Genomic DNA, 72,089 nt, shown 5'->3' on the forward strand with positions numbered 1-72,089 from the left:
AATAATTTTGATTACATTAAATTGAAAAGATTTTGTACAAACAAAACCAATGCAACCAAAATTAGAAGGGAAATAACAAGTTGGGAAAAAATCTTCATAACAAAACCTCTGACAAAGGTCTAATTATTTAAATTAATAAGGAGCTAAATCAAGTGTACAAAAAAATCAAGCCTTTCCCCAACTGATAAATGGGCAAGGGACATGAAGAGGCAATTTTCAAATAAAGAAATAAAAACTATCAATAAGCACTTAAAAAAGTTTTCTAAATCTCATATAATTAGATAAATGCAAAAGCCATCTGCTGACTACTACTCTCTACTCTTGGCTATACTATCCCTTCTAGGTATTCGTGACATTACTTTTTTTATATAATCCATCTTCTAAATAACTACTCCTATTCAGTCTCAATTGCTAACTCGTCCTATATATCATGTACCTTGCCCTCTAATTTTTGAGTTCCCCAATATTATGTTCTAGGCTCTGTTTGCTTATCTTTATATATTCTATCTCTTGGAAAAATTACAATGATTTTAATTCAATGAATTTAACCATCATCTCAATATGCTTCCAAGATCTCTATGTTCATTTCCCATATCTCTCTTGAGCATCAGTCCCATGACACCATTACTAGGTATTTCATACAAGATTTTCCAGAAATGCCTTCAACTCAGAGTATCAAAAGCCAAACTCATTATCCTTGCCCCCAGATTCTCCCATCCTCCCAACTTCCATATTTCTATTAACATCTATAATACTTGCAAATTCTCAAGTCCAGAACCTTGGCATTAACCCCAGATCCTCACTTTCTCTCATTCTGTCTATCCAATCCATTTCTAAACCTTTGCATTTTGGTGTGAGCAAGTTCCCTAACATCTGAACCCTCCTCTTAAGTCACATAATGCCATTTTAGTTCAGACTCTGTCCTTTCCCACTAGATTATTGCATGAACCTCCTAACTGGCTTCCCACTCTCCTATCTGTCCCCAGTTCAGTCCATCCTCTACTCAGAAGACAAAGTCATTTTCCTTATGCCCATATCTGTCCATGTGACTCCGACACCTCTAGTGAATTCCTATTACCGCTAAGATAAAAAATAAACTCTTTTAAAGATCAATGTCCTTCTCAAAGTTGTCTCAATCTATTTCCAGGATTCTGTGAACATTACATATATACATACACACACACATATATGTATATACACACATACTCTGTGATCTGCCACACTGACCTTCCCTGTTCCTCACTGATGACACTGCTTGCTCTATCTCTACCCCTTCCCAAAGACCATTGCACGGGAGTAGACTGTACCTCCTCTTACCTCTGCCTCATAGAGAATGCCTTTAACTTTCAAATGAAGCTCAAGAACCATCCCACCTCCTGAACTGAACCTTCACTGATCCCACCAATATTTGTTCCCTCCATCCCAAACTGCCTCTTCTTTAACTATTGCATGTATGTATAGATGTGTGTGTGTGTGTGTGTGTGCATGTGTAGACAGTATTTTTCCTTTGTTTTCAAAAAGGATCAATGAAATCACAGGGTAAAGTCTTGACTTGGCAAAGCTGCTCAGTTACCAGCCTCCCTCTCTTCTGTGGTCCTCAAAGTCCGGGGGTCAGAGTAAAGTCAGGATGCCTAGCGACAGCCTGGAATTCAGCAGATGACCTCGGCTAAGCTCTAAGTGCAGCTGAGCTCCTGCTTCTGATGCCTCCATGACTGTTGGAGCACTCTTCCAGGGATGTCGTCAAGTGCTTGTTGATGGCTGCCCTACGCCGCTGGCACGTTTGAGGCTGGCAGTTCTGTAGGAGGTGTGCAGGGGGAGCGAGCGCTTCTCATGGAAGGACGAGCTGAGCCCTCTTCAGAGATGTTCATCCCCCCCCCCCCCCCCTTTTACCCAACTCTCACCTGTGGCTCATGAAGTTCCAGAATGTACAGTGGCCAACTCCGGAGGAACCAGGCATGTCAGCATGTGGGTAACCGACAAGCATCCACACACACATTACTGTGCGTGTGCATATGTACACATATCCATGTGTGTAGTGTTTGTGTATGTGCACACATGTGTATAGAAACACGTGTGTGTAAATCCATTAGCTTTACACCTATGTTCATGTGCTTTTTATGTCCCTGTCTCTCCGTTAGAAAGTAAGTCACGACTAGGGAGTGTTGCTTTCTTTTGTATGCGGAGCATCTCAGAGAGTGCCTGCCTGGCACATAGCAGGTGCCTCATAAGTACTTATGGATGGGTTGATTAAACTATTTTGGGATCCTCCTCTAAAAGGGAATCATAATAAACAAAGAAAACCATTATTTTCTTTTCTATGTCAGTCTCAGCTCGTATGAGAATTCAAGCCGCTTCCTGACACTGTGGCTGGAGGGAAATACCCCTGTTCTGTTCCCAGCCTCTGGCGACTTCCGTTGCTTTCATTTGTGCAGGCGGTCTTTAAAGCCCCAACTGATTGGAGGAGTTCCCCGAGTCCACGCATTGGTCTCATAGACTGCCCCAGATGGACGTCACCTCCACCCTTTCCTGTTCTTCTGAAGTTCAGCTCGACATACAGCCGAAGAGGACTCTGGGATTCCCCATAATTTTCCATTAAAGATGACGGTTTTGTTCTAGAACATTCACGTTCTCTCTCTCGTCTGCCCCTTTGTGATCTCAGAAACTTGACTCGATGACAATTCTGTGCAATGCTAATGGAAAGGTTTCTCTGTGTAACGAGTGAAAACACTTGCCATGGACGACTCTGCTCTAATCAGGTGACTTGAAAATTCTCAGACATTCGTGTGGAAGTCCATCTCAAGCCATCAGTTTTGAGTTTTCTGGGCAAGAAACTTGGACATCTGGGAGAGGTAGAATGTCCGTGGAATGGTAAGTGAAACCCTTCGACAAGCCCAATGGCTGGTCTGAAAACAAGAACTTCGTTAACACCAATATGTCAAGGAGCGCTTATTTTACATCCTGCTACTTGGCTAAAAGTATTGATAGTTTCTACTTTTAGTTGATTCCATTATTTTCTCTCTATGCACATCATCCTAGCAAGCTCTTAAAGGGTAGGTACTCTTTGATCCCTTCTTAGACCTTTCTAATTCCTTCAGTTGGTTTTTCTTCTCATTGCTCTTACAGCTGTTTCTAATGCAATGTTCAGTACTATCGGTGGTGATGGGCATCCGTGTTTCCCTCCTGAGATTACAGGGAAGGCTTCTGAATTATCTGAATTATGAATCATGCTTGCTCATGGTTTGAAGTGTGTGTTCCTTATTATTCTATGGAAAAATACTCTTCTACCTAGACTTTCAAGTGTTCTTAAAGGAATGCATTTTGTCATTTGTGAAAATCTTTTTCTGCATCTACTTAGATATTACTTTTATAACTTTTGTTGATATAATCAGTTATATTAATTATCTTCCTTATGTTAAACCATACCTGCATACTTAATATACACCCTGTTTGCTCATTATATATATAGCTATAACTATAGATCTATTGTGGTAGTCTCCTGGCTAATATTTTATTTAGGGTTTTGTATCTATAGCCATTAATAAAGTTGTGCTATAATTTTCATCCTCTGTTTTGCTGTTCCTCATTTAGATATTCAAAACTCTGGTACTGACTACGAAATAGAAAAGAAGATCATTGGGATGGAGCAAACACACAACAAGCAGTTTTCAAAGATTCGAGGTACCTTGAGTTCAACGGAAGTAAAGATCCAAGTTTGGGGGGCAATAATTCACTATTTGGTAAAACCTCGGGGGGAAATTGCAGAGCAGTCTGGCAGAGGCTAATACAGATCAATCTTATATCGTTTATCTAGATTAGGTTAAAATGGATTTATGACAGCTACAAAGGGGGATATCAAAAGCAAATTAGAAGAATGGGGAACGCATTACCTATCAGATTTATGGATGAGAGAAGAATTTATAAATAAATAAGAGAGAGAAAGCATTGTGAAATGTAAAATGGGTAATTTTATTACATTAAATTAAAAAAGGGTTTTGTACAAATAAAGTTAATGAGCTAAAATTAAATGAAAAACAATAATTGGGAGGATTCATAGACAGGTTCTCAGATAGAGGTCTCATATCTAAAACATAGACAAATGTGTCAAATACATAAGAATATGAGCCATTCCCCAATTGATGAATGGTCAAAGAATATGAACTAGGTTTTGGATGAAGTTAATAAAGTTATATATAATTATATGGAAAATTGCTCTAAAGCATTATTGATTCAGAAAACAATTCTGAGGTATCTTCTCGTACATACTGGATTGGCTAAAATAATAAAAGGACAAAATGACAAAGGTTGGAGGGAATGTGAGGAAAGTGGGATGCTGATACACAGTGGAACTGGGAACTGATCCCACCATTTTGGAGAGTGATCTGGAATTGTGCTCAGAGTTATAAAATTATGGAGACCTTTTGACCTAGTAATATCACCATTATGCTTATTTTCTAAAGTGATCAGGGAGAAAGGAAAAGGAAGAACATGTTTTAAATCTTTATAGCAGCTGTCTTTGTGGCAACAAAGAACCAGAAACTGAAAGGATGTTTGTCATTTGGAGAATGGCTAAATAAGTCATAGCATCTGATTGTAACAGAATACATAAGAAATCATAAGCAGTTTGAAAACACACGAGAAGGCCTACATGAAGAGTGAGATGAGCAGAACAAGAGAACATTATATAGAGTAGCAGAAATATAATTTGGAGAGTTACCTATGGGGAGAGAACTGATATACATATATCTTTTGTCGTATGATGCTTTCTCTAATGGGGGAAGGGAGGGAGGGAATTAACTGGGTATTTTAGTGTGGCAAATAAATTAATCACTTAATTAAAATGCATTTAAGGTCTCAAATGGCTTGTAATCTCTTTCAGATAATATATATTTTTTCTTAATAAGTTGCTACAATGTCAACATTCCACTCAGGAAAGTAGAGCCAACTAAGGAACCATTTGGGTGTAGGAAGATTTGGGGGTTTTGTTTTATTTTTCCTGCCAGCTCCATCTTCCTGTGATTCCACCTGCACAGATAGTCATAAATTCCGCTTTTCCCTTGTTTCTAATGCAAGGCAGTGAGCTACAGGATGTTGTGAACAAATCCTGAACTGAGCATCAGGAGACCTGAGTTCTAATCCCAATGAGGCTATATAATATCCCTTCCTCACATCATGTTTCCATTTTCTCTAGAGTTTTAGAAATCATGATCTTTCAATAACTTCCTAGTTTTATGTCGACATTTTATTTGTTTGGTTTGAATTACATTCTTTTGTTTTTTCCTAAGTTTTCATCCCTAAGTCCTGGGTAAAAGAATGCCTTCTCCAAAGGTCTGCATGCTGAAATTCTACTAAGTCTCGAGAATAAGCTTCCTAATGGAATCCAAGATCCCAAGGTATACACTCTCAGCAGTAATGTAGGATGATCAACTGTGAATGGCTTAGCTATTCTCAGTAATAGAATGATCAAAGACACTTCTGAAGGACATGATGAAAAATGCCATCCATCGCAAGAGAACGAACTGGTGGAGTCTGAATGCAGACTGAAGTTACTTTTTTAAGCTTCTTTATATTGGTTGGGAGGGTCTTTGTTTCCTTTCACAATAGGCAAATATATTTTACATGCCTGCACATGTACTAAAAATCTAGAAGACATAAAAGGGAGATAAATAAGAACACAGAAGACAAAAAGTTACAGAATAGGATTTTTTATTTTAAATTTTATTTTAACATTTTTTTCTAGGGTTATATGTCTCATGTTTTCTCCTTTCCCCCCCCCCCGCCAGAGTTATGCATATATTATCCCTCAAAACCTATTTCCGTATCATTCATTTTTGTAATAGAGTCATCTTTTAAAAAAACCAAAACCCCAAATCATAGACACATATAAACAAGTGATCAAGCTTATGTTTTTCTTCTGGGTTTCTACTCCTACAGTTCTTACTCTAGATGCAGATAGCTTCTTTCTCCTAAGTTCCTCAGAAGTATCCTATATGGCATTGCTATTAGTAGCAAAATAAATTAAATTCGATCATCTCACAATATTTCAGTCACTGTGAATGATGTTCTCCTGGTTCTGCCTATTTCACGCCACATCAGTCGATGGAAGAACAAGAAATTTTAAAGCTTCATCTACAACACAAGTTAAAACAAAAGAGAACTCTAATTTTATTTTACTCCCTGACTGAAAGGGTAAAAAAGTTAAAGAAGTTACCTGGTGAAAAGAACTAATAAGTTAGTTAAACAAATCCCCAAAAGTCAGGGGAAAGGGTTACAATTGGGCAACAGTTGAGGGGAAGTGAGACTGAGGTTACCTTAAAGTAGATTAAAGTAAAATAATTATAGTTATTAAGTATTATGTTTATATAGCAAGAGAGGAAAATCAAAATGTGAAAGAAAAAGTAGCAAATACAAATGGAGGAGAATATCTACTTAAATAATTTTAAATGGGAATGGATTAAACAATGCAAGAAAATAAAAAAGATTAATGTAAGTAACTCAGTATGATAATAATCATGGAAAATCTGTTGTTTATGTGAAACAACCAAAAAAAGATATATTCACAGTAAAACTGAATGAATTTATTTTTACAATGAATCACTTCAAAATTGCAATCTTGCTATGTGCCAAAGGAAAAATGAATATTCACAACATAAAAAGAGATTAGAAATGAAGATACTTTATTCTAAAATAAAGCAAATATAAATGTATAACAATATTAAACGTGTAGTCTCAAAATATTTTAGCATCAAGAATATATTATATGCAGAAGAAAAACATATGATTGATCTTGTGGTTCAATATAAATATGATTGGGGTTTGGGCTTTAAAAGATCACTCTATTGCCAATATTATTAGTATGTAAAAAGGTTTTGAACAATGATACATGTATAGCCCAGTGGAATTGCTTGTCAGCTCTGGAATTTTATGAAGAAATGGGAAAAAGGCAAAAATGGTATGCATACTTTTTATAGGCAATAGCATAATAAAAACAGACAAAACAAAAGACATGCTCAAAATGAGACTTAATATTAAAATTCTGAATAATGACTGAGCAGAGAACAAATCAGAGGGACAATTAAAGAACAAAAAAATGAAGCATAATGCCAAAAAAATCAAGGATCTAGAAAAATCAGTTTTGAATTGGGAAATCATATCCCTAAAAAATATACATTCATGAGAATAAGAGATGATTAACTGAATAAGTATTTAAAAATTAGAAGTCCAACAAAGCTAAATTAAGCAGAAAAGAGGAGATAGTGGAAATGGAGTAGAAATAGGTAAATTTGATTCCCAGAATCTATAGAAGTAAGAAAAAAACCCTAAAAGTTGGTTCTCTGAAAAATCTAATAAAACTCTAATCTACAAAAAGAAGGAAATCAAATCAACAGAATAGCAGCAAATAAGCAAGATGAAGACATATCCAGGCAGGAGAAATAAAAGGCTCCATCATAAATTATTACATACAGTCATATACTAACAAAATTGAGAACATAAAATAGAGGAATATCTCCAAAATTATTAAATTCTTAACCTGCTAGAAGACCAAACAGATAACTTAAGTAACCCCCTTTTAGAAACAAAAACAGCACTAACTATAAAGAAATTACAAAAGGGGGGAAAAAAGGCCTTGGCCTAATGGTTCCTAAGGAGAATTCTACCAAACTTTAAAAAATTAACAACAAATATTATGCAGGTTATTCTCAAAAATTTAGGAAGAAAGCAACTTATAAGACTATGTATGAGATAAATACATTGTTAATACCTAAACAAAGGACAGATAAAGCAAAGAACTATAGATCTATATCATAAATGAATATTGATTCAAAACTTTTAAATAAAATCCTGTTGAGCAGAGTGCAGTGACTCATTGAAGAAATCATTCTTCATAACCAGATTGCATTTATACTACACATGCAAGGTTGGAAAATGATCAGCATAATTAATCATAGTGGAGACAAAAAATGTTCAAAAGTGCATGATTGTCTCAATAAATGCAACAAAGCTTTTGACAAAATACAATAATCACTTGAGCTTAAAACCATACAAAGTATAAGTGTAGATGGACTTTTCATATCATAAAAATATCCATTTCGAACCAAAAGCAAGCATCATATGCAATGGATACCTATGAATAAATGTATGAATAAATCAAGTATGTCCACTCTCCCTATTATCTGACAAAGATCTGGAAATTCTAACAATAGCAATAAGATAAAAGGAAAAAAATTAAAACTATCAGCATAGGTGAAATGGAAAGAAAATCATGTCTATTTGCTGATCAAATGATGTTCTACTTGGAAAATCCTGGAGAATCAGCAAAGATATCAAATGAGACTAGAATCTGTAAAATTGTCAGTTACAAATTAAACTCAAGAAGTAAGTTCATTTGTATGTAATAATAAAGTCCAAGAGACAATAACCAAAAAAAAAAATATCATTACAAATAACTACAAATTGTACAAAGGTTTTTTTTTTTCATTGATGAAGCTACAAAAGTACCCAAAATATTTGCAAAGTACTCTTTAAAGAAACAAAGGAAAACTTTGAGTATGAGGACTAGTCATGGGCACAGCTGGGAAATGGAGATTTAACAAAAATGATAGTACTCTGAGCTAATTTACACTTTAATACTTATTCAAATTATCAAAACAATATTTTCTAAAACTTGATAAGAGTAACAAAATTTACTTAGAAAAATAAAAAGATTGACAACCAAAGGAAATAATGATAAGCCTTAGGGGCAAATAAAGGATAACACTTCCAGAGTTCCAACTGTATTATAAAGCAGCAGTTATCAAAATCATCTCATATTTTGCTAAAGATAGGAAGATTTAGGGAATTAAGGTTAGACAAGTGAAAATAATACACGATAAAATTCAACATCCCTTTGTTTGATGGCTCAAAAATGTACATCATTTGAAATAAGACTTCCAGTCTGAGTTAAAATAAAAACTCCTGGGAAAATTGGAAATGATAGGCTGGCAAACAATGGGTCTAGACCAATGCCTTAGAATAGATTTCACAATATATAGTAACTGGGTCTAACATTTCATTATTATATATATTTACATATATATATATAAACTTGTATATATAATACATATTACTGATTACAGTATAATAAGGATAAGTGTGACTCTTGCCTTCATACTAGAAGAGGACCAAAAGACATCACTGGTGATATCTTACTTACATATAAACTGGATTTAAGATAGGCAAAGATACACAGTAATTAGCCTCACTCTTTCAGAGTCAAATAAAGTAGTTGAAAAAAATGGTATAACTTTCTCTGATGAGGATTTGGTATTATATATTATATATATGAATGTATGTATATACCAGTGATGGCAAACCTTTTCGAGATTATGTGTGGGGCCCTGCCCCCACCCCCAAACTGAATGCCATGCCCAACCCCTTATATTGCTACCTGCCCCTCCCCCCTTACCCCAGACAGGGGAGGGAGGAAGCACTCCCATTGGCTTGCTTGGAAGAGGGGCAGGTGATGAGAGGCAGATGTGGAGAGGAAGAGGAGAGTAGCCTGAAAGCTCCACTCCTCTCCAATTCTGCTCCCCTCCAGCTATGTGCCATCCTATGACCCCTAAGACCTAGCTCCTCTTCAACCCCACCACAGAAATTACCTTCACCATTGACTCAACAGGCTGCCTTCTGTACTGCACTCTCATGCAGCATGTGAGCCCCCCGCCCCCTCCCAACCAGCACCTGACCCTAGACAGGGGAGGGGGAAAGCTTTCCCATTGGGCTTCTGGGCAGAGGGCCAGGTAATGTGGGGAATGTCCTCAGGCCCATGGAGAGGGGAAGGGGAACAGCTACCCCTTCTAGTCCCTCTGGATTTCTAGTAACTATCTCTAGCAGGTGACTGCAGGCATGCCCACAGCAAGGGCTCTGCATGTCCTTTTTGGCATTCATGTCATAGGTTCACCATCTCAGATCTATATGATTACTACATGCACGACTAAAAGCCATTCCCCAATAAAAAACAGTTATCAAAAGGATTGTAAGCTATTAACCACTCAAACCAATATTCCAAGTCCATATAAAGAGAAATGAAAAACAGAACATTCCTGAGGTTTTCCTCTCACACATTGCAAATTTGAAGATGAAAATATGGGAACATAAATGTTGTGAGAATTGTGGAAAGTTAGGCATTCTAGTGTATTTTTAGTGGAGCTGTGAATCAATAAAATTACTTTGAAAGTCAGTTTTGAACGGTGTAATTAAAGTCAGTATAACACCCAGATTCTTTGACTCAAAGCTTCCATTACTGGGCTTAAGTCCTAAATACGTCATTGATAAAAAGAATGCCCCAATATATACTGAAATATTTATAACACTTACAGTTAACAAAGAATTGAAAAAACCCACTGATTGGAGAATGACTAAACAAATGGTGGCACATTGAGGCAATGAATTCTTTTTTATCTATAAAAAGTGATAAATGCAATGATAACAGAGAATTTTGGGAAATGCTACCCAAACTGTTGCAAAGTGAAGTAAACAGAAGCAGGGAAAAAAACATGTACACAATGATTACAACACTGGAAATGGAAAGTAACAATAAAATAAAAAGTGAATGTTGAAAAATAATCCAGAAAATTTTTTTTGATACAAAAGAAGCTATGAGAGCACATCCTCACTATTTTGCAGATGTGGAAGGTCCATAACTCTAGAACATTGCCCATATTTTAAGAGTTTTTATATACTGATCAGTTATGTAGGTTTCTCCCTTCTTTTTCTTTTTCTCTTTGTCTCTGAAAATATTATTTGTAACACAAGATGGCTCTCTGAAAAGGGAGAGAGAGGAAGATATTCAGAAAAATTATGATAATATCCAAAAAAGAAATCATTCAAAACTTATTTTTAAAAAGAGTCTGGGACTATTGTTGCTGCTGTTCTCATTGCTATTTATCTCAAATGTTCAGTATATTTCCTGGAATGGAGTCAATAATTAATAAATGCTTATCCATTCATTCACTGAATTTCCAAGCCCTCAGCAAGGAGAAACTAGGAATCATATATGATCTTGTCCTATAAAGGAATCAGAGGTTTTCTATTCCTTACAAATATCCTGGCAGCATCTTCCTATAGACCTCCAGTGAGCAGAGGGGTTACTCACTTGTTTCCTGAGGCAGACAACTACATGAAGCACTTGAGAATAGCTTATTAGGGAACTATGTTTGGTTAATTATTAATAAATATTAGCAGTAAAAGCTGTTTGTTTAAACTCATTAAATATTTTGGAGAAGGAACAATGAATCAAATATTCTTATATCCAGTTATTATGCTTAGACTTTTATTAAGGAAGAGAAATAAGAATCACATAGGCAAATGGAGAATGAGACATGGATATGGAAATTTCCATAAAGTCTTCTTTCCTTTGGTTCATATTCCATTTCTCTCAGTGGCCCAAGTCCTTGGAGTCAAAAACCACTTTAGCCAACTGGAGGAAATTATTATTGTAATGAATCTGAGGCCAGTGTTCTCTGGCCGATTCCTGCCTATTACAGATCCAGAGGAAGTTATTCAAGAGTTCTAAAAAGCAAGCAGAAAAGTGAACTTTGTTTTGGAACCATCCAATTTTTTGTGACAGAAAAGTAAACTTTGGAATCCCTTTTCTCAATTATTCACAATCGACCTGAAAGTTTAACTCAATAATTCTTCATCTCTGGGCTGAATTGAGAGATAAAGAAAGGTCAAAGAAGTCCCATGACTGGCATGCATATTTGCAACCTTCTTACAATATGTCCAAGGAGCTACACTGATCTGGAGAATAATATTGGAGGTAAACACTTTCTTCGGATTTTGGCTAAACTCTAATAGCTCATCAGCTGGAGGCAAGGAAGAGACAAGAGAAAATGTGTTGAAGTGGCTCTTTAGTAGCTGCTTTGGTCTGGAAGCTAGAAGTTGAAATCAATAGCTGGAAAGAATTCTGCCTCATGTCGGTGGATCACTTCACAATCCATAGAACATTTTTCTCCCAACAACTCTGGGAAAGGTCAGTGAGGCTCACTGAGTTCTGCCAATTTGGCCATGATCATACAACTAGGAAGTGTATAGTCTTCCTTCTAAGGACCCTTTGTCCTTGCTCTATATTGTCTGAAGTTTTATTTCCCCTTTTATTTATTATGAAACTTTCACAACCAACAAAATCCTGCCTCCAAATAAAAACTCAAATGATCATAAAAAGAATCATAAACTCCATTATTTTGGTGTGTTCAACGAAACAATGTCTATGTTTACCTTAATGAAATATTAACAATACACACGTTGCTGGTTTCTGGGTCCTTTTCTGAATTCTTCTGGGGTGGTTTTGATTTTGTTGTTGCTTTCATTATGTATTGATCATTCACAATAGATACTGGAATGTATTGAGCTATTTGAGGGTCATTTTTCTTTTTCTGCCACTCTTTGTATATTTCAGATGAATCAATTTTGTGGCACAGTTTTGTTTTGTTGTATTCAGAGTCACAATATATGCAGTGATTCCTTAATCACCAGACTTATGGGGTTGGTTTCAAGTTTTATTTGCTTTATAAATTCTGCTATTTTGAGTGGGAGAGAGAGAGACAGAGAGAGAGAGAGACAGAGAGAGAGAGAGAGAGAGAATATAAGGAAGAGAGAATGTGAGAGAAGAGAGAGAAAGAATGAAAGAATTTAAGAGAAAATGAGAGATTATACATGTATATGATATTTGTATTTTCCTTCCCCTGTCAAAGAGTCAAAATATTCACAAACATGTATGTTTATCTATCATCGATCTATATAGAAGCTATACATGCATGTATATACACACATGGCATGTATATATTCTATATGTATAGATGTATATGCGTGTGTATGTATATATTTATCTTTTGAATAGGGGAAGGATATATGCATACACATAGACCATCTGTTTTGTACACACACACACACACACACACACACATCTCTGCCTTCCTTCTCAAAGGATCAAATGTCTGAAGATTTTTTATCCTTTCAATGATATACAACACTTATATCTTTAAGGCATTCATAGCCTGCAGTAGTCTATGTCAAGGGTCCCCCTCTGAGAGAAAGGAAGGGAGATTTGCCCAACTCCTCAAGCTTCAGTTTCCTTTTTGCAACCATTTGCATTGTTAGTCACAAGCCTGTTGTTTTCTTAGTTTTGCTATCTTCCTACTAGATCAGACCACGTACTGAAGGGAATAGTCTCAGGTTACATGTACTCAGATCTTCATATTTGTTTTTTTTCTCAAAACTCAGTAATTATATATTTCCATTATTATCTATTTCTATACTACAATTTGTTTTGCTATTCCTCTTGTCAGTGGAGATCAACTTTGCAGCCCAAAATAATGAATTGCATCATTTTCAAAGTCTCATGATTAATTTGAGGGCCATCAGATGGCACACATCATTGTTGTTTCAATGTGCATTTCTCTTATAGGAAAATATTTGCACAATTTTTAGTGGTTACTTATCATTTTTCTTCTTTCTTTTCAATAATACCTTTTTAATGTTTTCCTTTGAGAAAATAATCATGTTCTTATTAATAGGTGAATTCCTTATATGTTTTGGATGATGCATTTTATCACCAATATCTCTTATAGAGATAAATATCTAATGTGTTTCCCTTTTATTCTATACTTTAGATTTGTATTTGGCCACAAAGTTTTATTTTACATAAGCCCATAAACATTCTCATACAGTTTCTTCTAATAGTTAATTAGACAATATTTCCACATAATTGTTATATAATTTTATTTATTCTCTTAACTTTTATATGTGGTTAATGCACATTACTGCACTTAAATATTTGTACTTAATATTTATTAATAAATATCCATTAATAAATGCACATAAATTTCTCTTTACTGTGTTGGGTGAAGTGTGAAACAAATATCTTTGTCATGCTGCTATTGAATTTTTCTAGCATTTTTTAGTGAACAATCATTACCTTTCCTAATGCTTTGTTAACTTGAATTTATCAAATTGTCATCTGTTTGATGTCTTTGGTTATCTATTCTCTTCCACTGATTTTTTTTCCTCCCCACCTATAGTGCCAGATACTTTCTCATTGTTACTGATTGATGGTATAAAGATCTGGAAGGCTACATCCACTTTCTTCTCTTCATGGCTCCTCTTGCTACACATTTCCTCCTTTACAAAACTCATTTCCTACTTTATGTTATCCTATGAAGTAATAGCTTGGAGATTTACAGGCATTTTGTTGTATAAATTCATTTTGATGAGATTCCATTTCATGAAATAATTTATGAAATGTTTTTACTGTTAGATACCCTTAGATGTATATATCGACTATCTCTATAATATTTAAATATTCTATTTCTTATATTAACACCAATTTTGTTTTTATACAGGTCTGGTGTCAGGCATGGATAGAATTAAATGAACCAAGCTTTTATTGTGTACAAAAACTCCTCTGAGGCAGGGTGTAGAAAGAAGAAATCAAAGATGGCTCTGTTTTCAATGAGTTCACATTCTAATAAGGGAATCCAACCTCTTGTACAATTTCATCAATAAATCTGAGTGATTTTCATGTAGCAAATATTGGTTAAAGAATGTCAAGCCTTCTAGAGATCGTATAGATGTTACATTTTAGAAACAGGATCTGAACTTAGGTTTACAAGACTACAAGTCAAATGATCTATTCAATGTGACATGCTGCCTATGTGGAACATGAGGGCTGTGTGGGTGTGTGTGTGCGTGTGTGAATCAGAGGTTTCAGCTATTAGTTAGATAGGAAGGTAGATAGATCCTTTGGTCCTTGGGGAGAAATGGCAACTCATGGCAATGAGCTGCATCCCATATCATTTCCATTGATAAAACAATCATTTTCTGGTGTCAAATCATAGGAATATCTAAGAATACTCGGTAATACTTTCCTTTCTGGGTCATCAGTAATTATGATTCAGGCATTATAGTACAGAAGGTCTCATTGTGAGGTGAGGAGTGGCTTCCCTGGAATATGACCTGATAAACCAAGTTGAAATGGGAGCCAATGGCAAAGGAGAGGCTACCATTTCCAGCCCTTTGGAGTTGATGTGCCTGCAATGGTCCCTTATCCATAAGGCTGGCTCCACTTCATGGTGACTGAAAGGTAGATCTGCAATTGGGGACTCTGGGGAGTAGGGGAAGGGGACCCTGCTATTCATGTGCTTTCTAGCACCAAACTATGTCCACATGGTCAAGGAAAAGTGCTAACCAGATGCTTTGACCTGCCTGCCATCCATTGCCAAGCTCACAAGAGAGTGCACTGCTTCTTGAGTTTGCCTTGTTTGCCTGCACCATGATGTCATAGTTTGGTCAGTGGTTTGTATGGTGGTGGTGAGAAGATGAGTATTCTATTGACTATATAATGTTGCTCACTGGATGTTGGCTATACAGTCCAAGTTGGATGCAGGGCCCCTGGTTTGGGCTGATCCTAGAGTAGTTGATGCATATTCTGATTATCATAAATTCTCCCCAAATTTCTTCTATTATTTGTTTAAAAACTATAGAAATGAGAAAGAGAAATGCCTTATATTCCAAAGAGGTAACACGTCACATGGAATAGATTGCTTGACTTGTAGTCTTATAGACCTGAGTTTGAATCCTGACTCTAAAACAGAAGATTTATACGGTGCTTGACAAATTATTTCACCAATATCTGCTACAAGAAAGTCTCTAGAATTCCTTGATCAAATGATATAAGACCTTTCTTTTGCATTTCTGGAAAGAGTTTCCACATCTGGGATTTTCCACACTAACAAATCTCAGATCTTTTCTGTTTCCCTTTCCTTCTTTCCTCTAGTCTTCCTGGAGCCAGGTGTACACGCATTATTTGAATCATTTTACTGAATGTCCTCTCTCTAGCATCATATCATCTATAAACTGAAATACATATGACATTTAGATGTGTGAATGTTATACATCATTTAATATGTACCTTTACATATATGGGAGTCTACACACATGTGTCCTCAGTGGAATGATCTCTAGAATAATGAGTGCATCCAAAAAAGGGCCTACAATTGGCCAACAGAATATTTTAAAATAATCATTGAGAGATCATCAAAGATAGCTTCTGAGATGAAGGGAAGGAATGAAAATGGATTCCTAAACCCTGGCATGAAGAAAAGAGAAAAGGACAGGACCAAGTCCATTCCAATCACTCATCAGCACAGACTGCATATTTACCATGCAGCTAGGGACCAGTCAGCGAGGATATAATTTAGAGAATGCCCTTGTCCTCAAGGAGCTGGCAATCTACTAGGGGCAGGGGAGAAGATTTTTTTAAATGGTGAGCCAAACATTTTACCCTGATTTATAGACAAAAACATAAAATAATATAAAATTCAATAACTAATGAATTTAGCATGAGTTTGTAAAAAAAATTTCAACTAACAAATTAATAATGCCAAGATATATACAAAAGAGATCTTGGAAATTAGATGTGAGATGAAAAAATTGGAAAACCTAAACTAATAAACAAAAAGCCATTCGAAAGGATGAATAAAATTTATAAACCATTGCTGAATGTGTTTATAAAAAAGATGTAGACCAAATTATGACAATAAAAATAAGGAAAGGAAACTCAAAACAAATTGAGAAAAATAAAGACATTATCAGGCCCTACTATCCTGAATAATATAGCAACAGAAATGAAAAAAAATAACATAAAGTGGATGAATAACTACAAAGGCAGACTATGTCCAATCAAGCAAAGCCATTAAGCACTACAATTCGATACATATTTTCTAACCATCTACAATATTCTAGGAGCTGTGCTGGGAAAACAAAAACACAACAGAAATAAGCCCTGTCTTCACAAAGCTCAAATGTCAGTACAGCATCTATGCAGTTAAGTAAATATATAACATTATATTGCATTTTAAATCTTGCAAAACATTCTGTATTCATTATCTGATTTGATCCTCAAAAACCCCACTGAAATAGATATTATTATTATTTTACAATTTTGTGGATGAGGAAACTAAGCTTGCAGATGATAAATGACTTCTCCAGGAAGACATGGCCAGCAACTTGTCCATGCTAAGTTTTGAATAGCATTCTTCTTAACTCCAGACAGGTTTTATATACCCTACTCTACTGAAATGCCTTCAGCCAGAGCTGCAAACACAAATGATAGTAAATAAACAGAGATGATGAAAGTAATGGAGAAGAAAATTTCAGAGAATAAAATTGAAGATGGGTCAGGGAAGAACCTGAGAGTATACCTATTCTTAAAGTGAAATAAATGGAATAGGATGACCAAAGGAGATGGAGAAGAAATCATCAGACAGGAAGGTGAAGGACAGCAGCCTGTAAGTCAAAGAAAGAAAGAGTATCCAAGGAAGACGTGGCTAATAAAGTGCAAAGGTGCCATGATGTCAAGAATGCTGAGGACTGAGAAGAGGCCATTGGGCAGAACAATTGAGATCATCAGTTATCTTAGGAGAGGAGATTGAATACTGTCATGGCAGATATCAGGAGATAAAGGAATAAACTGAAGTCATTTCAGAAGCATTTGAAAATTTACTCTGTTCTAAGTATATAATTAAGCACTGAGGATGCAAAGAAAGACCAAAACATGGTCTCTGATTTCAAGGATCTTTTGTTATAATAGGGGAAACAGCATATACATTACTAAGTATGGATGGACTCCATATACTCTACATATGGTTGGTTGGTTGGTTGTTATCCTGCATGAGCAGAGGTCCAAAATAACATAACTGGCTGATCTTTTAACTCCTACATAAATAGGATTTAAGTAAGCACAGTTGCAGAAAACCATCAGTCTCGCTCCAAAGTCATCCAAGTCCTTAGCAAGACATAAGTAGAGATAATCAGTTATGGTTTGGGATGAGTAGATGACCTTGGCTTCTTCTATGTCTAACCCATATCTAGGCACTCCACAGTGCCTGCTTCTACCACCTTAATGGTTGTTAGTGTTTGCTATAGCTTTTTGGAGAGATGAGTGAAGATAGACATCAAAGGAAGAAAACAGCTCAGAAAAGGACTTAGAAACCCTTCACATAAGAGGCATTAGTCCTCCCTCAACACCCTATATACCTCATTCTCTATATATTATATAAAACACACACTCACACATATATATGTATATATATATATATATGTATATATAATATGCTTACAAAAGAGAGAAAGAGGGATGAAGTAAAGGTGAAGGGTACCTAAAGGGGGAAGATAGTTGCAGATGAGGGAGAATGAAAAAAAGGTCTCTGGAAAAAAATAAAGGGCTACATCTTTTTGACAGTAACATTTTATTTTTCCTGAATTAAAAAAGTTTTAGCATTCATTATTTTGAATTTTGAGTATTAAATTCTCTTCCTCTTTCCCATTCTCCCTGTTTGTCCTTTCCACCTTTCCCCACTCTGATATGATAAGCATCTGATACAGATTTTACATGTGCAATCATGTAAATATTTTCTTATATTAGTCATTTTGTGGAAGAGATCTTGCACAAAATGACAAAAGAAAAAAATTAGGAAGTGAAATAAAGTGCATTTGAGTCTGCATTCATATTCCATCAGTTCTCTCTCTAAAGGCAAATGGTATCTCATCTTGGATCTCTGAGATTGTCTTGGATAACTATATTTCTGAAAATAACTAGATCATCCACAGTTGTTCATGAAAAATATTGCTATGACTGTGTACAATATTCTTCAGATTCTGCTCACTTCATTCTGCATCAGTTCATGTAAATCTTTCTAGGCTTTCTCAAACCATTTTGCTTATCATTACTTATAGCACAATAGTATTCATTACAATCATATAGAACTTGTTTAGCTATTCTCCAATTCATGGACAACCCAATTTCTAATCCTTTGCTACCACAAAAAGAGCTAAGATATTTTTGCAAATACATGCCCCCCCATTTTTTAGCTTTTGGGGATGCAGATCTAGTTGTGGTATTGCTGGATAAAAAAAATTGCACAGTTTTAGAGTCCTTTGGACATAGTTCCAAACTGTTCTCCAGGATGGATTAGTGGAAATTTAAATAGCCTGTACCCGTTTGGGGGGCTCCAAGATCACCTTTGGCTTTTATGGGGGGAGTTTAATCTTAAGATTAAAGCTTCTTCCATCAACCCCTTGGGGAATAAAAGTAGAGACTAAGCTTTACTTTTCTTTTTCTTTAAATAAGCCTTTTAAGATAGTAGAGAAAAGTTGGCATGCACTATGCAGCCATTCTAAAGATTTATCACCATGAAGACCCATGTCTTGTTCAGAGTGAGGTCATAGTGATCCACTACAAAAGGCCTGGGAAAGGGGTGTCATGAAAAGCTTAAATTGGAGTATAGGCAGAAAGTGGGGGCTTTTTTTTCTTTGGAATCCAGAGTAAGTAGGTTTGTGGTCCTGGCTCTTTCTCTGGCCTGCTTCTTATTATTTAATAAATGATTCTGAATTAAGATAAATTCTCCAGAGGCATCTAATCCTAATGGTTGGATCAGATCACAACTCCACTCACAATGCATTAGTGTCTCAATTTTCCCACATCCCCTCCAACACTTATCATTTTCCTTTTCTGTCATATTGGCCAGTGAAGGAAATGGGGATTTCCATTTGCGACATCTACAACAAAATTTGGTTGAGTCACACCTTTTTCTGCCTCCCAAACCTCAACCTTGGTCCCTCAGCTAATCAGAAAGAGTCCTGTAGTCCAAACTGTGGTCTGAGAGGAGTGAACCTAGCAGAAAACCAGTTTAGTTAATTCTGTATCAGAGTTTAGCTGTCTTATAATGAAGAGTGAAGAGAAGGAAAGAGGATTCTCCATGGGAAAGGTAATCAATGGGGGCTAGGCATGGCATGGGCTAGTTGGCTTCTTCAGATAGACTGTAATCTCTGATTTTCTCAGCCAATGAGGAAATAGGGGAGGGCTTCCTGGAATGAGTTTAGGAAATGTATCCTGTATAGGTGTGCCGGTACAAAACTCCAGCTGGGTATCCACTCTTGCAAGGATGCTAATAAAGGGGCTTTTCTACTTCACAATTGATTAAGAATTTTCTTTTTAGGTAAGGCCCAGTTTCTCATACCCAGTCTAATAGGTGGTAGGTGGTACCTCAGACTTATTTTAATTTGCATTTCTCTAATCAAGAATTATTTAGAACATTTTCTAAACGTGATTATAAATAGATTTAATTTTTTCATCTGAAAACTGCCTGTTTGTATCCTTTGACCATTTATCAACTGGAGAATGACTTCCATTTTTTTTAATTTGACTTAGTTCTCTATATTTAAGAAATGAGCCCTTTATCAGAGGTACTTTCTGCAAAATCTATTCTCCTTCTTCCTGCTAGCCTTTGAATCTTGATTGCATTGCTTTGGTTTGCACAAAACCTTTATATTATCAAAATTATTCATTTTATATTCTACAATGCTCTCTATCTTGTTTGGTCATAAATTCTTCCTTTCTGCAGAGATCTGACAGGCAAACGATTCCATGTTCCCCTAATTGGCTTATGGCTTCACCCTTCATGTCTAAATCGTGTTCCCATGTTGACCTGATGTTGGTCTCCCCAGTCTAGCACACCACTTTCCAGTTTCCCAGCAGTTGTCAAATAATGAGTTTCTGTCCCCAAGTCTGGGAGCTTGTAATTTATCAAACACTAAATGACTCCCGACCTTTTTATTACTAGCTCTTGAGTACATAACCTATGCCACTGACCCCCCATGCTCTGCCTTAGCCGGTACCAGATTATTCTGATTATTGCCACTTTGTAATGCAGTTTGGGATCTGATGCTGCTGGGCCCCAAAGGTGGCCCACATCTAGAAGAAAGCCAGGGAAGATGAGAGAGAGGAGAAATGGAAGAGCTACCTGGCCAAAGGCACAAAATGGCGAGGTGACTATGTTGCCAGAGCAGCTAGATCACAGGGTGCATGGAGAAGGAGGAAGGAATCAGAAGGCTGGAAAGGTCAGAAGGAAATTAGGTTAGGAAGAGCTCTAAATCCCAAACTTGGGCTTTTTGAGTTAGTCCTAGAGGTAGGAGGGAGCTGCTGGAGCTCACTGAACAGGGGTATAACATGGGCCAACTTTAGAAAAAACCCACTTTGGCAGGCTAAGAGCAGGGAGCCTAGAATGGAAAGAGATGTGGAGAGATACAAGGTGTGAGAAGGTGATTACAAGAGTTTAGACCTGGTTGAGTGGGCCATGAGTGAGGGGCTCAGGTGGTGCCCACCCATATTTTCCTGAGTGTCTCACCTCACAGACCAGTGAGCCTGAGAGAGAGAGAGATGCCCAGAGGCAGAGGGTGGGGCGCCAGCTGTTTATTCTTCTCAGCAGAATGGCTTGCACATGGTGCCTCTTTCCTAAGAAAAACACCGACCGGCTCAGGGGCTTTCTGGCTTTTGTTGCACTCTAGGGGAGGGGGCCAGAGCCATGTCCTGTCTTCGGGCTCAGAGGCTCTCTGTATCCAGAGTGGTTTGTTTTGGTAGTAACCGTCATTTATCTGGAAAGCACCTGAGGCACCTCCTTGATCCAGATTCACCTGGCAGTTGTTTCTCAAGTGGTTCTGTTTTCTAGTTTAGCTCCAGTCACAAAGGATTGTTGTCAGGCCAGGGCTCCATAGGGGGGCCAGAGACAGTGGAAGCTTGAGCACATCTAAATGATTCTGGTAGTCAGCATCCCTCTCAGTCCACCCCCGTGTGAGTGGAGGCCGACTGTCCAAGTGAAGCATGTTTCTGCAGAAACATACGCTCTGGGGCTGCATGCAGCGGCCATGGAGAGGACCTCTCCAACTGTCCATCACAGCCCGGGCACAGGACCAGTGTGGGCAGCCTTTGCCTTGAGCCTGACAGGGGTTATTGGGCTTCTTCGGTCTAGTTGAATCAGAGCGAAGCTGTCCACAGAGAAGAGAATCTGAATAGTTCTAGCACATGGGGGAGAATCCTTCTTCTGCTTCAGGACATTTGGTATTTCGATCTAATGAATCAAATGCCTTTTTCTAGAGTCAACAAATATCCAATAAGGAAATACTTGGTGGCAGAATATGGTTAGGGGAAGTTTTATTCTCTGTGGTGACAACTGTGTTTTATGAGCCCCAAAATTTGCCTTTGACCAAGACTGAATAGACCATCCAGCACCCACTGAACACCCTGGATGGTAGTGGTGGATGTAGTCAAGTCTGAAGTATCCTTTGGTCTTCCCAAGCCCCTATATAACCACTCAATTGTTTCTCTTTGGTTTTATGCCATAATTCCCAGAGTCTCAGAGCTGGGTGACTCTGCTGATGTGTGTATGTGAGGCTCTGTGTGGAGGCCATAATAGTATTGTCTCCCTTGTCCTGATTAAAAGCAGGTTCTATTTAGTGATTCTGAATTTTTTAGGTTGACAGTACTGTTTTTCCTTCCAACTTTAAATTAGATATTTCTATGGTCCTTAAGACAGTACCTGGAATATAGTAGATGCTTAATAAATGCCCTCATCCTTGTCATTGTTAGGGCTAAATTTTAGAGTTGAGACAGTATATTTTTTTAGTTGGTTGCCAAGGATTTAAATTCTAAATCCCAATGAAATACTCAAGTCAGAATGGAATTTTATGATGATTTATTTACAGTAGAAGGAAGAAATTAAGGAAATGAGAGAGGGAAAGAGAGAGAGAGATGGCTTCCCTGGCCTGGTCTGAAGCCAGTGGGAGTTCAGAGGCCTCAGCCAAGGGGCCTTCCCAGAAGATTAAATCTAGTTCAGCTTTCAGCCACAAGGCCTCTTCCATAATGAAGGGCCTCCTCAGAAGCTGGTTCCTCCAGAAGGCAAGGAAAGGGGAGTCAGCCTTAACACTCACCCCGTGATCATCTCAGGGAAGTAGTCTGAGGTCTCACACTCTAGCTCCTCCAAGTCAAGTTCCACCACCAAAGTCCATCTCACAGGAAATGACACGATTTATAAAGGTAGTTCTTTACATCACTTCCTGTGTCTCAAATGTACCAATAGTGGCTTAAACTTGGCTTTGGATGGCTCAGGGGGTCAGTCAATTGTTTCTGATTTTCCACTTGCTAGCACACACAGGTTACAGACCTTCCTCTCCCACACTTAATCCTTAGGTGGGGGTGTAGACATTCCTGGTTGCCAGAATTCTAAAGACTATGCAGGGTGGAGTAAATATAAATTCACAATACCAAGAATTTCCTTGGTATGTATACATAAATTAGTTCCATAAAGACATTATAGACCTATTGAGCTATCTGAGGTCTTTATCATTTCTCATTGTGACTATGGCAAGAGCTTCTAATTGGACTCACTGCTTCTAATCAAATCCTTCTCCAATCCATCTTCCACACAGCTGCCAACTTGATTGATTTATGGATCATTAATCATTGATATTTTTCTTGATATCCATCTTTAATAGTAGAAATGGCTGTGATCCCCCCTATAGTCATTTCATATCCTGGCCTCCTTTACAAGCCTTGGTATCTTCTGCAGAGATAGTAGAGGCCAGTGATTTTGTATTATCCGCTTTTTTCACATGTTCTGGGAAAATTTCATTTCAATTGCTTATCTTTCTACATTTTAGATGTTTTCAATGTGATCTACCTTGGTGGATGTTCAGAGGATGATTTGCCTTGGGAGGTGGTTAGTGTCCCCTCCTCCAGAGTATTCCAGCAAATGTAGGACTGTCATTTGTTGACTGTCTTTTTTAAAAGCTGTCAGTTGTAGGCAGTGGACCCTGGGGTACCCAGTAACTTGAAATTTTGTGATTCTAGAATTTTCTTCTGCCAGTAAAGTTGTCCCATAGATTGAACTGTTTCACCCATAGACACAGTAGTATGAAGTTTAGTGTTTCTTATTATTAAAAAAGGGGAGCCTTAATCACCTTAATGTGTGACTCAATTTAGCATCCTGACCACTTTTTGAACAGCCACTTATGGAGCTACCTCACATCTCACTTGCTCATGGTTCAGCTTCAAGAAGTCATCACTGGTTCTGCTGAGTGGCATGACTGTTCCTTCTAAAGCTAAGATATAAGAGGATGTCTTTCATTTCTACTCGTCTTCCCAAGAACAAATCAGTTGGCGCCCTTTGGAGCCACTTTTGGCCACTGCACTGCCAAAAGAGAATTCCATAAGTTTCAAGGAATATGTGGGGCCCTTTGACAGCTAACTTACCTTCCCTGCCTTGCCAAACACTCCTATACCCAATGGAGAGCCTGCATCTCATAGGATCCCTTCTGAAGCAAGGAGCTTCAGATATCATCAATCCCTTAGGAAGACTTACTCAAAGGGAACCTCTAAGAATTCAACAATAATCAGGTTACGGAATGCCAGTCTCTCATGCCAGTAAGTGGATCAGTGGTGGGAACTGCTGTGGTTAGTTGGAGAAACCTTGCCCAGCCACAATTGTATGCTGTCAAGTCATTCCACTGTACCAGGCATGCAAGTTGGCTTCCCAGCACTAACAAAGGACATCATTGATATCTTCTCATCCAGCCCTCTTTATTCATTACTTGGCAAAACTCTCCAGGCTCATCCTGCATCTTTCCTGGGTATTTAATCCAGCATTTTCTCCACACTCTATAGTCTCATTTCCCAGATGCCAAATAAAGAAGCATGCCTGCTTCCTTTGCTCCAAGGATAGCTCTTAACTTAAAGAAAGGCCAAACCTAGGATGTTTGTGCATCACATTAACTGAAAAAAAAAGTGTAGGTAAAGCCTAATCTTGCCCTGGGTTGATTGTCTGGGAATCACGGAAAAATCTTGAGCTCAAGAAAGCAAGCCTCAGCCCTGTACCCACCCTCTTGTTCAACATGCACAGGTGACGATCATACATTAATGCATAGCATCATGGCAGGCGCCACCTTTTCAACTGCCCCCTGATTAGCTGTATAAGAAGCCCAAGTCAGAGCCAAAAGTGGTTACTAGGAGTGTTTGCCACTTGATGGAGAATGCCTTGCTTAAAGTTCAAAGGGAAGAGCCCAGGTGAAGTGCTGCTTTCTGATTCCTTCTGGCTCCAGAACATTCTAGGCCCCCTGGAGGAAGATCCAACATCACTCAAAAACAAATAAGCCCATTGTTAAAACTCAAACAGGAAAGAGAATACCCAATCCATCCACTTCATCCATGGGTACACATATCTAGGGTAAAAGCTGGGCTTGAAGAATAATATTGCAATACAACTGAATAGAGGAAAGGGCTGGAAAGGAAGGTAAAATTCACATAGGGAATGTTGGAGCACTTTGGATAATGGAGCACCCATATAGACAAAGACCCCTCTTTTTTTAACACAAAGGTGCTTTGGATGATAAATGACTGCAAACTTAGGGAAAGGAACTTCCCCCCACAATCAATATTTTAAGGAGAGTAAATATTGAGGTGAGCAGTTATTTGTTTTAGTGGATAGAGTGTCTGGCCTCAAAATGGGAAAACTAATCGTCCTGACTTCAAAATCTGAACTCAAAAAGTTACTGGTTGTGTGACCTTGGGCAGGTCACTTAACTATGTTTACCTCACTTCCTCATCTGTAAAATAAGCTGGAGAAGGAAAGGGGAAACCAATCTGGCCTGGTACTTTTTGCCAGGAGAACCCTAAATGGGGTCACAAAGAAGAAGCAAAAATAAAATGACCAAAGAACAACAATTCTTAGAAGTAAAGGTGGAAAAGGAGAGACCTGGAGAACTTACTTATAGGACAGAATATTTCATATCATATGCTACAAACAAGAAGGGGGGAAAAAATAACTGAATGGATGGAAGACATGGGCTAATTATGTCCTGATAATGTGGATACCATATGCTCATTTTATGTGCTACATTGGCCTCTACAGAATGTAACATGACTTAGGGAACATCACCAGAATGGTGGGTAGATTCTCTGTAGAGCTCATGTGAAAGAATATTGAAGAAGATACCACAGTTTAAGAAGGTATACTCACACTCCAATCCATACCCAGCGAACAAGCAGACATATTGATGAAAAGAGGGATCCACTGAAGATGCAAGATGCAAGAGAAGATGCATCCTGAGTTGAAAAGCTTCTGCTCTACTGAGAGTATGTCCATGCTAACCCAAACAGGTTTAGCCTGTGTAGATGGGAGAGCAACACTAATGCTCTAGATTCATGTTGGTGAACCTATGGCACATGTGCCAGAAGGGGTTGTTCCCCTCCCCCTCTCCACCATACCTAAGGATATTTCTCATAAGACCCACCCCTTTGCCCAGCAACCCAATGGGAGTGTTTCTTCCCTCCCTTGTCTGGGGTAATAGGGCAGATCACATGTGACATGAGGGTTGCAATTTTGACACTCAGTTTCTAAAAGGTTTGCCATCACTACTCTATATAGTCAATGATGAATCTTCTAGAGCAGATTTGCATATATCATCCTATGAAATGCTCTTTGGACATGCTCCACTACAAGCAAAAACTTGTAAGACCATCTATACATCTCTCTTGGGAGATTGTCAACTTGCTTCATACTTAAGTGCTTTACAACAAAGACTAAAAGAACTATATAATATGAGAGTATTAATTCAAACTGGTCCTTTGAATTATTCTCTTCCTAATTTTGAGTCAGGAGATGTGGTATATGTAAGAAGATTTTGCTAAAACATCAGCAACACAGGAAAGTTGGTTAGGTCCTTACACTATTGTGTTGGTTTCTCCACCTTCAGTAAAAGTTTTGGGTAGAGATTCATGGTATCATTGTTCACATATAAAATCAGAACATGGTATTAATAATGAAAATGTACAAATCATTGAAGAAGAAGGAAATGAAGTGATTGCAGAAAGATAGAATCAACAGACAAGTTGAGTCTGCAGTCAAAAAGATTAGTAAGGAGAGAACCATTCCTGTGGAGGAGGGTAGAAGAGGACAATGCAGATGAAGAGGAGAATTCAGGAATTAATGGACATTGATGAAAGACTGAGAACTTATAAATTTAAAAGACTTTGTGAAATTTGCAGTGAAGTGGATTACAGGATAAATGGACTAATGATTTTATACTTTGGGTAATATATTATAGTAAATTATAACCGCATTTATTCACCTACAAACACAAATATATTTAGTACTATGGAATTGCAGAAGGACATTCAAGAGGAAGGAAGTAGGGGTAAGTATGTTGTATACAATAGTAATATAACTTATATAACAATAACACATTTAAATAGCAAAACATGACAGCAAAAGTAACAACATAATAAAACATAAACAAAAATCATAAACATGGTTAGGTTACATTGAATCACTGCTTAAATGAGTGAAATAATGTATAGTTAGGAGGGTACCAACAGTGTTATGATTAGCTATAGATATGTTATTTACTAACAAATATAGTTACATACTTGGATTTAGTTTAGGTATAGAAATTTAGTTAGGAGAAGTACTTTAAAGTTAGGTAAAATTAATAAGATAAGGCAAGAATATTAGAAACTGACTTTCACTGCATCATACATTACACAACACAAACAACATATGACATCACATATCAAACAAAATTGTAAATAAATATGTAAATATATGTAAATAGGGTGTATAATAGGATTATAAATTAATTGTATTATAGTGTATGTAGATATGTAGACTGTGCAAATATGAGGTGTAGATATGTGTATATATGTGCATATGTATAGCATACATGTATATATTGTATTGTGTACTATATGTATATTGTGAATCTTGAAATTTCTCAGACTTGTGAATGTTAAAAAATCCCCCTTTGGGGAATTTTTTATTGGGACTATTCCCCATTTTAAAATGTGAAACTACTTAGATCTAAAATGTGAGAACTCTACTTAGATCAGAAATGGGAAGACCTCTACTCCATGGTACTTAAGACTGTTTTAGGGGAGAAAACTCCTTGCAGAACAATGAAAAGTACTTAAACCCATACTTAAGCCATGCCTATTTTTAGAATTAATACAAAAGGTTGATAAGTACCTATAAAGGTCAGGCAACTTGTGAATTGACAAGGAACAAAGAACTGGGAAACTTACTCAGAGCTTTCCTGGTGTGAATTACTCAAAAATCCACACCTTCTTAGGTGTGGACTAAGAATGGGTGGTCCTTTGAAAAACTTCTACTGTGATTGGTAGATGTAAGAATTTAGGGGAGGTGACATAGGAAAAAAAAACCCTATATAAGAAAAAGATAGAGTCTCTTGAGAGACAGCCTCTAAGGAGGTTGTTGAGAGAAGGACAATCTCTAAGGAGGTCTCTCAAGGGAGGCTGACTCTGGCTGGAACTCCCTCTTGGGAGACTCTGTCTCCCTGAAGCCTTGCTTGAACAGATCTTATGGTGAGTGATTAAGGACTGACTGATCTTTTCTTTTAGGGCTTAGGCCTGGGTTGGCCAGGACTGCCTGGGCCGGCCTATTCTTTTCTCATTTATTTCCTTTCTCTCTCTCTCTCTCTTTCTTTGATTCCTCATTGCATCATTAATTAAATTCTCTATAAAACCCAGTTGACTTGGGTATATTCATAATTGGGAATATTTCCCTGGCAACCACCTTATATTTGATTTAAAACAAGACACTGTAGTGGAAACATATTTTCTGCAGTCACAATTTACTCACCCACTCTTATATCTACTATAATTTATATCTTCCACTATTTTACTCACTATAGTTTATAGCCTTCAACCATTTTAACTCTTACAGTTTATGGCATCCACTCTTAAATATCACAATTGTAAATCTTGAAATCTCTCAGACTTGTGAATGTTAAAAATTTCCCCATCAGGGAATTCTTAATTGGAACAAATTCCCTACTGAGAAACATTCCCCATTTTGATGTGAGAACTCGCCAGGATCAGAAATGGGAGGACCTCTACTCCAACCATACTTAAGACTGCTTTAGGGGAGAAAACTCCTTGCTATAGGAGGACCACTACTCTACCCGTACTTAAGACTGATTTAGGAGAGAATACTCCTTGCTAAACAATGAAAGTACTTGGACCCATGCTTATAATAAGGCAAGAAGTTCTTTGAGCCAGGCCTGTTTTTAGAATTGATACAATGGGATGCTCGGTACCTAAAAGGGTCGGGCAAGTTTTCTCTTGATGAGATTAGTTGACTCAGCTGTGTTTTCTCTCATTCAGATTTACTGAGGAGATTGGTCAACACAGCAGCATTTTTTCTGAATCAGACTTACTGAGGAGATTGGTCGACTTAGCAGGAATTTAGATGAGCAGTCCTTTGGAAAGCATCTACAGTGATTGGTAGATGTAGGGACTTAGGGGAGGTGACTGAGAGAAAAGCCCCTATATAAGAAAAGGCAGAATCTCTTGAGGGGATATCCTTTTGGAGGAATTACTTTTGTAGGATCTCTGATGAGGATAGCTTGGGAAGAATCTCTTGAGAGAGGCTCTGGAGAAGGGAAGCTCTTGGAGGACAATCTCTAAGGAGGTCTCGCTGGAGCTCCTCTAAGGGGACTCTGTCCCTCTGAACAGTCTCTGGCTGGAAGGCTCTCTGGTGAAGTCAGCTGAGATGGAGCTGGCCTGGTGTCACTAGAATCCTTGTTTAGGCAGACCTTGTGGTGAGTGTTAAAAGACTGACTGACTGATTCTCTCTCTTAAGACTCAGGTCTAGGCCATATTGGCTTGAGGCCCTTCATAATTATTCCTTTCCTACTATTTTCTCTCTTTCTCTAATTCCTCATTATATTATTAATTAAAAATCTCTATAAACCCAGTTGACTTGGGTATTTGAATAATTGGGAATATTTCCCTGGCGACCACCTTATATTTGATTTAAAAACCAAGACACTGTAGTGAAACATATTTTCTGCAGTCAAATTTACTCACCCTCTCTTATATCTATCACAATTTATATCTTCCACTATTTTAATCACTACAGTTTAAGAGCTCAACCATTTTAAATCTCACACAATATATAGGTAAATTATGCACATAGCTCACTGTTATATGGATTTGCATAAGTGAGTTTAGTGTTTGGTTTAATTTTCATTGTAAAACTTATGAAATGTGTTTATTCTGATTTTCAAATTTTTTTCTCTAAGTTTGATGTTAATGTACTGCAATACTAGTACATTGTTCTGTTTTAGCTGATAAGAGTATTTTAAGTTTGATATTTGCATGGAAGTTATGTTCATCTTTTGTTTGATGTTATTTGCTGATCTGATTTGGCTTCTGTTTGGCTTTTGTACTTGTCATTATTTACTTTGTTTTCCTTTTCCTTTTTCCCTTGTTACAATTCCTTAGAATAGGTTAGTGTAAGTTAGAGTAAGATAGTTGAGTGTAGGTTGTTTGTTATTTTGGGAAGGTTACTTAGTTTAGGTAACTGGCAATATTTTTGATTGTGCACAAATTCAAAAACAATGTTTCCAACACGATTTTTGGTTTGTGCAATAGGGAGGAATGTGATAAAGGATGAAAAGTTTTGCAATTTGCAAAACTGTGCAAAAACTGAAAAAGTGCAAACCTCAGTATGATTGACAATGGCATGTGACCAAGGGTCACATGGGAGCCTGAGGTGTAAACTTTAAAATTCCCCAGACCCTACTTTATAAGATTGGATTAAGACCATTCCCCATTTGGGCAGTGGACTCTAATTAAAGCAGGAATGTGAGAACTCTACTTCACCTACTTGGGTCTGCCCTAGGGGATGATAAAGTTGTAAACTCTTTTCTGAACAATGAAAAGTACTTAAACCCATACTTATAATAAGGCAAAAAGTTCTTAAGATAAGTACCTATAAAGGTCAAGCAACTTGTGAACTTACAAGGAGCAAAGAGGTGAAAACTTACTCAGAGCTTTCCTGATGTGAATTACTCAGAAGTTTTAGTCTACCCAGAAAAGGTGAGAGCAAGATGTAAATTAAGAGGGTGATAACAAAATGTGAATTCAGATGGGCAGTCCTTTGGAAAATGTCTACTATGATTGGTGGATGTAAGAATTTAGGGGAGGTGACAAAGGAGAAAATGCCCTATATAAGGAGATGAGAAATCTGAGTAGAAAACAGTCAGCTGGGAAAGGCTGAATTGAAGGAGGCAGCTGGCCAAGGATGCCGTGAAGGGTCTCTCTCTCGGGACTCTCTCAGGGACATTGGACACATTCAGATTCAGGCATTGAGCTGGTGGAGTCAGCTGAGATGGAGCTGGCCTGGTGTCACTAGAATCCTTGCTTAGACAGATCTTGTGGTGAGTGATAAAAGACTGACTGATCTCTCTCTTAAGACTCAGGTCTAGGCCATGTTGGCTCAAGGCCCTTCATACTTATTCCTTTCTTACTCTTTCTCTCTTTCTTTGGTTCCTCATTGTATCATTAATTAAATTCTCTATAAAACCCAGTTGACTTGGGTATATTCATAATTGGGAATATTTCCCTGGCGACCACCTTATATATTGATTTAAAACAAGACACTGTGGTGAAAACATATTTCCTGCGGTCACAATTTACTCACCTACTCTTATATCTATCACAATTTATATCTTCAACCATTTTAACTCTTACAGTTTATGGCATCCACTCTTTTAAATATAACAGAGGGGAGGATCGGGGAAGACTCCATCTTGCCCCAATGGACTTTTCTTCTGGTCTCCTGAGGAAGTCAAGAGGAAGGACTGAAGAGGATTTCTCTGTGTTGACCTGAGGAAAGTTTCCTGTATCTGGCTGCTGGCAATATTCAGTCTCACTTGGACATCAGGACTTGCTTGGACATCTAACAAGAACAGATCCTGGCTCTAACTGGTTTTGGACCCTTGCTGTGATATTTGCGTAATTTTGTTCAATTCTTTTAGTTTAGTAACCTAGTTAGCATAGTTAGTTGGTTGGTTTTAAATAAGAATAAGCATAAGTAAGCCCCTGAGCCCTTATTCCTTTCCCTTCCAAAACAATAGATTTTATATGTTTTTCCCTCTTTTGTTTCCCTTAAGGGAAAATCCTATCATAACACCACACTGACTTGGTGATGTACAGGGGAGTTTACCATTTCCTGAGGAAGCTACTTTCAAAGGAAAAATGAAAAAAAAATCTGTATGGACTTCACTTTAGTCAAAACAGTTATATGGGGAAAACAGTCTAGATTTTAAAACGGAGCCCCCTCCCCCCCACACACACACAGGGTCAGTTCCTTCATAGGGCAGAGTTTATGCTATCCTACATAAATAAATGCTTAAAAATCTTGCTCTTCTTTGAATTGAAGGAAGGAAAAGTGACTGGCTATGTTTTACCAAGGCTGGGCTCAGGTCTGCGGGGATCAGTTTGATTTTTAAGTATGGGATCATTTCAATTCAGTTATTCTTCCTTTTTCTCTTTGAAGGGCATGAGTGATGTCATAGGGTGAGCTCCTGACTTGCAAGTGAAGTGAATTTAAGGGAGGAGATGAGCACAAGGTCGTTTGCCTCACTCTTTCTTCTAGAGGCCTCTAGGGTATGGCAGGACAGCAGTCAGGGTGACTGACTATGGTCAGGAATGCAGTAAAGGACTTCAGCATCTTTGACATCTGACCAGTCTCCAAGCTCTCCACAATACCTACTTGAGGCACCTTCATGGCCCTTGGAACAAATTGGCATCTGCCTATTCTAGGAGGAGAAATCTCCACAAGCTTGGAATGGACAGTTCCCTGACTGATGCCTTGAAGGCCAGGCAGTTACCGGCAGCTTGTTTAAGCCTCTGTCCCAAGATGATTTTACTGGGATGTGGCTGCTGTTCCTACTCAACTGCTTAGAGCCAGAGGTGAGAATTGAGTGCCAAGGGCATACCAAAGGTGAATGGAATAGCCCTGAAAAGGGTTCAACAAGCCTTCACATTAGTGGGGCTGATCCTCCAAAACACCACATATAAACCCTCAATTCAATTAACATGTAGTTTGTATGGTAGAGAAAGCAACAGTCTAAGGGTCATAAATACCTGAGTCAAAAGTTAATCACAGATACTCAATAGCTGTGTGACCTTGGACAAGTCACCTAACCTCCTTCGTCTTAGTTTCCTCATCAGTAAAGTGATAACAACAATAAAAGTGCCTACTTCTCAGGGTTAATGTGAGTATCATAGGAAATAATACTTGTAAAATTCTTAGCACATTATAACATGGTAAATAATAGGCACCATATGAATGGTAATTGTTTTTTTGCCTATTTTTATTAAATACCTACTGTATGCCATTCACAATTTTGGGCCCTGGGGAGACAAAAACAACAAGAAGAATGAGTCCCTGTTCTCAAAGAGCTTACCTTCTACTTAGGCTAGGGGAAAGGGTGGGTTAGAATGTGCCCAGAACCTACACCAAGATAAATTCAAAATGGGTGAGTGACTTAAACATAAAGAAGGAAACCATAAGTAAATTGGGTAAACACAGAATAGTATACATGTCAGACCTTTGGGAGGGGAAAGGCTTTAAAACCAAGCAAGGCATAGAAAGAATCACAAAATGTAAAATAAATAATTTTGACTACATCAAATTAAAAAGCTTTTGCACAAACAAAACCAACATAACTAAAATCAGAAGGGAAACAACAAACTGGGAAAAAATCTTCATAGAAACCTCTGACAAAGGTTTAATTACTCAAATTTATAAAGAGCTAAATCAACTGTACAAAAAATCTAGCCATTCTCCAATTGATAAATGGGCAAGGGACATGGATAGGCAGTTCTCAGATAAAGAAATCAAAACTATTAATAAGCACATGAAGAAGTGTTCTAAATCTCTCATAATCAGAGAGATGCAAATAAAAACAACTCTGAGGTATCACCTCACACCTAGCAGATTGGCTAACATGATAGCAAAGGAAAGTAATGAATGCTGGAGGGGATGTGGCAAAGTAGGGACATTAATTCATTGCTGGTGGAGTTGTGAACTGATCCAACCATTCTGGAGGGCAATTGGAACTATGCCCAAAGGGAGACAAAAGAATGTCTACCCTTTGATCCAGCCATAGCACTGCTGGGTCTGTACCCCAAAGAGATAATGGACAAAAAGACTTGTACAAGAATATTCATAGCTGCACTCTTTGTGGTGGCCAAAAACTGGAAAATGAGGGGATGCCCTTCAATTGGGGAATGACTGAACAAATTGTGGTGTATGTTGGTGATGGAATACTATTGTGCTCAAAGGAATAATAAAGTGGAGGAATTCCATGGAGACTGGAACAACCTCCAGGAAGTGATGCAGAGCGAAAGGAGCAGAACCAGGAGAACATTGTACACAGAGACTAATACACTGTGGTACAATCGAACGTAATGGACTTCTCCATTAATGGCAGTGTAATGTCCCCGAACAATCTGCAGGGATCTAGGAGAAAAAAACACCATTCATAAGCAAAGGATAAACTGTGGGAGTAGAAACACCGAGGAAAAGCAACCGCCTGAATACAGCGGTTGAGGGGGCATGACAGAGGAGAGACTCTAAATGAACACTCTAATGCAAATATTATCAACATAGCAATGGGTTCAAATCAAGAAAACATGTAATGCCCAGTGGATTTACGCGTAGGCTATGGGGGGTGGGGGGGAGGAAAAGAAAATGATCTATGTCTTTAATGAATAATGCTTGGAAATGATCAAATAAAATATTTTAAAAAAAAGAATGTGCCCAGAAGTGAATAAATCTAAGATCCAGAAAATCCAAAGGGAGGGTACATGGGAGTGGAGGCTGGAGCTGCTCTAGATGTTATGAATCTCTGGCTTTGCATTCTTCTTCTGTCATAGCTTGGCAGGGTGTCCTAGGCTACTTGCTTAATGAGGCAATGCCCCAGGCAGCTCTCTAAATAGAAAAATCAAAGGTGGGGAATCTGTACAAATATCCAGTGGGAATAGAAGCTCCTCTGTAGGATTACTGTATTTAAAAAAAGATAAAAGAGGGAAATGTTGTGCCCAAGGGAAGTTTGGACTTTCAGTGTGGAGAAGGGGAAAGAAAGGAGAACCCCCTTCTCAAGCAGGGTTCAGGGGAGACAGCAGATGTAACAGGTTGACTCAGAGAGAGGAGAGGGGGGTTGAAGATTTTCCCCCTTCTGCCTTCCCTCCCTAGCTAAAGCTGCTCTCCCCAATTCACTCTTGTCTCTCTTGTCCCCCCTCCACCACTCAAGATCAAAAGGTCTCCCCTTGTCACTTACACTCACCTTGGGGAAGATAACTTTTAATGTTAACTCAATCAGGTAACACAAAAGGAAATAATGGGCAGGGAAGAATGGGAAAAGGAATGTGGGAAAAGGGAGTCCCTGTCTCTAAACTCTTTCCCCTCCCTCCTTGAGTTTGGGGGTAACTCAGGCCTTGGTAGTCTGAGCCCCCTGAGAGAAAATCAGGTTGACTCACCCCTAGGTAAAGTCTGCTCAGGTTTCTCTTCAGAAATCCCTTCAATTGGGAAGTGTTGGGGGAAGGATTTACAGTCACCAGCAGAAAAAGTGGGTAACCCTCAGGAGAAAGTCTTTTTCCCAACTTCTCTCTTTGGCTTCTCAAGACCGAGTGCCTCACTGCTTTCTCCACCAAAGTCTACTCCTTCTTTGGATTTTCACTCCTGGTGCCCCTCCCCTCTTGAGGTGATAAATTTCACATACTCTTCAGCTTGGCACTTTTTCTCTAGTGCCAGCCTCTGTCACATTACATCCCATTGAATTCCATTCCATTGTCTTCCATCCATGGTATTCCATTACATTGTAAGCTCCTGGACCACAGGGATTGTCTTTCACTTCTATTTCCATCTTAGAATTTAGCACAGGGTCTGGGACAGAGAAGGCACTTAGTAAATATTGATCCATTGATTAACTAACTGTGCCCTGATGTGAAATCACAGATCAAACCAAAACTCCCAGGCCAAGGTTCTGCCCATGAAAAGGCCCAGATTCAAGGGGTTCACTGGCAGGTAGGATGAAGCGAAAACAAGCCCAGTTAGCCCCGTGAGCAGCACACATGTGTGGGAGTAAGAGGAAGACCAAAAAAAAAATCTGCTCAGATACGAAGAAGGATCTAGATCAGTGATGTCAAACCTTTTTATAGACCAAGAGCCCAAACTTCTGCATGCCAGGACCCCCCCCACACACACACACCCTGTCTTACCCCAGAAAGGGGTTGGATCATATAAGAAAATGTCCTCAGGCACATGTGGATAGGGGGAAGGGAACAGCCCCCTCCACCATGTATGTCAGAGGTTCATCAACAGAGACATAGATTGAGACATCTTTAAATGAAAATCTGAAGTTATGTTACCCTACAAGCAATAGCGTGCCACTAGGACTTCTTGAGCAAGGGGAGTTTCTCCTCTGTGATCTGTGATCTAGAGATATTTGACTGCTAGATGGAGAATGAGTTGCAGTGAGAAGAGGCTAGAGAAAAGTTTCAACTTTTTTGAGGAGGAGAAAGCCTCAGGAAAAGAAGGGTCATTCTTTGTCTTTGTAAAGGTCTGTACCCCTTAGATCTGTCCCTATAGCTTCCTGTGCCCCTGCTTAGTCTTGTCTAGGATATGGAAGCTAAAATGATTGAATTCTCACCTAATACATGTTATTTGGGACCTAAACTGGGCAGTTTTTCCCCAACCCCCATCAGACAAATTAACTCAAATTCATCAATGAGAGGTTAATAACCACTGAGGCATTTTCATTAAAATTAGCCAAAACACAGTTATTCCCCTGGATCTGGGCCAACCAATATGGGAAAAACCCATAGTGAAGCATACATGCTTTGTGTACCCCAAAGCAGAGAGGAATCCATGCTAATTTTCCTTTAATCTTGGTAAACCAGGGTAATATTTACATCAAGTAAAATGATTAAACTTGAATCAAATTGTAGTTTTATTCAATGACAATGTGATTCTAACTTACAAGAATGAGGTACACCTAATAGATTCAATAATGGGGCCTTCTAATAACTATGATCATATATAGCATAGACTTTTTGTTATTACTCACCTTAACATCATAAGATATTTGTTGAATAGAATCATAATATCTAAGTCATTTAAATCAAATGTCCACTGAGTAATAGCTTCCCTGGATCACCCAAACCATTAGGGCATCACTCCTAGCAATGAAGAACTCACTGCTTCATTGAGTAACTTGTCCCTGTTTAAGATAATTCTAGGTGTTAAAAAACAAAAAACCATTCCCCCATTATTTCCCTTCCCCCATCTTTTCCTCCTACTCTTCCTTTTCTTCTCTTTTATTTCTCCTCTTCCTCCATTTATATAATGTTCAGTAGATAATATATACTTAATAAATCTCTTTATCCTTCTTCTCTTCTCTTCTTCTTTTCTTCTTCTTTTTCTTCTTCTCCCTCTCCTTCTCCTCCTCCTCCTTCTCATTCAATGCATTAAAAATAGAAAAATTATTAAAGGTTAAGGACTGCATTTTTCATTATAAATTTCCTTTGCATAGTAATGAAAAATGAATAAGCAGATTAAAAACTGATTTAAAATTTAATCCCTAAATCTCTTCTTCAAGTGATTTCAGCCTTCAATTAATAAGCCAAGATTTTAAAATTTTATATTAAGTACAACAAGATTTGTGTTATTGTCATGGCTGTTGTTGCAAATAACCTGAGGAAGGTTAACTCTAAAGATGCAAATGCCCCTTGAATTCAACTTTAGTGGGAAATGAGTTGAGTTGGGAGAGAAAGATGCCATTAATCTGAATATCACTGATGGTGTCACACTAGCTTATTTCTCAGAATCAATCCTTTATCAGGAAAAAGCTAGAAAGAATGAATAAATGAAGAATTCTTTAATGAGGAATGATTTTTCTGAGATGTATGATGATTTGGCTAAACACTGTATGGTGTGCACAGAATTGGCAACACCCCAGATAGTCTTTAAGACAAATGCTCATCTGGAGACAGGATTTAATCTCATTTTTAAACTGATCTGGGGAAAGGATGAAGATCAAATTCAGAACACAGTAGTTATAAAAAAATTATTGAAAGTTTCCTTCAGAGAATTCCTAAGAAATCTGAGCAGCAGTAGGGATTACTTGCTTTCTCATGTCAGCAGAGGAGAGACTCTTGCCCATACAGGAAGAATTTAGGGAGAAAAACTAATTTGGCAATTGATGACTCCATCTATTGTTCTCCAAGGTATTTATGGAACATCTCAGTGCCTTACTTTGGGCTAGGATATGGAGGGTACCCAAACTGGCCCAGAGGAGCCACTTTCCCTGAAGGAACTTCCAACATGACTGAGATGACAATCATGGGAGAACAATTACAAATTGCATCTGTCATCTGTCAGAGTGGCACCATGATTTAGGGATTACTTTCCTTACAAATTGAAACCTTAGAGTCAAACTTCATTCATCAAAATCTCATTTCCCCATTTTAAAGATGAGGAAACTGATGGAGTGACGTATTAAGTGACTTGCTGAGGATCATGGTTAGTAAGGGTAAGATCTGGGACTCTGGCCTAGGATTCTGGCCTCTGAGAAGGAAAGTGCTTTTCAGTACATCATGCTGCACCCTGAAACAAAGGTTCATCTCTAAAATATCAATCGTCCTCCAGGGATATTTTCTAATTGTAAGTCACAGAAAGCTATAAGTTCTCAAGTCTCTACATCTAGGCCTAGTCTTTCTTCTGATCTCCAGTCATCCATTTTCAATTGCCGAGTGCCATTTCAAACTTGATGAGTCATAAGTATCATAAACTTGGGAAATCGACACAAGACCTCATTAGCTTTGCCCCAACCTCATTATTCTTCACAACTTTCCTACTTCAGTCACTGAGATGGATGGCCCACCCTGTACTGGCCAAGATTTGCTGCCTCTCATTGTCCTTGGATCTTCACTCCCTAACTGGGTAGATGTTGGTTCATTTCAGTCGTGTCAGACTGCATGGCCCCATCTTGGATTTTCTTCACAAAGACGCTGGAATGGTCTGCCACTTCCTTTTCCATCTCTCTTTACAGAGGAGAGAACTGAGGCAAACAGGGTTAAGGGACTTGCCCGGTGTCTGAGGCCAGATTTGAATTCATAAACATGAACCATCCTGACTCCAGGCTCAACATTCTATGTGCTATGCCAAGTGAGCTGCCCTACACTGAATCCATTGCCAAATGTTGTCCTTTTGATCTATGCAGTATATCTAACATGCATCCCTTGTCTTTACTCACATAACCTCTACCCTTGTTTAGGCCTTCATGCCCTCTTCCATGGACCACCATAATAGCCTTCACACTGATCACCTTGTCTGATGTCTCTCCCTGCTCAAATCAGCTCCCCTCACAGCTTCTAAAGTTCCCCAAGTCACAGGTCTCAATGGTGAAGGTGAGCATGTCATAATGCAGAAAGACAAAAAAGTAGGATTCAAAATCCCTGGGAAACTATCTTCAAGGAAATGTTCTATTAAGAATAATGGTACATTGCTCATTTGGGAAGGGGAGAGTTTAGGGAGAGCCCACTCATTCCGTTGCTACTTTCACCATCTTGGGAAAAGTCAAGTGTGTTTTTAGTGTCAAAGGTGGCCCCTGCGGGGTATTTATGGAGAGACGTGGCTAGTGGTGACCAAGAGTGGCAATAAGAATGAATGATGTGCCATTTGAGTCTTTGGAAAGAACACCACCACACTGATAAGACTATAGACGTGGTGAGGGCCAATTATCATTCTTAGCCAATAAGAATACTCAGCATGCATGGAGTTCTCTAAGCTGTGCACAGCACGGCATGTGTTTACCTCATTGGGTCAGTAAGGAAAGAGACAGGTCAGAGTCCTCTGAATACCAGAATGTGGAGCAAGACTCCCTCATTTTCTTGTAGCAAGTGATTTTTGGTAAACAAGGAGATCTCATCATTGCTAGTGTTTCCATTTGCCTTCACATCTTACCTCTTAGGTCAGAGGATGCTAAAGCAGTTATTAATTTTATTGAAATATTGAAATGATAGCACAAAAAACCCTTTTTTCTCCTGTTTGCCCAGGCTTATCTTCAAGCAGTTCAGGACCTCTCCAGAAAGGCCTGGGACCGCTGCCCAAATTGCCAAATGATCTCTTACCTTCAACTGGCAATGAGTTGAACAGAGCTGTGTATAGTTGACAGTCAGTGCATTCCTTGTTACCTCTTGGCATTTACTGGAAGGAAACCCCTTTGACAGTTTCCTGGGGCACAGAATCCAGGTAACACAGTGGATGTCCATTGCTTTCAGGGATTTCCCTTGGGGAGTTTTTATAAGAAAGCTTGTGATGTAAAAGTAAAGGCCCAAAAGAGAAAGTGTTTTTGTAATTCAAGGAATAACATAAGTATCAGATTGGTCAAAGTCAAGGATATCCTGAAATTGTTTATTCTAAGACATTTGGGAGCTTTGAATACAATGAACAGTTAGGAGGATAGCTACCCCACCCCTGCATGACTGTCAGCATGAAAACTCTTTTTAGGGGATGCTATATGATGTAGCCACAAAAGTGCTAGACTTGGGGTTAGAGGACCTGGATTCAGATCTTCTTTTTGTCTCTATCTGGGTGACCTTAAGTACATCATTTCCCTTTTTTTGAGGTTCATTTCCTCAGCTTGTAAAATGAGTGTTCACCTAATTGAGAGGAGATCCCTATTAGCTTTAGATCTGGACTTCTGTGATTTGATTTTAGTCTGCTAAGAACCCTAAAAGGAAGCTACTAAATGTCCCAGAATCCCATTTTATAACTCGAAGAGAAAGTACCCCAGGGCAGAGAGGAACAGAGAAGGAAAATGGATCAGCATGTGACTGACTTATTCCTATTAAACATCATTTAAACATTAATCAGATATTATGCAATGCAGATAAGCCACATGAACAAAGCAATGAGATGACGGTCCTTTAAAAGGAGAGTCAGATCAAATGAGGAGAAAGGAGTGTCGTGTCATTTCAAAATGAAAATGCTAGACCCCCACATTGCTGCCATGTTCCTATAGAATGTCCTTTTGATCTCCTCTAGATGCATCTCCTGGAGATGATAATAGCACAGGCTGGTAGATTGTGGAAGCAACCATTCTGGCAGCCTGGGAATTCATTTATCTCACCTCTTCAAAAAAATGTAAATATTCTGCCCTCCAAAATCAATCATTTTTTCACACCTTGAGCAAGACCCCTCATTAATGTGCTTTCATGCTGGAAAAGTGGTAGGTGTGGGGAAATGATATAATTTCCAAAATGGCTTTTTTTTAAATTTAGGATATTTTCCCATGGTTACATGATTCATGATCCCCACACATATTTTCTCCTCCCCACTCCCAAGGCCAACAAGCAATTCCCCTGGGTTATACGTGTATCATTGATCAAAACCTATTTCCATGTTATTCCATATCCATATTTTCAGTAGAGTGATCCTTTAGCATTAAAATCCTAACCACATCCCTATCGCACTACATGGTGGATCATATATTTTTCTAATGCCTTTCTGGTTTCACAGTTCTTTCTCTGGATGTGGATAGCGATCTTTCTCCATTTCTCTGTATTGTCCTGGGTCATTGCTTTGCTACTGGTAGAAAAGTCTATTACATTTGATTGTGCCATAATGTATCAATGTTCTCCTGGTTCTGTTCCTTTTGCCCTTCATCAATTCCTAGAGGTCTTTCCAGTTCACATGGATTCCCTCCATTTCTTTATTCCTTTCAGCACAATAGTATTCCATCACCAACATATACCACAATTTATTCAGCCATTCCCCAATCAAGGGACACCCCCTCATTTTCCAATTTTTGCCACCACAAAGAGCACAGCTAGGAATGTTCTTGTATGAGTCTTTTTCTTTATTGTCTCTTTGGGGTACAAACCCAGAAGTGCTATGGCTGGATCAAAGGGAAGGCATTCATTGAAAGCCCTTTGTGCATAGTTCCAAATTGCCCTCCAGAATGGTTGGACCAATTCACAACCAATTCACAATTCACAATAATACACACAGCAGTGTATTAGAATCCCAATTTTGCCACATCCCCTCCAACATTTATCATTTTCCTTTGCTGTCATATTGGCCAATTTACCAGTTGTGAGGGGTTACCTAAGAGTTGTTTTCATTTGCATTTCCCTAATTAGGAAGGATTTAGAGCACTTTTTCATGTGCTTATTGATAGTCCTGATTTCACCATGTGAAAACTGCCTATTCATGTCCCTTGACCATTTGTCAATTGGAGAATGGCTTGGGTTTTTGTACATTTGACTTCATTTCTTATATATTTGGGAAATTAAACCTTTGTCAGAGAGTCTTGTTACAAAAATGTTCTCCCAATTTGTTGCTTTCCTTCTAATTTTGATTACATTGGTTTTGTTTGTACAAACCCTTTTTAATTTGATATAATCAAGGTCATTCATTTTGCATTTTGCCATGTTCTCTATCTCTTGCTTGGTCTTAAATCCCTTCCTTTCCCACAGATCTGACAGGTATACTAATCTATATTCACCTAATTTATGTATGATTTCACTCTTTATATTTAAGTCATTTACCCATTTTGAATATATCTTGCTATAGGGTGTTAAGATGTTGACCTAAACCTAATTTTTCCCATACTGTTTTCCAATTTTCCCAGCAGTTTTTGTCAAAAAGTGAGTTCTTGTCCCAAAAGCTGGGGTCTATGGGCGTATTGAACTAGGTAACTGAAGTAATTTACTTCTAGTCTATTCCATTGATCCAGCCTTCTGCCTGTTATCCAGTATCATATTGTTTTCCTGACCACTACTTTGTATTATGGTTCAAGATCTGATACTTCTAGGCCCCCATCCTTCACATTTTTTTTTCATTTTTTCCCTTGATATTCTTCACCATTTGTTCTTCCAGATGAATTTGTTATAATTTTTTCTTATTCCATAAAAACACCTTTTTGGTAGTTTTATAGCTGTTGCATTGAATAGATTAATTTGGGTAGGATTGTCATTTTTATTATATTACCTCAAACTACCCAGGAGCAATTAATGTTTTTACAATTGTTTAGATCTAGTTTTAATTGTATAAAAAGTGTTTTTGTTGTGTACATATAATTCCTGTGTTTGTCTTGTCAGAAAAATTTCTAAATGTTTTATATAGTCAAGTGATTTTTTAATTTTTTTATTTTTTCAATTTCAAACATTGTTCCTTGGTTACAAAAATCATTTTCTATTCCTCCTTTCTCTATTCCCACCCTTCCCATAGCTGATGCACAGTTTCACTGGGTATCACATGTGCTCTTGATCAGAACCCCTTTCCATGTTGATGGTATTTGCACCAGGATGTTCATTTAGAGTCTACATCCCCAATAATATCCCCTTCGACTCATGTCATTAAGCAGTTGCTTTTCTTTAGTGTTTTTACTCCCAGTTTTTCCTCTGGATGTGGATAGTGTTTTTTCTCCTGTAAACATCTGAGTTGTTCAGAATCACTGCATTACCACCAATGTGGGAGTCCATGACGTTCGATTGTACCACAATGTATCAGTCTCTGTGTACAATGTTCTCCTGGTTCTGTTCCTTTCGCTCCTCATCACTTCCTGGAGGTTGTTCCAGTCTCCATGGAATTCCTCCACTTTATTATTCCTTTTAGCACAATAGTATTCCATCACCAACATGTACCACAGTTTGTTCAGCCATTCCCCAATTGATGGGCATCCCCTCGTTTTCCAGTTTTTGGTCACCACAAAGAGCTCAGCTATGAATGTTCTTGTACAAGTCTTTTTCCTTATTATCTCTTTGGGGTACAAACCCAGCAGTGCTATGGCTGGATCAAAGGGCAGACGGTCTTTTATCGCCCTTTGGGCATAGTTCCAAATTGCCCTCCAGAATGGTTGGATCAATTCACAACTCCACCAGCAATGAATTAGTGTCCCTACTTTGCCACATCCCCTCCAGCATTCATTACTTTCCTTTGCTATCATGTTAGCCAATCTGCTAGGTGTGAGGTGATACCTCAGAGTTACTTTGATTTGCATCTCTCTGATTATAAGAGATTTAGAACACTTTTTCATGTGCTTATTAATAGTTTTGATTTCTTTGGCTGAGAACTGCCTGTTCATGTCCCTTGCCCATTTATCAATTGTAGAATGGCTTGATTTTTTTTGTACAATTGATGTAGCTCTTTGTAAATTTGAGTAATTAAACCTTTGTCAGAGGTTTTTGTTATGAAGATTGTTTCCCAGTTTGTTATTTCCCTTCTGATTTTGGTTACATTGGTTTTGTTTTTACAAAAGCTTTTTAATTTGATGTAGTCCAAATTATTTATTTTTCATTTTGTGACTCTTTCTAAGTCTTGCTTGGTTTTAAAATCTTTCCCATCCCAAAGGTCTGACATGTATACTATTCTGTGTTTGCCTAATTTACTTAAAGTTTCCTTCTTTATGTTCAGGTCATTCACCCATTCTGAATTTATCTTGGTATAGGGTGTGAGGTGTTGATCTAAACCTAATCTCTCCCACACTGTCTGACAGTTTTCCCAGCAATTTTTATTGAATAGAGTATTTTTGTCCCAAAAGCTGGGGTCTTTGGGTTTGTCAAAGACTGTCTTACTGAGATCATTTACCCCAAGTCTATTCCACTGATCCTCATTTCTGTCTCTTAGCCAGTACCAAATTGTTTTGATGACTGCTGCTTTGTAATATAGTTTGAGGTCTAGGACTGCAAGGCCCCCATCATATGTGTTTTTTTTTCATTATTTCCCTGGATATCCTTGATCTTTTGTTCTTCCAAATGAACTTTGTTGTGGTTTTTTCTAATTCCATAAAAAAGTTTTTTGGAAGTTCAATGGGTATGGCACTAAATAGATAGATGAGTTTGGGTAGGATGGTCATTTTTTATTATGTTAGCTCATCCTTCCCATGAGAATCTGTTTTTTCCAATTGTTTAGATCTAGTTTTAATTGTGTGGAGAGTGTTTTGTAGTTGTGTTCATGTAGTTCCTGTGTTTGTCTCGGCAGATAGATTCCTAAGTATTTTATGTTGTCTAGGGTGATTTTAAATGGAATTTCTCTTTCTAGTTCTTGCTGCTGAGAATGTGTTGGAATTATATAGAAAAGCTGATGATTTATGTGGGTTTATTTTGTATCCTGCAACTTTGCTAAAGTTGTTGATTATTTCGATTAGCTTTTTGGTTGAGTCTCTAGGATTCTTTAAGTAGACCATCATGTCATCTGCAAAGAGTGATAACTTGGTCTCCTCCTTGCCTATTTTGATGCCCTCAATTTCTTTTACTTCTCTAATTGCTACTGCTAGTGTTTCTAGTACAATGTCAAATAATAGAGGTGATAATGGGCATCCTTGTTTCACTCCTGATTTTATTGGGAAGGCTTCTAGTTTATCCTCATTGCAGATGATGTTGGCTGATGGTTTTAGATAGATACTTTTTATTATTTTTAGGAAAGGACCTTCTATTCCTATACTTTCTAGTGTTTTCAATAGGAACAGATGTTGTATTTTGTCAAAGCTTTATCTGCATCTATTGAGATAACCATGTGATTTTTGTTGGTTTGCTTGTTAATATGATCAATTATTATTAAGGGGTGTATGGGGTACTCAGGGAGGGGTAATATCTCTGGTATGGAGGGCTTGTCTTGCCCTCCTAGGGCAGCTCTCCAGCCTCTGACCCCCACCTGACACCCCGCTCTCACTTGTGGCTCCCAGTAGCTGCTAGCATGCAGCAGCGGCCACACCCCGGGCAATGACTTCGACAGGCCGGACAAACCTTGTGAGGGTAGCCATCAGGTCATTGACCCCTGGTGAACCAGGGCTTTTCTCACCCAGCATGTGAAGACTGCTTCAGCTGAACAGATGGAAGAAACCAATAAGAAGGTTCAACGGCTAAGAGGGCGACGCAGCAAAGCACTGTGGAGTGCTCAGGGTGTGATGGAGCACAAAAGACAACAAGGCCATCCAATGCAGCTGAGGAAGTCTCCAGGTATAACGACTTTTCATGCCACTGGACCCAGGCTTCCAATGCTGAGAGAGTGGGACTGTCTCTGGGCAACAACTTTTCCACTTAAATCTCCTTCACACATAAGTGTCTTTGTGCACACTCATCTATACACCATAGATGAAAAAGCACAAAGACAATCGTCATCCTTAGTTACCGAGAGACTACTACTACTATGGTCAATTATGTGGATGGTTTTCCTAATATTGAACCATCCTTGCATTCCTGGTATAAATCCCACCTGATCATAGTGAATAACCCACCTGATCACTTGCTGGAGTCTTTTTATTAATATTCTATTTAAGATTTTTGCATCTATATTCATTAGGGAGATTGGTCTATAGTTTTCTTTCTCCATTTTTGACCTGCCTGGCTTTGGAATCAATACCATATTTGTGTCATAAAATGAATTTGGTAGAACTCCCTCTTTGCTTATTCTGTCAAATAGTTTATATATTATTGGGATTAGCTGTTCTTTGAATGTGTGATAGAATTCACTTGTGAATCCATCAGGCCCTAGGGATTTTTTCTTAGGGAGTTCTTTGATGGTTTGTTCAATTTATTTTTCTGATATGGGATTATTTAAGAATTCTATTTCTTCTTTTGTTAATCTAGGCGATTTATATTTTTGTAAATATTCATCCATATCACTTAGATTGGAATATTTATTGCCATATAATTGGGAAAAGTAGTTTTTAATGAGTGTCTTAATTTCCTCTTCACTGGAAGTGACGTTCCCTTTTTCATCTATGATACTGTTAATTTGCTTTTCTTCTTTCCTTTTTTAAATTAGATTGACCAGTACTTTATTTTGTTTGTTTTTTCAAAATACCAGCTTCTAGTCTTATTTATTAGTCCAATAGTTCTTTCACTTTTGCTTTTATTAATTTCTCCCTTAATTTTTAGTATATCTAATTTGGTTTTCTGCTGGGGTGGGGGGTTAATTTGTTCACTTTCAAGTTTTTTGATTTGCATGTCCAACTCATTGCTCTCTGCCCTCCTTAGTTTGTTAATATATGAACTCAAGGATATAAATTTTCCTCTGAGTACTGCTTTGGCTGCAACCCATAAGGTTTGAAAGGATATCTCACCATTGTCATTTTCTTCAATGAAATTATTAATTGTTTCTATGATTTGTTCTCTAACTAACCGATTTTGGAGAATCATATTATTTTATTTCCAGTTAATTTTTTATTTGGCTATCCATGTACCCTTACTGCTCATTGTTTTTATAATCTTATGATCTGAAATAGTTGCAGTTATTATTTCTGCTTTTCTGCATTTGTATGCCATGTTTATATGTCCTAGTATATGGTCAATCTTTCTTAATGTGTCATGTACTGCTGAAAAAGTGTATTCCTTTTTGTCCCTGTTTATTTTTCTCCATATATCTATTAACTCTAATTTTTCTAAGATTTCATTCACCTCTTTTACCTCTTTCTCATTTATTTTTTTATTTTATTTATCTAAATTTGATAATGGTTGGTTCAGGTCTCCCACTAGTATAGTTTTACTATTTATTTCCTCCTTCAATTTTCCTAGTCTCTCCATTAGAAATTTGGGTGCTATACCATTTGGTGCATACATGTTGATTAATGATATTTCCTCATTGTCTATACTCTCTTTTATCAGGATGTATTTACCTCCCCTATCCCTTTTAAACAGGTCTATTTTTGCTGGCTGTCAGATATCATGATTGCAACTCGCTTTCTTTCTGTCAGTTGAGACCCAATAGGTCTTACTCCAAACTTTAATTCTGACCATGTTAGTATCTACCCGCATCAGGTGTGTTTCTTGTAACTCTCAAAAATTGTATTCATGGAGGCAGTTGGGTGGCTTAGTGGATTGAGAGTCAGGCCTAGAGATGGGAGGTCCTTGGTTCAAATCTGGCCTCAGACACTTCCCAATTGTGTGACCCTGGGCAAGTCACTTGACCCCCATTGCCTAGCCTACTACTCTTCTGCCTTGGAGCCAATACACAGTATTGACTCCCAGATGGAAGGTAAGGGTTTTAATAAAAAAAATTTAATTGTATTCATTATTAGAGTAATTAGAAGAATCATGCATAAGGAAAGATTGGGGCATTAAGTCTAGAGTGATTTTAAATGGAGTTTTTCTTTCTAACTCCTACTGCTGAGATGTGTTGGAAATAGATAGAAATACTAATGATCTAAGTGGGTTTATTTTGTAACCTGCAACTTTACTAAAGTTCTTAATTATTTCCACTAGCTTTCTAGTTGATTTTCTGGGATTCTTTAAGGATACCATCATATCATCTGCAAAGAGTGATAACTTGGTCTCCTCCTTGCCTATTTTGATGCCTTCAATTTCTTTTTCTTCTCTAATTGCTACTGCTAGTGTTTCTAGTGCAATGTCAAATAGTAGAGGTGATAATGGGCATCTTTGTTTCACTCCTGATCTTATTGGAAAGCTTCTAGTTTGTCCCCATTGCAGATGATGTTTGCTGATGGTTTTAGATATATACTGTTTATTATTTTTAGGGACGACCCTTCTATTCCTATGCTTTCTAGCATTTTCAATAGGAATGGGTGTTGTATTTTTTCAAAGATTTTTCTGCATCTGTTGAGATAATCATGTGATTTTTGTCAGTTTGCTTGTTAATCTGGTCAATTACGTGGATGGTTTTCCTAATATTAAACCATGCTTGCATTACTGGTATGAATCCCACATGATTATAGTGGATAATCCTCATGATCACTTGCTGGAGTTTTTTTGCTAGTATTCTATTTAAGATTTTTGCATAAATAATCATTAAGGAGATTGGCCTATAGTTTCCTTTCTCAGTTTTTGGTCTACTTGTGTTGGAATCTGTACCATATTGTCATAAAAGGAATTTGGTAAAATTCCCTCTTTGCTTATTTGGTCAAATAATTTGTATATTATTGGGATTAGTTGTTCTTTAAATGTTTCATAGAATTCACTTGTGAATCCATCTGGCCCTGGGATTTTTTTTTTAGGAAGTTCCTTGATGGCTTATTCAATTTCTTTTTCTGAAATGGATTCTATTTACTCTTTTGTTAATCTAGGCAACTTATATTTTTATAAATATATCTTATAAATAAGACTAGGAGCTAGGACTTAGAAAAAATAAATAAAATAAATAAATTACTAGTCAATCTAATAAAAAAGAAAATCAATTTAACAGTATCAAAGATGAAAGGGGGCAATCTCACCTCTAATGAAGAGGAAATTAAGGCAATTATTAAGAACTACTTTGCTCAATTATATGGCAATAAATATGACAATCTAGGTGAAATGGATGAATATTTAGGAGTGTTTCTTTTTTATTTCACTGTCCCTTTCTGTGTCTATACCTTGCTCTTTGTCTCCAAAAAAGTCTTTAGAGTTAGGAGCTTTTTTGATTGTTTGCTCATTTTTCCTATCTAATTATAGGTAGGCTCTATTTTCTGGGAAGTTGAGGTACCCTCTTAAACTTCAGCCCTTGAGGTTATTTTTGACTTATTTTCTGGATTATTATTAGTTTACCAGATGGTCTGAGGGCTGAGAGCTCTGAGAGCCCCCTGCCCCTGCTGATTCAATTGACCCTTGAGATACTTCTAGTTTAAAGACTTTCCTCAGGCTTGGGTATAAGCTTTTGATCTCAGTCTAAACTTGATCCAGTCAGGTGATGGACTGATCCAATTCTAGCCCCAGGCTTTGACATATTCTCAAGGTGTTCTTGATTCAATCAGGCATGCCCTTGATTGCCCTGTTCTGGAACTCCACCCTTAGTTTTGGCCCAAAAGATCCCAGGGATGCTTCCCCTGAGAACTGTGTCCTCACACCAAACCATGGATAATGTCCTCACTCCAAACCCAGACTGGGATTATTGGTTTTGCTCTGGGTCTATGTGGATCAGCCCCCTTCAGCCCAGATTGCCTTTGGTTGTGACTCTGGACTTCTCTACTGGTTTGCAATTTCAAGATGTGTTAGGTTGAACTACAGAAACCAATAGCATGGAAATGGGCTGGGGTTGAGGACGCATGTGACACCCAGAGGAATCATGCATTGCCAATGGGAGGGGTGGGGGGAGGGGGGAGGAAAAAAGATGATCTTTGTTTCTAATGAATAATGTTTGAAAATGACCAAATAAAATAATGTTAAAAAAAAAAAAAGATGTGTTAGTTTGACTTGGACTACTAATTGCCTGGCAGGATCTCAGGTTTTGACTTAGTTTGGGCTTAAGTTCAGCACCTGTGAAAGCAGATGGGGTGGGGGGGGGGTTGCTCTTGGCTTGCTCTTCACTCACTGCTATGCCTCCGGCTAGCTCTGCTCCATTCTCACCTCAGTTCCCCAAATGATCTTGGCCTACCTTTTGGGTTTTTCTTTTTTTTGAAGGTTGTTTCCCTCTGTCTCTGTTGGTTCTTTCACCCCTGTATTCATTTTGTAGTGATATTTTATTCTTGGTCAGAGAGGATTTTTGTGGTGAAATGGCATTGCTGCCTGGGTTGCTCTTCCATCTTGGCTCCACCCCCAGAACCAAAATGACCCTTTCCAAAGCTGAACAACTTGGGCCAAAACCTAGGGAAATCTGTTATGAGGAGGCCAGGTAGCAATACTAGGGACCTCTTGGATATTTGAAAACAAAGGGCTACTTCAATTAGATTTTGGATGAGAGGGGAATAAGCAGTTTTGAATTGCTTACTATGGGCTTAGCACTTGAAAAATGTTCTGAATTGCTTTTTAATTAGAGAAATGCAAGTTTGAATAACTCTGTGGTATCACCTCATATCAATAAGGTTAACTCATATGTCAGAAAATGGACATGACAGATGTTGGAGAGGATGTAGAAAACTATGGACCCTGATGCAGCCCTACTGGAGTTATGAAGTGATGCAATTATTTTGAAGAACATTTTGGATTATACCCAAAGGATAACAAAACCATGCACTCCCTTTTGCTCAGCAGTACTACAACTAGGTCTACATTCCAAAGACATCAAAGGGAAAGGAAAAGAATCCATATGTACAGAAACATTTATGGCAACTGTTTTTTGGTGGTAACAAAAAGATGGAAACAGAGAGGTTGCCTATCTATTGAGAGATGGCTGAACAAGTTGCGGTACGTGAATAAGATGGAATACTATTGTGGTACAGAAACAGTGAGCAGAATGGTTGCAGAAAAGCCCTTGGAAGACTTCAATGAATTGATACAGGGTAAGGTTAGCAGAACCAGGAGAACATTGTACACAGTGACCACAATAGTGTGGTGATGATCGATATGAAAGACTTCACTCCTCTGATCAAAACAATGTTCCATGCCAATTCCAAAGGACTCGGGATGAACAATGAGCTTCCTCCCCCTCATCCCCAGAGAGAGCTGATCGAGTCTGAGTGCAGATGGAATCAGAAGTTTTTCATGCTCTTCATTTTTTTCTCCTCTGAAACATGGCTAATGTAGAAATGTCTTGTATGATTTCACATGTACAACTGAAATCACATTTCTTGCTTTCATGATGGGTAGAGGAGGAATAGAAGGGAGGGAGAGAATTTGGAACTCAAAAGTCTAAGGAAATGAATGTTAAAAATAAAATATGATTTAAAAACTATGCTCTAGGCATGTGTTTTGCAAATACTGTCTTATTAGGTCTTCACAATGACCCATGAAGTGGGTGCTGTTCTCATTTCTCTTCCCCATTTTACAGCTGAGGAATCTGAGGCAGATAGAGTTTCAGTGGCTTGCCCATGATCCCCCAACTAATAAGTGTCTGAGGCCATTATGAACTCGAGTCTTCCTCACTCTAGTGCAAGCACTTTAATTCAGTGAGTCACCTAGATGCCTCCATTCTGATTCCTGCTGTGTCTCTCCTCCCAACCTCAGCAGCTCTTCTCACAGAAAAACAGAGCAGACCGAACAACAGAATACACATTAGAGGCTGCTTCCCTCGGAGAGCCGTCTTGTCTTTATTAAACCTTGATGTCTAGAAGCTTTCCGATAGGTCAGAAATCACTAAATGTTTTCCCCTCAGACTGCAAATTGCAAAGAAAATGTCTTCTTGCTATTTTCAAGTGCTAAAAATGCCATAAATCCTCCCTTTATTTTCCTTTTTATCTAGCCTGTAGTAACAAGAAGCAAGGAATTTGCTCAGGTTTTCTCCGTTTATTGTACTCATGGGAGAAGAAAGATAATTAGCAAAAACACTATTCAATATCAATTAGATTGTCCCTCTTTAATCAGGGTTCATCATTTGTCCCTACCCCATTACAAAGAGCCCTCTGGTTACACAATATGCACACATATGTTCATGACTGCATAGATGTGTGTTGTTCACTCCTCCCTTTCTGTGGGAACTTGAGCACTTTGCCCAGTGCTGCCACACACACACACACACACACACACACACACACACACACACACACACACACACACACTTTCTCTCTCTCTCTCTCTCTCTCTCTCTCTCTCTCTCTCTCTCTCTCTCTCTCTCTCTCTCTCTCTCTCTCTCTCTCTCTCTTTCTCCCTTTGATAGCAGGCTGCCCTCGTGGAATGATGGTCCCTTTGGTGACCAACCCTGAGACACTAAGACAATACAACAGCCTCTGCCCAGAAAGACCTTTCACTCCATTGTGACACTGCATGTTTGCCAATACTCATCTGCATAAAGTTACCCAGAATAATTTCGAGGAGAGCACACGATGGATCAAGTCCAAAAGTAAAGTATCAACAAGTCCTGCAGGAAGTGGGAGCCAAACTGTGCTTTCTCTAAAGCTAGGGAAGATGGCAAGAGGAAGTGGTGGAATGGGCAAGTTCATTCCTGATGGGGAAGACCAACCAACCAGCTGAGTCAGAGGGAGAAAATAGAATGGCAGCTATTGGGTGCAGCCATCATGCTCAAGCTGAGAGCTCCTTTTCAAAGACCAAAGAAATAGCCTCTGTGCTGACTCTACTGTCTATGCCCCTTATCGCTGAGTTATTGCATGGCCTATAGAAGGAAATTGCCATTCTGTTCCCTCCCATCTCCTCTGTCCTTTGGATTAAGATCAGCATAATATCACTGGGGAAAATGACTCTCTCTTAAGCATTTATCACTTTTATATGATTTTCCTTTCTACTGACATTTTCATGGACATTTTCAGCATCTACGCTTTGTTCTTTGCTGTTGCTGTGATCTCATCCATACAGGTACTTGCTTGACTAGTGTAGATGGCACTTCATACACGACTTCTCAGCTCAACACAATCTTGTCTTTTTTTCCCATAGATCTTTCCAGGGACTCCAACTCCAACACGCCAGAGGCCTCCTCTGGTGCTTTGACTATTTCATGGATACTGAGGCATCATTAAAGATATTCATCAACCGCAAGCCTTGATTTGGGCTACACAACTAACCTTTTCTGGTAACATACCCTAGACAATGCCTTGAATTGGCCCATCTCACCTTTAAAATATCACTGACAATTATTTAGAGCATCTTGTATTCACGCCTGCCAAACACCTTCAAATTAGCCTATGAGTTATGCACCACCTCAATTCTCTGAGACTGCAGTGCTATATACTTCAAACCCAGATAACATCACTGGGAAAAAATATGGGTGGGTGCTAAACAGGGAGATTTGTGTGACAGGATGCAGCAGCAGAACTGGATGTTTTGGTCAGAAGAATCCATCTGGATCTTCTTTTCCTGAACTCTTCATTGTGGACCCATTTCATGGCCAGACTGAAAAACCTTTCCAGATATAATGTAAGCACACCATGGGATGCCTAGTCATTTGGCTCTCAGAATCTGTCTATTTGGCATTCTTTATCCTGCTTTCTTTTCAGTGTGGATGGACCAGCGGTGGCACAGGAGAACTGTGGATGACATGAGAGAGGCTTTTCACTAGGCCAAGATTAGGTGCAAATTAGTCCCAGGACATTTTCAAAGAGTAGCTTTCTGAGAATCAGGGCACTCCGCTGTAAGAGGGTCAGCCTCTATGACAGCAGGGGATCCTTGCTGAATCTTGGGCCCCCTACTTTACTCCTTGTTTGAGGTTCTTTGAGCACTGACGTAGCCATGGTCATAAAGAGTTTGCTTATGAAGTAAGATGCTGCTCCCTTAATGGCATGTATGCCATGAGAAAGACTCCTCTAATGACTGGCTCTGCTTTTAGACCATTTCAGCCACTTTACCTCTTCGTAATGCCCCCAGGGCTGTTCAAAATGACTCACTATCATTGAGAGGGAAGTAGATACCACAGGTTTGGAAAAGTCACAAGGCAGTGCAATAGTGCTTTCTATCTCTTTAAAATGTTCATAGACTAATCAATAAGAGTAAAGCTAAAGAGTGGCCCCCTTTATCTCCAAGAAACAAAGGCTAACAGGACATGTTCTCTGCCTTCAAGTGGCTCACCACCCTAGAGGCCCAGTGAGACGTGGGCCCAGCTATCTGCAATATGAACTAATCTATGTGGGCCTCAGTGCCACATACTGAGTGCCGTGGCATTGGAAAGTTGACATGGCTTCTGATGGGGGACAGGAAGCCGGAGTCACAGGCTGAGAGCTGAGAGACCTAAGAAGACGTCTATTCTACCTGTCTTACTGTAAAGATAAGGAAAATAGAGACCTCAAGTGGTACAAATGGCAGTGCTCAAACTCTCACTGTACATATTGCTATCTTGCTCTTACCATTTCTGGAACCCTCCAGAGCTGAGTGGTTTCAATTAGTGAAAGTCTATGACACCTAGTAATAGGGGCTCCAAACCAGCTTCTACTCTGGCAACTTCCTCCCATGTCAACATCTAATAGTTTATTACCTATTAACCAATATCTTCCAGATGTTCGATGCATCTGCAAATGATCAAGGAAAGGAACCTCTAAAGAACAAAAACTATGAATGACCCAAAGAGTAATGGAGACATGTATCACAGACCGCACTTTTACCATGGAATATTTCTGTGTAGAAAATGGTAAAACTGATATCTTTTAGAGAATATTTGATCAGAAAAGGAAATAAATTGATCCTGTAACAAGAGTGAGAGGGAAACAGAGGGGGATGTATTCATATAGCTCTCACAATGTTGTAAATTACTACATGTATTCATCTCATGCCTTCAGTCCTCATAATATCTCTAAGGGGTGTGTTGCTATTATTATTTTAAAATTGTTCAAATAGCTGAGAAAATGTAAACAAAATTGTCTATGCATGGCCATATGAATGGTAAGAATTGGGCAGGACTTAAAACCAGATCTCTCCTGCCTCCAGACTAGTGGTTTTCTTTCACAATAATACACTGCCTCATGAGAACTATTCTAGTGTCTGTGGTTCTAGTGGAAGGTCTGGGCATCACCATCTGGAAAGTCAATGAAAGAATAGGGATAAGAATAAGCTGAGCTAGGAAAGTATGGGCAGATTTCCTTCTAGACCAAGGGAAGATATGCCCACAGGGATAAGATCATATATCTACTAGATCTCCCAGCATCTTAAAGTGTGGGTTTCTTTCCAGGAAAAATAACCCCCATTTCATCTCTCCTTGGTATGAGAAGTGAAACGTCCATGACAAAGGAAACTAAAGGATAAAGTAGACCATGATAAATAGGATGGTTGTGAGAAAAATGCTGACTGGAGCATTTAAGGAATTGTAAGAAGCAGCATATGAGAAGATCCCTAGTTAACACAGACCACATAGAAACCCCACAAATACAGTCACAAAGAGGTCAGGTAATTCAATACCCTCATTTTACCAACAAAGAAATTAAGGCATGGAGAAATCAGGTTATTTGTCAAAGATGTCCTAGTACATGGGTATCTTAGTCTAAAGGGTTTTTGACACTGTTGATGGCTATTTCCACTAGTCCCACTGCCTTCCTCTACCTGCCCTATGTTACAGGTCAAATTAACCACTCACTGCTTATAGTTCAAGCCTGGACATGTAATCATGCCCTAATCATTGATTCATTTCACAGAACTCAAGGAGAGCACTCAAATAGTAATGAGCAAAGGGAAAGAGTAAATTTCTTTGGGTATTCTAATTTCACAAATATATTCTCTTCTTAGAGTAAGAAAACCAGAGTACATCACTAAACACTTTAGAGAGTCAGGGATAGACTGACATTATGAAAAGTATGTTTCCCCTTCCTTTGACATTTTCTAAAGGCCAAATGTCTTGAGTCCTAAACTTATTTTCATTGGAAGAGTATTAAATCAAAAGGTAAATCAGACACACCCAATAATGGAAACAACTTAGACCTGATTGATAGTGTGACCCAGTCACTGAAATTTTGCAGGTTTAACCCTCTTAACTCAAAACAGTTCAAATCCATCATGTATGAAACAAATATGTTTTAGTTGAATAAGGAATGGCTGAGCCAAGAAATAGATGATTTTATGAAAAAGAATGCTATAATGAGTTCTCTGTGATCTGTATTTGGTCAAATTGTCAACAGTGAATAACTTAGACTCTATTCTCCAGTTACTTACCAATCACTACCAGTAGAGAGACATATTCCAAAGACTTTTTTGGAGCATTGGAAAACCTGTTTCGAAAGCACTTGGTCAATGATTTGACTCTGAGGGAAATTCTGTCAAGAATAAGTAACGTATGTATGTCCTTTAATGTTTATGATATAACACATTGATTTTCAATCCCTCATTCAGACAAAGGCATCAGTGGCATATTTATCCATTCTGCACATGGCATGAATTGAGAGAGATAGCTAACAAACTGGATTAATAAAGCCAGAATATAAAAGAATTCTTGCCAGGCTAGAATGTTGGCCTTAATCTAACTAAAAAATAAAATGCTCTATGAGAATAAATGTAATGTCTTATGATTCTTAGAATCTCATTGTGGAACTCCAATGCATATTCAAATGAAAAAAAATCACTAAATAATATTCCTAGCAATTTATGACTCAATTCATGACCCCATTGAGAGGCTAAATGTTGAGAAAGGTATGGAATGAATGAGCCTATCCTTTATCCTTCTTATTCATAAATAAAAAATTTGCCATTCAAGATTCAAAAAGTCATGAAATGTCTCCTTGTCTGAAGTTGTTTGCATGAAATAAATCTATCAGGATTTCTTTTAAGTGTCGTACTTTATGAAGAAGACTAGAAAAGCCAGTTAAAAACCCAAGCAAGAAGAATCAAAGCATTTTCTTGCCAAAGTCTATGTCATATTTTAGGACACCCAAAGATAACAATGTATATGTGTATATATATATATATATGTACATACATATATATATATTTCAACATGTACATATATATACATATAGGTACATCAGTATACATACATTCACATATGCATTTTTCAAAAGAAATATGTGGGGTCAGAGTCAAGATGATGGCATAGAAGCAGCAAAAAATTCAGACATCTGAAAACCCTTTCTTATCGATCACAAACTGCATGCTCTTAGACTGAAAATCAAACCTAACAACAAGACAGATCAAAGGAACCCTCCTGCTGGACTCAATCCAAAAGTTATGCCCCCCAAAAGCCATAATTCAAGAACACTCGGGTTTAAGGGTAAGGCAGAAGGAAGATCCAAAGACCCCTCCTCCCCCCACCTAGAGTGCTAAGCCTCCAGCGACAAAAGGAACCTCTGGACAGAAAAAGACACTTGTCTGGAGGGTGTACCTTGCAGGCAGGGCTGTGCCAGGTTCAGAACATCAAACACAGGTGGTGGGGAAGGAGCTGGAGAAGGAGCACAGAGCTGGAAGCCTGGTCACTGAGGGAGAAACCCTCCATATTGCTCCAGCCTTCCAGGAGATTTTGGCCTCAGGGCACATCCAGCTCAACCCAGCTTAACTTAATCCCATCAAAAGTCTTCAGAGGTCAGGGAAGCCAAAGCTCCAACACTCCTCCCACACAGACTGCTGGACTTTAATCTAATCAAAAGCATCCAGAGGACAGGGAAACTCAAACTCCAACACCCCTCCCCCAGATACAGCATTTAGAGAACTGACAAAGCTCCAAGAGGGGAAAGCAACAGAAAGCCCCCAAAACAAAAATAAATGAGAGGATAAAGAGCACAGACAAATACTTGGAGTAAAGAAGGGGTAAATATGAGCAAACACCTGAAAAAGAAGAAAGAAATTACAATCAACAGCTTTTATACAGGCAATGAACAAAGAGCAAATGGAACAGAGGAGGACAGAAATTAAACGATAAATCAAAAATCCCAGTAAATTGAATACAGGATTTAGAAGAACTCAAAATACAATGCAAAACAAAATTAAGAGAGGCTGAAGACAATTGGGAAAAGAACTTAAAAACTAAGATGAATCCTCTGGAAACAGAAAATAGTGTCTTGAAAGCCAAAGTTAAGCAGCTTGAAAATGAGACAAAGGAGATGAAAGATGAGGCAAAGGAGATGAAAGATGAGGCAAAGGAGATGAGAGATGAGGTAAAGAGGATGAAAGATGACCTCCAAAGAAAATCAGACCAGAAGGAGAAGGATGACCAAAAAGATAGGAATGAAATCCAGTCTTTAAGAACCAGAATACAACAACTAGAATCAAGTGACATCACAAAGCAACAGGACACTATAAAACAAAACCAAAAGAATTAAAATAATGAGGAAAATATAAGGAACCTCGTTCACAAAACAGAAGATTTAGAAAATCAATCAAGGAGAGACAATTTAAGAATCATTGGTCTATCAGAAGACCATGACAAAAAGGAAAATCCTGGGCATAATACTACAGTAAATTATTCAAGAAAACTGCCCCGATATTTTAGAACAAGATGGAAAAGTGGAGATTGAAAGAATCCACAGATCACCTCCTCTACTTAATTCCCAACTGACAAGACCCAGGAATATTATAGCCAAATTCAAGAACTATCAGACCAAAGAAAAGATATTACAAGCTGCCAAGAAGAAGTTATTCAGATACTATGGAACTATAGTGAGGATAACACAGGATCTGGCTGCATCTACACTGAAGGACCGAAAGGCATGGAATATGATATTCTGGAAAGCAAGGAAACTAGGTTTACAACCAATAATCAACTACCCAGCAAAACTGACTATATTCTTACAGGGGAAAATATGGTCATTCAACAAAATAGAAGAATTCCAAGAATTTGTAAAGAAAAGGCCAGACCTGAACAGAAAATTTGATGTCCAAGCAAAGAACTCAAGAGAATCATCAAAAGGTAATTTAAAAAGAGGGGGGAAAGAAAAACAAAATAAAACAACAACAAAAAACACTTTTTTTAAAACCCTTACCTCCCTTCTTGGAGTCAATACTGTGTATTGGCTCCAAGGCAGAAGAGTGGTAAGGGCTAGGCAATGGGGGTCAAGTGACTTGCCCAGGGTCACACAGCTAGGAAGTGGCTGAGGCCAGATTTGAACCTAGGACCTCCCATCTCTAGACCTGGCTCTCAATCCACTGAGCCACCCAACTGCCCCCTAAAAAACACTTTTTTAAGAGACGCAATAAGCTAAAATGATATGTATCCCTATAAGAAAAGAGGTCATTGGCAACTCTTAAAAACTGTTATTATCACCTGGGCAGCTAGAAGAATTACATGTACAGGGAACAGTGACAAACTGTATAGGATAAAATAACAACACATAAATATTTATATAGATATATGTATGCATAAATACATATACAGGTGTATATGTATATACATTATATATATTATATATATACATATATATACAACTAGATCTAAAAAAAGAGGTTAATGCTAAAAGAAATGGGTAAAAGAAACAAAAGGGGGTAAATTTATATGTCACAAAGAAGCTCATGGCGGGGGATCACATCAATACACTGAAAGGGTAAAGAGGTTGGAGATAGAAAATACTCAACTCTTACATGCATTGAAATTGACCCAAAGAGGGAAGAACAATCCAATCCATTGGGGAAGAAAATAGGTTTGTGCCCTATAGGGGAGAAGGATAACAAATAGACTGTTAGGGAGGGAATCAGGATAAGGGAGGGAGAGGGTGGGCAGGTAGTTTTAAAAAGACTGCAAAGAAAATAAGGGGGGGAATAAAAAGGGAGAGGGGTAGAAAGGAAAGTAAATTAGGGTGGGAACTAGGGGGACTGATTGAAAGCAAACATTTGTGCAGAAGGAAACAATGAAAGAAGAAAAGGCAGGACTAGGAGTAGAAATCAAAATGCTGGGAAATACACATCTGGTAATCATAACTCTCAATGTGAATGGAATGAACTCACCCATAAAACATAAGAGAATAACAGAGTGGATTAGAATTCAAAACCCTACCATATGCTGTCTACAAGAAACACACATGAGGAAGGTAGATACACATGGGGTGAAAGTAAGAGGATGGAGCCAAATCTATTGAGCATCAACTGATAAAAAGAATGAATGAGTCACAATCATGATATCTGACAAATCCAAAGTAAAAATAAATCTAGTTAAAAGAGATGGGGAAGGTAACTACATCCTGATAAAAGGCAATATAGACAATAAGGAAATATCAGTGCTTAACATGTATGCACCAAATGGCATAGCATCCTAATTTCTAAAAGAGAAACTAGGGGAACTCAAGGAATAGATAGAAAAACTATACTAGTGGGAGACCTGAACCTTCCTCTATCTGATCTAGATAAATCAAACCAAAAAATAAATAAGAAAGAGGTAAGAGAAGTGAATGAAATCTTTAAAAAATTAGAGTTAGTAGACATGTGGAGAAAAAGAAATAGGGGCAAAAAAGGAATATGCCTTCTTTTCAATAGCACATGGTACATTCACAGAAATTGACAATGTATTAGGGCATAAAGACATTGCAAACAAGTTCAAAAGAGTAGAAATAATAAATGCGACCTTCTCAGATCACAATGCAATGAACATAATAACTAGAAAGGTTACATAGACAGGTAAATCAAAAATTAATTGGAAATTAAACAATACGATCCTCCAAAACTGGTTAGTCAAAGAACAAATCATAGAAACAATTAACAATTTCATTGAAGAACATGACAATGATGAGACATCCTTTCAAAACCTATGGGATGCAGCCAAAGCAGTAGGCAGGGGGAAATTTATATCCTTGAGTTCATATATTAACAAATTAGGGAGGGCAGAGGTCAATGAATTGGGCATGCAAATTAAAAAACTAGAAAGTGAACAAATTAAAAATCCTCAGAAGAAGACTAAATTAGACATCCTAAAAATCAAAGGAGAAATTAATAAAATTGAAAGTCAAAAAAACTATTGATTTAATAAATTAGACTAGAAGCTGGTACTTTGAAAAAACAAATAAAATAGACAAAGTACTGGTCAGTCTAATTAAAAAAAAAAAGAAAGAAGAAAACCAAATTGACAGTATCCAAGATGAAAAGGGAGAACTCACCTCTAATGAAGAGGAAATTAGGGCAATTATTAAAAATTATTATGCCCAATTATATGGCAACAAATATGACAATCTGGGTGATATGGATGAATACTTACAAAAATATAAATTGCCTAGACTAACAGAGGAAGAAATAGATTACATAAACAACCTCATATCAGAAAAAGAAATTGAACAAGCCATCAAAGAACTCCCTAAGGAAAAATCCCCAGGTCCAGATGGATTCACAAATGAATTCTATCAAACATTCAAAGAACAACTAATCCCAATATTATACAAATTATTCGACAGAATAGGCAAAGAAGGAGTTCTACCAAATTTATTTTATGACACAAATATGGTACTGAACACCAAAACAGGCAGGTCAAACACAGAGAAAGAAACCTACAGACCAATCTCCTGAATGAACATAGATGCAAATATTTTAAATATGATACTAGCAAAAAGACTCCAGCAAGTCATCACAAGAGTTATTCACTATGATCAGGTAGGATTCATACCAGGAATACAAGGATTGTTTAATATTAGGAAAACCATCCACATAATAGACCATATTAACAAGCAAACTGACAAAAATCACATGATTATCTCAATAGATGCAGAAAAAGCCTTTGATAAAATACAACACCTATTCCTACTGAAAACACTAGAAAGTATAGGAATAGAATAGAAGGGCCTTTCCTAAAGATAATAAACAGTATCTATCTAAAACCATCAGCAAACATCATCTGCAATGGGGATAAACTAGAAGCCTTCTCAATAAGATCAGGAGTGAAACACAGATGCCCATTATTACCTCTATTATTTAACATTGTACTAGAAACCCTAGAAGTAGCAATTAGTGAAGAAAAGGAAATTGAAGATATTAAAATTGGCAATGAGACCAAGCTAACCCTCTTTGCAGATGATATGATGGTCTACTTAGAGAATACTAGAGAATCAACCAAAAAGCTTGTTGAAATAATCAGCAACTTTAGCAAAGTTGTAGGATACAAAATAAACCCGCATAAGTCATCAGCATTTCTATATATCTCCAACCCATTTCAGCAACAAGAATTAGAAAGAGAAATTCCATTTAAAATAAACCAAGATAATAAAAAATACTTAGGAATCTATCTCCCGAGACAAACACAGGAACTATATGAACACAACTCCAAAACACTCTCCACACAATTAAAACTAGTTCTAAACAATTGGAAAAACATTGATTGCTCATGGGTAGGACCAGCTAACATGATAAAAATTACAATCCTGCCCAAATTAATTTACTCATTTAGTGCCATACCCATTGAACTACCAAAAAACTTTTTCACTGAATTAGAAAAAACCATAACAAAGTTCATTTGGAAGAACAAAAGATCAAGGATATCCAGGGAAATCGTGAAAAAAAAAAAAGCAAAGGAAGGCAGACTTGAAGTCCCAGATCTCAAACTATAATATAAAGTGGTGGTCATCAAAACAATTTGGTGCTGGCTAAGAGACAGAAAGGAGGATCAGTGGAATAGACTAGGGTAAGTAGGATCACACTTGGAGAGCATATATGGCTAAGGAATACACTTGTAGCTCCTATTTACTAGAAACAATTGTGTTCCTTGGCTGAGTCCCAAAGAAGGACCTTTCTGATGGTTTTGAGGTTACACATTTTAAAGTCCTAAAGTTGCCTTCCTTTACATCATATGTCTTCCCTTGATGGTTCTCTCAGCTCCTGATGCACTGTTGCTCTGCGGACACTCCTAACAGCTCCTGTGAACTCTACAACAAGGTCTATGGGAAATCGAAATCATGACAAGCTTTTGAAGTCCAATTGTGTATGGGGGAGGGGAAATGGACCTAATTCCCTCTCAAAAGTGACCTTCAATCACATTGAAAGGGGTATTGCCTCAACTTCTAGGAAATGTGTTCCTTGCTTTCCTCCCTCTCTCTTCATCGTCATCAGATCCAAGTAATAGCAATGGGCTAGGGGAAACCTGAGTTGTCGGGGCCCAGATACCTTCTTTAGCAGGGTTGCCCTACAATATTACATTGGAACAGAATCCCCATTAGAGAATTTAGCAGACTTTACAAGGAAATTGAAACTCAAATCTGATAGAGGCCTGAGAGTGCCCCAGGTGAGCAGCCAGAGAAATAGGAAAGCATATTAAATGTCTGGAGGCCCTAATTACCGCTCTGGCTGCTATGTGTTCCAGAAGAATTTAGCCCTTGGAGAGATAAAGCCTTTTAATTCAATGGTCATAGGCAAAGGTAAACATGGCAGACCCCATCTGAAGGAGCAATTGCTGAGACTATGTGGGGTGTGTGAAGGACTCCTTCAGAAGCTGAGACTCAGGCCACTGTTATTTTATAAATAAGTTGAAAAAAACACTGTTTAAGTGACTTGGCTAAGGTCACACAGTGAATATGGTAGACTGGTCTCTGGAGTCAGTGAAATTTGTGTTGACTTGGAAAACTTTAAGGGGGGAAAATGGATTAAATTGTCACCCTCTTTCCCCATTACACAGGAGCATAAATATGCCCACACACATACATGCATATACACACCCCATGCCAACACATATTTTAAGGCATATCAAGGTAGAAAGAATCTTTAATGTACATATTAATGTAGGGGGAGAGAAGGGAACAAGCATTTATATAGCTGGGCCTTATGCTGAGCATTTTACAAATATCACATTTGTTCCTTATAACAGCTCTGTGGTATGGGAACTATTACTAAGCCCATTTTAGAGCTGAGAAAACCGAGGCAAGCAGCTTTGAAGTGATTTAGCCAGGGTCTCCTAGCAAGGAAGTATCTGAGCCCGGATTGGAGCTCTAGCCTTCCCAATTCCAGGCTCAGGGTTATCTCATGTCAAAGTCAAAAAGAAGTTCCTAATAATTGGTGCTCTCTAGTTGGGGAGAGGAAGAGAATGATGATGATCCTGAAAACAGCTGGTACTTCTAAAGGACAAGGATGGGGCAGTTGGTAAAGCAATGCTCTGCACCATTTCACTCACTTCTCACCCTAACTTGGCAAGGCCATGATCTATTCTGATTCCCTTTTGGCTGATCAGTAAACTGAGGCCCCAGGGAACAGCTAAGTGACTGACAGGGGTGAATGGCTGAATTAGTATTTGAAGACAGAAGCCTTGACTCAGAGTCCAGCTCTGAGAGAGAGAAAGCAGCAAGATAGGAAGTGTGAACAATGGGAAGACATCTATGTCAGTTGTTGAAACAATGGCCACTTGGGAGAAAATGGGAATCAGAAGCAAGACAGGCTTAATCAAGAGCGAACAAGCAGGAGATCAAGATCTCCTGGGAGAGGAGAGCTGGGCTCACTTTCAGCTGTTAAATTTAAATATGTTTCGATTGGATATTATAATTGGTGGTCACCAGGGCTTTAATTTCTAAATCCCAAAATGAATTACTAAAGTAAATGGAATTTATGGTAGTCTATTTACAATAGAGGGAAGATATTGAGGAAGAGAGAAAAGGGAAGAGAGAGAGAGAGAGAAAACTCTGGCTTCCTCAGAGCCAGGTAAAAATTCTAAGCCCCAGCCAGGGGAAAGTAGTCTCAAGATGATGGGCATTTCTCAGAGGTTCACATCTCCAGAAAGGCAAGGAAACTAAGTCAGCCTTTCCACTCACCACAGTGACCATCTAAAAGGAAAGCAGCCTGAGGTCTCCTGCACAAATTCCTCCAGGGGTCCATTTCCATAGCCAAGTGTCTTCACTCCAAGTCTGAGTGTCTGTCTTCCAGTCTCTCTTCAAGTGTCTCTCTTTGCTCCAACTCCAAGTGTTGTGTTCCAGTCCAACTCCTAGTGACTGAATCCTTCAATCTATCTCCTTGTGTGTCTTTGTTTCATCTATTTACAGACCTTTTTCTCTTGTGTCATCTCTCCTAAATTTTACATCTACCAATCACAGCAGACACTCCTCTCCAGGACTGCCCACTCTTTCACACATGGGTCACAGACCTCCCACTCAATGCGTGAAATGGGTGTTCATACCTTTTTGCAGTGAGTTCACACCTGCTTGTGGTTAAAATGGGTAGATCTACTTTAAATACTGAGTTAACACTTTTGGAGATTAAAATTTAAAAACAGACCTGGGATTTTATCTTCACTATCAAGGAAGAGATAAGTACCTTCATTGTTACAATCAGGAGATAGCCAAATCCACAAAGCACAGGTCTGAGCCTAGAAGCTTTTCTGCTCCTCTTGTCTTCATTCTGAGAAACCATAAGCCCACTCCCCCCTGGGCCTTTTCCCAAAGAAGCCAGGTAAAAGCCTCAGAGAGTCCAAAGGTCCTGAGGTGTCCCAGATCTCCTGGTGCATGTACAAAACTAGATAAAAAAGAAGCTGCAAATGGGTAAGGGCCTCTGCATCATGTTTGGGATTTTAACGCGTCCTAGCTCTACATGTAAAACAGACACTAGAGGTCATCTAGGAAAATCTTTCTTATTTTACAGATGAGGAAGTTGAGGCTCAGGAAGGTAAATGCTTGCCCTAAGGTCACACAGAGAGTTGACTTTGGACATAGGATTTAAATGACTTCTACCTCTAGGCCACTGATCATTCTCTCTAAAACATCTCCTTCTAAGCATTCACTTCTTTCTGCTAGGACTGCTGACCCCCAGATCCTGGTAAATCTGAAAAAGAAACAAGTCAAATGAAGTCCAGAAGACAGACAGTGTCCATGTTCTGAGGGTCTGAAATGAATGGAATAGCTAAGCAAACTGAGATGACTCAGAGTGGTCCCACACCAAAGAACCAACAGGGAGGCTCTAATCTGACGCAGAGAGGACAGGCCTACAGTTTCTCCATTGCACCCTCCCACTCAAGGCCAATACATTCCGAGGTCAGCATCACCAGGGATAGGGAAAATGGCCCCAGTAAGCAAAAAGAACCATTCATTGGAGAGTCTCAGATGTGCAGAATTCCTCTGGCCTGGCCTTAGCGGCCTAAGATTCCAGTCATGGAATACTGTGCCACCAGCTGCTTATTTGACATTTATTAAACAGAATTTAACGGTGGTGACATTTTAATGCAATTCATCAATTTAATAGTTTTCCTGAAAACGCTCCATTTACTCAGGCATTCTATGTTTCTGTTCTATTCTCTCTGCTATAGATATAGATATTTCTTCGTTTCCTATTGAAGCAGGGGCTCTTGAAACAGTGGGTTCGATTTGGAAGACGGTAAAGTCAGAAAAAGCATTATCATTCGAAGGCTCTCTAGATTAAGAAGTGGTAAGCAATTATCATTTTACAGGACTTTCCCCCCCATTTGTCTCACTGATGGTAAATCATTGGGCCCAAGACAAGCATTCATGGGAATCCGTGTCTATATGCCAGAGGTTATCCTTGGAAATGCAGCTGTACATTATTACGAAGCTCCAATTTATAATGTGTATTCTTCCCTAAAACAAATCTTTAGTAGCAGTCTCTGGTAACGACCATGATAAATAGGGTCCATGGGCTAAGAACTCTGGCCGCAGATCGTTGTGCTAAGCCAGTGCAGCATATCAGAGAGAATCAAGAACAGAGAAATGATGCCATGATGCATCTTAGTTTGGCCAACGGGCATTGTGGGTGCCAGCTTGTGTGTATTTACTGGTTCTAGTTCTGATTCCTGGGTCTGCTGGGGAGGAGAACCAGTGCCTAGCACAGGGTCCAGCAGAGAGGAAACATTTCAGAAATGCCTTTTGGCTTAACTTGTCTTAATTCTTTCTCTCATAGTTGCCTCCTTGAGTTGATTTTTTTTTCTTCTGGAGGTGAGCTATGACTCCTATTCATGTCACTTTCCACATTCAGATGTTCTGGGCAGCACTTTCCAGTGATCTCCTTCATTGCAGCATTAAGGCTTTTGTCCTGTGTGGCTTGGGTTATCTCTGTGCAGCCGGTCCTTGGGATCCAGGTGTATTTCTTGTGTATCTAACACCGTTTCTCTCTACAGGATCGTTCTTTGTTTCTCTTTCATGTTCTTGCATTTTCATTCCTAATCGATGGTTCTTTTTGTTGCTGTTGGTGGTTCTCTGGTGGTGTCGGCAATTATAAGTTCTAGATTTTCTGTTCCCCTCGTTATCTTGGCTGGACAAGACATCAATTATTCTTTCATTGTTCTCAATTCTCTTTCAAGCCCCCAAGAAATGCTGTGCCGCAGTCCCATGTTCTCCTCACATTCCACAGGAGTCCCATTGATTTCCTTCAAATCTGCCGCATTTATTCTAAGGTGCCTGACTCACTTTTCAGAACTGAAGGCCATATTTGCTCAGACTGCAGCTCTTTTCCTTCTTTTCCAGACCTTTGAAGCTTCCTTTTCCCAGAATCTTTAGCTCTCTCAGTGTCCCCTTCCTCCACTTCTTTTCCTTATATTGTACTTCCTGCTTGGGGTGTATGGGGTGTTCAAGGAGGGGTAGTATCTCTGGTAGGGAGGGCTTGTCATGCTTGTTGTGCCCTCCTATAGGGCAGCTCTCTAGCCTCTGACCCTCACCTGACACCCAGCTCTCACTTGTGGCTCCCAGTAGCTGCTAGCATGCAGCAGCGGCCACACCCCGGGCAACAGCTTCGACAGGCCAGCTAAACCTTGTAAGGGTAGCCATTGGGTCGTCGACCCCTGGTGAACCAGGGCTTTGCTCACCCAGCATATGAAGACTGTTTTGGCTGAACAGACGGAAAAAACCAATAAGAAGGTTCAACGGCTGAGAGGGTGACGCAGCAAAGCACTGTGGAGTGCTCAGGGCGTGTTAGAGCACAAAAGACAACACGGCCATCCAATCCCGCTGAGGAAGTCTCCAGGTGTAACGACTTTTCGTGCCACTGGACCCAGGCTTCCAACGCCGACAGAGTGGGACTGTCTCTGTGCATCCACTCTTCCACTTAAATCTCTTTCACGCACAAGTGTCTTTGTGCACACTCATCTATCCTGACCCCGTCCACCCTCTTCAAGACCTGTGGTGATGGGGGAGTGGCGACTCAACAGGTGGAGGTGACCACTGGCAGTTGTAGTCACGATCCTGCACGTAGGCGGCCCATGGACCAGTGGTCGCTCGGCCCTGTGGGCAGCAGGGATGTTCGGCAGCATCCTGGGCGACTGAGCAGCCCTCTCTAGGACAGCACTGCTCACCCTAATCAAGGGAGGGAACTAGAAAAGGTGTCCCAAACATTGCCTGCCCTACAAACACCCGGTCAGCACACCGCGGCTGGCGGGTCATCCCTTTAAGTGGTCAAAACCAAAGAAAAAATACAATGAAACTCCTACTAGGAGCATGGAACATCAGGACATTACTTGATAGAGAGAATACCCCAAGACCTGAGAGAAGAACAGCTCTAATCGGTAAAGAACTGGCGCGATATAACATCGACATCGCAGCCCTAAGCGAAACACGCTTACCAGAAGAGGGATCACTCAGCGAACCCACCACTGGATACACCTTCTTCTGGAAAGGTAGAGCCTCAAATGAAGACAGAATCCACGGTGTTGGCCTGGCCATCAAGACCAGTTTGCTCAAACAGCTGCCAGACTTGCCTGTGGGCATCAGCAAGAGGCTCATGAAGATCCATTTACCTCTCAGCAAAGACCGGTATGCCACAATCATCAGCGCATATGCCCCTACACTGACCAGCACAGAGGAGACCATCGAGCAGTTCTACGCTGACCTGAGTGCCTTCCTGCACTCAGTGCCCACCAATGACAAGCTGATACTACTGGGAGACTTCAACGCCCGCGTTGGCCAGGACCATGAAAGATGGAAAGGAGTGCTCGGCAAACACGGCGTGGGCAAAATGAACAACAATGGCCTACTGCTACTCAGCAAATGCTCAGAGTTCGAACTCACCATCACGAACACTGTGTTCAGAATGGCGAACAAATATAAAACAACGTGGATGCACCCACGATCAAAACAGTGGCATCTCATTGACTACATCATTGTATGCCGGCGAGACATCCAGGATGTAAAGATCATCAGAGCCATGAGAGGAGCTGAATGCTGGACAGACCACCGATTGGTTAGAGCGACTCTTCAAATGCACATTGCGCCTTGCCATCCAAAACGCGCCCAGACAGTTCGCTCATCTTGCAATATGAGTTGTCTCAGAGATCCATTTTATCTGCAAACTGTCTGGATGACAAGCTGTCTGCCAAGGGACCACTCACTGGAAGCCCAACCGAGAAATGGAACCAGTTCAGAGATGCAGTGAAGGAAACATCAAAGGCAGTCCTAGGCCCAAAACAACATAACCACCAGGATTGGTTCGATGAGAACAACACTGCTATTGAAGACCTGTTGAACAAAAAGAACAAAGCCTTTATGGAGTGGCAAAATAACCCAAATTCTGCTCCTAAAAAGGACAGATTCAAGTCTCTCCAAGCCACAGCGCAGTGTGAGATCAGGAAGATGCAAGACCGATGGTGGGAAAAAAAGGCAGAAGAAATCCAGTGCTTTGCTGACACGAAAAACTACAAACAATTTTTCAGTGCCCTCAAGACTGTCTATGGGCCACTACAATTCACCACCACTCCCTTGCTATCTTCTGACAGTGACACTCTCATAAAAGATAAAAAAGGCATCACCAACAGGTGGAAAGAACACTTCAGTCAGCTTCTCAACTGACCCTCTTCAGTCAACCAAAGCGCCCTCGACCAGATCCCCCAACACCGCACCATTGAACATCTTGATGTCCCTCCTTCAATAGAGGAAGTCCAAAAAGCCATTAAACAAATGATTGCAGGCAAGGCACCCGGTAAAGACTGGATCCCAACCAAGGTGTACAAGGCCTTAAATGGGAAGGTGCTCCAGGCATTCCACACAGTGCTGACCAGCATATGGGAAGAGGAAGACATGACCCCAGAACTCAGAGATGCCTCCATCATAGCCCTATACAAGAACAAAGGCTCACGAGCAGCCTGTGACAACTACAGAGGCATCTCACTACTCTCCACTGCTGGAAAGATCCTCGCCACCCATGTTATACTCAACAGACTCCTGTCATCTGTTTCAGAGCAGAACCTGCCTGATTCACAATGTGGCTTCCAACCAGATTGCAGCCCCATCAACATGGTCTTCACGGTGAGGCAAATGCAGGAAAAATGCCTTGAGCAGAACCTGAGTCTCTACATTGTCTTCATACCTGACAAAGGCCTTCGACACAGTGAACAGGGACGCATTGTGGGTGATCCTCAGCAAGCTCGGTTGCCCAGCAAAATTCGTCAAACTGATCCAGCTCTTTCATGTCGACATGACAGGGGAAATCCTATCTGGTGGAGAGACTTCTGATCACTTCAACATCTCCAATGGCGTGAAACAAGGCTGTGTCCTCGCTCCGGTACTATTCAACCTATTTTTCACCCAAGTATTACGACATGCTGTGATGGATCTAGACCTGGGCGTCTACATCAAATACCGACTGGATGGCTCACTATTTGACCTTCGCCGCCTGACTGCAAAAACAAAGACAACAGAGAGACTCATCCTGGAAGCTCTCTTTGCAGATGACTGTGCTCTCATGGCCCACCAAGAAAATCATCTCCAAACCATTGTGGACAGGTTCTCCACCGCAACAAAACTGTTTGGCCTGACTATCAGCCTCAGCAAAACAGAGGTGCTGTTCCAACCTGCACCAGGGAGGCCAACGAACCAGCCGTGCATTACAATCGATGGCACGCAGCTTTCTAACGTCAACACCTTCAAGTACCTGGGCAGCACCATCGCCAAGGACAGGTCCCTAGACCACGAGATCAATGCCAGGATCCAAAAGGCCAGCCAGGCACTCGGGTCACTGCGCTCCTCCAACACAGAGGTGTAAGCACTGCGACAAAGCTCAAAGGGTGAACTCGGACACCAGGCCACACCCACACCTCCGGTAACAAATGGCAACCCATGCCCCACGTGCCACAAACTTCGCGACTCTGTCTTTGGACTCCAAATCCATATGAGGGTACACCATAGATGAAAGCGCACAAAGACAATTGTCATTCTTGGCTTCCGAGAGACTACTACTATTATTACTTCCTGCTTGGCCCTCCTTTGATTCTATTTCCAGTAGGGCTGGATCCCAAAGTATCCCGGTCTCATGTCCTACAGGGCAGGCAATTCAGGGCTCAGCCAGCGGTTGAGGCCCTGCTGGCTGCTCTTTTCTTTTTCTCATGATCTGCTTAGCTCTCCACATACAGAATGAGACGGAGGAAATGCCAGCCACCGTCCCCATCCCGGGGGAGCTTCAGGTCAGCAGAGAAAGTGGGTTTTGGCCTGAGATGGAGTCAAGAGAGACGAGGTGGGCTTCCGGGAGGACTTCGGGTGCCGTCACTTGAGGTGGCGGCAGCGGCTAAAGGCTTCGCTCATTCTCAGCAAATGGCCGCAGAGCGACTTTGAATTGTTGTGGAGAGGAAGAGGCGGGGCTGAAGTGGCACCGGGCAAGGGCAGGGCGGGGCTGGAGGTGGGGCAGAAGGCAGAGTGAGGCCCAATGGGTGGACCGAATTGAAAATCTCCGTGTTGTGACTTGGGAAACCCTTGGAAGGGAGGCCATTCAGGGCGCTCTCCGAGGTTCGCGAAGCCCATCCTGCCCGGTCCTCACCACCCTGGGAGGCGGAGCTCCACAGTCTACCGTGGAGGCTGCCCTGTGTTACCGAGGGAAACCAGAGGAGTTTGCCCAGTACCAGCCAGGGAGCTCAGCCGGGGATCCTGCGGAGCCTCGAAAACTCGGCACTAAAACACCGAGAGCCAGGGCCGGGCCCTGCTGCTCGAGAAGAGCGTGACCGACTCCCGGTGCTTTCTGGGGCGCAGCCACTGGAGGCATCCCTCGGGGCATTCTTAATGCCAGAGCGGGATGGAGCGGATGGTGGGAAGGAGCCTCCTGGCAGGGAGGCAGACGGCAGCCACGTGATGAAGGAAAAGTTACTGGGCTCTGGATTGGTTAAACGCCGCCCACAGAAGGTCATAGTTCAGCATCAGCTTTGACGGGCTCTTCTGGGCTGAGCCTTCGAGAGACCTTCAGGTTCATCGCGGCTAACTTGGGAGGAGCCATTCTCAGGAGAAACGCTTCTGCTAATAGAACAGGGCAGCCGCCAGAGGACGCTTTCCGGAGAAACGATTTTGAATTCTTTGAGCTGACACATCGGGCTGGGTTC

The 72,089-nt window shown here is 39.3% G+C and overlaps 1 long non-coding RNA gene across 2 annotated transcripts; it reads left to right on the forward strand.

Moving 5' to 3' along the window:
• The first annotated feature begins 2,501 nt into the window (after positions 1 to 2,501).
• Positions 2,502 to 53,136, forward strand: LOC103092125 (uncharacterized). 2 transcript variants are annotated; one of them, XR_008912557.1, is made up of 3 exons: positions 2,502 to 2,868; positions 3,589 to 3,678; positions 31,420 to 31,651. It is a non-coding gene; the product is annotated as an uncharacterized LOC103092125 (long non-coding RNA). The 2 variants fall into 2 exon arrangements; XR_008912558.1 differs by lacking the exon at positions 31,420 to 31,651 and adding an exon at positions 52,937 to 53,136 and having other exon boundaries at positions 2,505 to 2,868.
• Positions 53,137 to 72,089: the final 18,953 nt, after the last annotated feature.

This window comes from Monodelphis domestica, chromosome 5, assembly GCF_027887165.1.
Source record: "Monodelphis domestica isolate mMonDom1 chromosome 5, mMonDom1.pri, whole genome shotgun sequence".
In the NCBI taxonomy this organism is placed as follows: domain Eukaryota; kingdom Metazoa; phylum Chordata; class Mammalia; order Didelphimorphia; family Didelphidae; genus Monodelphis; species Monodelphis domestica.